We start from the raw sequence: 72,089 nt of genomic DNA, 5'->3' as shown, positions 1-72,089 counted from the left end.
CGCAATCTCTTTGGTGATAAACGCCCTAGAAGCGACTAGTCATCTGATGTCTTTTCAGTTATTGGTGACATTTTAAAAATCAGAAAAACCCCTACTAGAAAAATATCTTCTAATACATCATCCGATAATATCATCTGGTTGAAAATAATCGACTACGAAGTATGAGGGGCATGAATATGGAAGAAATAGAAAGCATTGATATAATCGCATAGTTTTTTTCATTAAAAACTAAATAGAATATTTGAAATTTTCATCAAAATTATCCGCAACAAGTGTTAATATACAATCAGAGACAAAATGTTTATAACCAAGAACAATTTTCACCGTCATTACTGATTTTATTTGAGCTTCTTACGACTAACATGAAGTTATTGGCCCTTATTCTGCGCCGCGCGTGACGAGACGGTTGTCGAGTCACCCCACCGTCACTCGACTTGTCACCTTATGCCGACAATCGGTTTAAGTGAGGTGACAGCCAAGGAATATTTAAAGAAAGAAGTGCCAAGGCAGCCCTGTTCGGTACAGACTGTGATGTCACAATCACGAGAAATCTGTTAATTTACTAGGAAAATTGCCTTTTTCGTTGATCTGCTGGAAATTTTCGACTTTGAAAACATGTTATTCTAGAAGTATTCTTGTACTTCAAGATTGGTACAAAAAAGTTAGATTTTCCAGTAATTTTAGAGCATCGATGTTCGGAAAAAATTATGGAATTTCCCTACTGAAATTAGCAAAGCTTTAAAATTTGTTCAAAGTATTCTATGAAAATGTTCAAGTCAGTGCAGTTTAAACTCCTCATTACAATAAAGTAATAAAATATTTTTTTTTTTATTCAAATTGCAATCTTTTATTGGCATTTTAGTAAACCGAGTTAACAATAATTAATTGATGTTAATTGTTCTTCATAAGAATTGTAAATGATAAACCGATTGGGTAAAAATCAGAAAATCAGTTGAACACTCAATAACTACCTGCTAGATCTTTTAAAAGTTGCATTTTTTTTATTTTTTGCACGTTTTACTTCAAGATGACATTACATTCATTAATTAAGTAATAAAAAAAAACTAATGATATCTTCAAAGGATCAAAAAACTTCATAACAAATAGAGGCCTTACATCACAATCGAAATTAAATTGGAGTTCATTTTCGTTCTAAGACGTGTTTTTGCTTTGAAATTTCAGCCATTCTCATATAAATTTCCGATACAATCGTTTTTGTGACGTCACAAAAAAAATTCAATGTTGCTCTCGGCACTACCTCATTTAAATATTTCTTGGTGAGAGCAAGTAACAGATGTTCATTCCCAGCTGAGTGACTGAATGATCCCCGAACTGCCAAACTTATGTTTTTGTTTTTTTTTTCTTCGGAAAATTTCCCAAATTTCGCGAAGAACCTTAGGCCTGATTCGGAAGTATTTCAAATAGCTTGAGGCGGAGATCAGCGAGTGTTCCAAGGGAATCGAAGATGGTTAGCAAAATCATCGATGTCAGCGATGTGTGCTTCAAGGAGGGTAAAGGCCATTCGGTGGAAGAAATCGGCGCGGTCCTGAATTCGGTGGTGTCGATTATCGCTTCCATTCCGCACAAAATCTTATTTTGGCTTTCTGCGAAAAAATGACCAAGACCCAGGAACAGGCCGCGCCTCGTGTTTGCTTGCACTCGCGGCTTCTGTTCAGCAATCTGGAACCGATTTCTCAACTGATTCAGGCGACCGAGCAGTGCGATCAGTTAAAGGAAGTCTTCTCCGGAACCGATCAACTGAATGCTCAATTCACTAAGTTTGCCATCGAATGAGCAAATGCAAAAGCTCTACCTCGATTGTTGCACGACGTCCTCAAGGATACAAACATCGAAACAACTCATCGGTAACAAACAGTTTGGAATTTCATTCAGAAAGATTAAGCCGCAGCAATCCCTTAAATAAAACGAGCCCCCTTAAACTCCAATCCGTTTATGAAAAGAAATTATCATCGTGTTTACAAATTTATTGATGATTTTAAGCATTAAAATATTCGGGATAAAAAAAAATCAACAACTCCGCTTTACAGTAATTTTCGTAATTATTCATTTCATTTCTATCTCGTCATCACCTGAAAAAATACCCACAATTGTCACCTAAAATCGTCAACCGAATGTGACTAATCTCACCCACGGTGACTACGAGAATAGGGTAAGAACTCACAAGGTTCATCCGAAGTGACGTTCCTCACCGAAACCGACTACTGGAATAGAGTGACTTGGATGACTCGACTATCGTCACGTCACGCGCGGCGCAGAACTAGGGCCATTTTCAGGTAAAATTTATTAACAAATGTGTTAAACCTATTTAAGTTTTTATTATCAAAATTTATTGGGAGAAAAGTAATTAACCGAATATGAAAAAAGGGATAAATTCATTAAAACTCAATACTAAAACATGTCAAAAAATATGAGGTCTCAGGAATTTACTCTGTGACTCAAAAGATGAATGTTCTAGAAACTTAACGTTCAAGACAAAGTTTCATAAACATGTATTTTGAATAAGTTTGTCCAAGACAGCAAAGAGATTGGACCACATTTTTGACCACTGTGCACTTTGCTTTTTTCAAAGTGGGAGAGGCTCACGAAGTACCATAAAAACAAATGTTTGTACGCAATCAACCTCCCTTTTTAAATATGGTCCCTTTTACTTGTAAAGTTCTCGATTTATGCCAAAAAAAACTTATATTGAAGCCCCTCCGCTTTCGTTCCAGCACTGCTTGAAGGAGGTAAACGTTGCTCATAATCATACCCATTTTTTGTACCCGAAAACCCTTTCATATTTAGCAAATTTGGTTCCTGTGGTTGATAAGTTCTCAAGCTATACAAAAAAAAATAAATTTAGAGATGGTATCGGATTGTGCAAAAAAAAATTGTATGTCCCCCTTGTCCCTTCCTTTCTCCCGATTGGAGGAATGGGGGGTTCTCAAATAATCTTTAACCATTTCTCGTACCACATGCTCTCCCATTTACTTGGATATTTCTCAAGTGATGAATTTTCCATCTTCCCACAGGAAGGAGGGAGTGTTACCAAATATTAATATCTTTTTCGTACTTAAAAACCCTTCCTTGTCAAATTTGGTTCCATTTGCTCGAATAGTTTTTCAAGTTTTTCTATAAAAAAAAATTGTAAGGGAGCCCCACTTTTCTCTTCCAATCATCCATCCTAGTGGATGAAGCGATGGGTTTCAAACAATCATAGATCATTCATTGAACAGTTTTCAATTTAAGTTATAAAATTGTGAGGGAGCCCCCTCTCCCTTCCTCTCTTCATTCCGGAAGGAAGAATGGGTACCAAAGATTCGTAGAAACATTTATCGCACCACAATACCCTTGCATGCTAAATTTGTTTCCATTTGCTCGATTAATTCTCTAGCTATATAAAAAATAGTACGGAAGCCCCCCCCTCCCCCCTCCCCTCTCTCCCCCTTCTCATTTTACCTGTTGGAAGGAGAAAAGGCCTCAAATAATTATAAAAACATTTTCGTACCAAAATACCCTGTCATGTTAAATTTGATTTCATTGGTTCAATTAGTTCTCCAGTTATTTAAAAAATTGTAAGGGAGCCTTCCTCCTCTCTTTCTATCAACCCACAGAAAAAGGAAAAGTGTGCCAAATAACCATTGAAACATTTCACGTCCCCTTATACTCTACCATGCCAAATTTGGTTCCATTTGCTCGATTAATTCTTGAGTTACGTGAAAATTTTAAGGGAGCTTTCTTCCCCTCTGGAAGAAGCAAATGATCCGAAATGATCATTGAAACATTTATCGTACCCAAATTCCCTCCCCTGCCAAATTTGGTAAGCTCAAATAGTACACTGGTTAAGATGACGGACTGGCAAGACGATATAGTTGGTGTTGTGAGTTCGACTCTCCCTACGGCGCTGTGTTTTTTTCTTGTTTCTGTGCACATTTCAGCACATTTTCGGCAGAGAATTGCTAAATAAGCATTGGATTTTTGCAACTTCTTGTATGGGTGTGGGAAACCCCGATTTCTTCATAAAAAGTTTCCGGATCTATTATATCGATTTTCGTTCAAGTGATTTGAATCGACTTTTTCTCGAAAGTGCACTTGAAGAAACATTCCGAGATGTGAAAAAGTAAGAATAAGTACTGCCAAAGTGTATTTTCTTAAATTTATTTTAAAAAGGATTTTATCTCCTTAGAAGGTGTTCTCCCCTATTGCCAAAGGGATTAAAAAATCTACAGACTAATATATTCACTGTTCACGTTCGATGCACTGAAGCTTAATTAATGGTAAACATATTGCACGGTTTGAATTCCTGAATAAAAAACACCCAACAACTTATTTTTGATGGGAAAGTGACTACTCCACCAAATCGACACATAAAAAATTGCAGTCACATGGATGAAGGAAGGTCGATCAGACGCTCGGTCGGTTTTTTGGCCGTTTGGTTTTGGATGGTCGTTTAGGTGGTTGTACCGAATAAAGAAAATCGCTCAACCGGATCAAGGGCCCTAGCCGGTCGTCGTCGTCTTGTCGAGGGTTATGGTCCTTCTGCTTGTTTTTAATTCTGGTCTCTCACACGCTACTTTGGCGGGTTATTTTCGGAAGAGCTGTTCGATTCGACGACGACCGATGCATATTTCCATAATTTTGGGAAACCCTCTCTTGTTCTACCACAACGCCCAGCTGACACCTGTAAAGTCATCACGAAGTGGACGCGGGAAAATTTCAGAACCGTCTAGCTTCTCCGAGGAATGAATGGTGAGAAATGGTGGGAATTTTGTTCTACTGTAGATTGTCATTCATTTGTGAGCTGCTGTTGCTGTGCTGTTGATCATAAGTGATAGTTGTTTTAAATGACTTCAAACTCTTTCAAACAAATTCAAAGAGTTCCGTAAAGTAAACGATTTTTGAAAATCATTTGTTTGCTTTTCAAACCCCCAGTTTAGAAGTGCAACACATTCGATGTTTTCTTACATTTTAAGCTTTATGTAACGATAAAAGGTTAAAATAAAAATTCAAAAAAGTTTTACTCCCTGACTCATGCTTTCGACGTTTTCAGAATAAAGCGGGTCAAGAAAGAGACAAAGATGGTACAGTGAATCGTCGCATGGCTGTGCAACAAAAATAATTTAATATTTCTCATGCGTAAACCACACAATATTTGTTGTGACGTAACAATAAACTTATTCACATAATACTTCTGAGAAACTTTTCTTACTTCATAATTCGAATTTTACAAGCATAATTTCAAATTCAAATTTTATATTTCAGAGAAACAATATGACGTATAGATTGACAAAAATGACAAAAATGACAAAAATGACAAAAATGACAAAAATGACAAAAATGACAAAAATGACAAAAATGACAAAAATGACAAAAATGACAAAAATGACAAAAATGACAAAAATGACAAAAATGACAAAAATGACAAAAATGACAAAAATGACAAAAATGACAAAAATGACAAAAATGACAAAAATGACAAAAATGACAAAAATGACAAAAATGACAAAAATGACAAAAATGACAAAAATGACAAAAATGACAAAAATGACAAAAATGACAAAAATGACAAAAATGACAAAAATGACAAAAATGACAAAAATGACAAAAATGACAAAAATGACAACAAAAATGACAAAAATGACAAAAATGACAAAAATGACAAAAATGACAAAAATGACAAAAATGACAAAAATGACAAAAATGACAAAAATGACAAAAATGACAAAAATGACAAAAATGACAAAATGACAAAAATGACAAAAATGACAAAAATGACAAAAATGACAAAAATGACAAAAATGACAAAAATGACAAAATGACAAAAATGACAAAAATGACAAAAATGACAAAAATGACAAAAATGACAAAAATGACAAAAATGACAAAAATGACAAAATGACAAAAATGACAAAAATGACAAAAATGACAAAAATGACAAAAATGACAAAAATGACAAAAATGACAAAAATGACAAAAATGACAAAAATGACAAAAATGACAAAAATGACAAAAATGACAAAAATGACAAAAATGACAAAAATGACAAAAATGACAAAAATGACAAAAATGACAAAAATGACAAAAATGACAAAAATGACAAAAATGACAAAAATGACAAAAATGACAAAAATGACAAAAATGACAAAAATGACAAAAATGACAAAAATGACAAAAATGACAAAAATGACAAAAATGACAAAAATGACAAAAATGACAAAAATGACAAAAATGACAAAAATGACAAAAATGACAAAAATGACAAAAATGACAAAAATGACAAAAATGACAAAAATGACAAAAATGACAAAAATGACAAAAATGACAAAAATGACAAAAATGACAAAAATGACAAAAATGACAAAAATGACAAAAATGACAAAAATGACAAAAATGACAAAAATGACAAAAATGACAAAAATGACAAAAATGACAAAAATGACAAAAATGACAAAAATGACAAAAATGACAAAAATGACAAAAATGACAAAAATGACAAAAATGACAAAAATGACAAAAATGACAAAAATGACAAAAATGACAAAAATGACAAAAATGACAAAAATGACAAAAATGACAAAAATGACAAAAATGACAAAAATGACAAAAATGACAAAAATGACAAAAATGACAAAAATGACAAAAATGACAAAAATGACAAAAATGACAAAAATGACAAAAATGACAAAAATGACAAAAATGACAAAAATGACAAAAATGACAAAAATGACAAAAATGACAAAAATGACAAAAATGACAAAAATGACAAAAATGACAAAAATGACAAAAATGACAAAAATGACAAAAATGACAAAAATGACAAAAATGACAAAAATGACAAAAATGACAAAAATGACAAAAATGACAAAAATGACAAAAATGACAAAAATGACAAAAATGACAAAAATGACAAAAATGACAAAAATGACAAAAATGACAAAAATGACAAAAATGACAAAAATGACAAAAATGACAAAAATGACAAAAATGACAAAAATGACAAAAATGACAAAAATGACAAAAATGACAAAAATGACAAAAATGACAAAAATGACAAAAATGACAAAAATGACAAAAATGACAAAAATGACAAAAATGACAAAAATGACAAAAATGACAAAAATGACAAAAATGACAAAAATGACAAAAATGACAAAAATGACAAAAATGACAAAAATGACAAAAATGACAAAAATGACAAAAATGACAAAAATGACAAAAATGACAAAAATGACAAAAATGACAAAAATGACAAAAATGACAAAAATGACAAAAATGACAAAAATGACAAAAATGACAAAAATGACAAAAATGACAAAAATGACAAAAATGACAAAAATGACAAAAATGACAAAAATGACAAAAATGACAAAAATGACAAAAATGACAAAAATGACAAAAATGACAAAAATGACAAAAATGACAAAAATGACAAAAATGACAAAAATGACAAAAATGACAAAAATGACAAAAATGACAAAAATGACAAAAATGACAAAAATGACAAAAATGACAAAAATGACAAAAATGACAAAAATGACAAAAATGACAAAAATGACAAAAATGACAAAAATGACAAAAATGACAAAAATGACAAAAATGACAAAAATGACAAAAATGACAAAAATGACAAAAATGACAAAAATGACAAAAATGACAAAAATGACAAAAATGACAAAAATGACAAAAATGACAAAAATGACAAAAATGACAAAAATGACAAAAATGACAAAAATGACAAAAATGACAAAAATGACAAAAATGACAAAAATGACAAAAATGACAAAAATGACAAAAATGACAAAAATGACAAAAATGACAAAAATGACAAAAATGACAAAAATGACAAAAATGACAAAAATGACAAAAATGACAAAAATGACAAAAATGACAAAAATGACAAAAATGACAAAAATGACAAAAATGACAAAAATGACAAAAATGACAAAAATGACAAAAATGACAAAAATGACAAAAATGACAAAAATGACAAAAATGACAAAAATGACAAAAATGACAAAAATGACAAAAATGACAAAAATGACAAAAATGACAAAAATGACAAAAATGACAAAAATGACAAAAATGACAAAAATGACAAAAATGACAAAAATGACAAAAATGACAAAAATGACAAAAATGACAAAAATGACAAAAATGACAAAAATGACAAAAATGACAAAAATGACAAAAATGACAAAAATGACAAAAATGACAAAAATGACAAAAATGACAAAAATGACAAAAATGACAAAAATGACAAAAATGACAAAAATGACAAAAATGACAAAAATGACAAAAATGACAAAAATGACAAAAATGACAAAAATGACAAAAATGACAAAAATGACAAAAATGACAAAAATGACAAAAATGACAAAAATGACAAAAATGACAAAAATGACAAAAATGACAAAAATGACAAAAATGACAAAAATGACAAAAATGACAAAAATGACAAAAATGACAAAAATGACAAAAATGACAAAAATGACAAAAATGACAAAAATGACAAAAATGACAAAAATGACAAAAATGACAAAAATGACAAAAATGACAAAAATGACAAAAATGACAAAAATGACAAAAATGACAAAAATGACAAAAATGACAAAAATGACAAAAATGACAAAAATGACAAAAATGACAAAAATGACAAAAATGACAAAAATGACAAAAATGACAAAAATGACAAAAATGACAAAAATGACAAAAATGACAAAAATGACAAAAATGACAAAAATGACAAAAATGACAAAAATGACAAAAATGACAAAAATGACAAAAATGACAAAAATGACAAAAATGACAAAAATGACAAAAATGACAAAAATGACAAAAATGACAAAAATGACAAAAATGACAAAAATGACAAAAATGACAAAAATGACAAAAATGACAAAAATGACAAAAATGACAAAAATGACAAAAATGACAAAAATGACAAAAATGACAAAAATGACAAAAATGACAAAAATGACAAAAATGACAAAAATGACAAAAATGACAAAAATGACAAAAATGACAAAAATGACAAAAATGACAAAAATGACAAAAATGACAAAAATGACAAAAATGACAAAAATGACAAAAATGACAAAAATGACAAAAATGACAAAAATGACAAAAATGACAAAAATGACAAAAATGACAAAAATGACAAAAATGACAAAAATGACAAAAATGACAAAAATGACAAAAATGACAAAAATGACAAAAATGACAAAAATGACAAAAATGACAAAAATGACAAAAATGACAAAAATGACAAAAATGACAAAAATGACAAAAATGACAAAAATGACAAAAATGACAAAAATGACAAAAATGACAAAAATGACAAAAATGACAAAAATGACAAAAATGACAAAAATGACAAAAATGACAAAAATGACAAAAATGACAAAAATGACAAAAATGACAAAAATGACAAAAATGACAAAAATGACAAAAATGACAAAAATGACAAAAATGACAAAAATGACAAAAATGACAAAAATGACAAAAATGACAAAAATGACAAAAATGACAAAAATGACAAAAATGACAAAAATGACAAAAATGACAAAAATGACAAAAATGACAAAAATGACAAAAATGACAAAAATGACAAAAATGACAAAAATGACAAAAATGACAAAAATGACAAAAATGACAAAAATGACAAAAATGACAAAAATGACAAAAATGACAAAAATGACAAAAATGACAAAAATGACAAAAATGACAAAAATGACAAAAATGACAAAAATGACAAAAATGACAAAAATGACAAAAATGACAAAAATGACAAAAATGACAAAAATGACAAAAATGACAAAAATGACAAAAATGACAAAAATGACAAAAATGACAAAAATGACAAAAATGACAAAAATGACAAAAATGACAAAAATGACAAAAATGACAAAAATGACAAAAATGACAAAAATGACAAAAATGACAAAAATGACAAAAATGACAAAAATGACAAAAATGACAAAAATGACAAAAATGACAAAAATGACAAAAATGACAAAAATGACAAAAATGACAAAAATGACAAAAATGACAAAAATGACAAAAATGACAAAAATGACAAAAATGACAAAAATGACAAAAATGACAAAAATGACAAAAATGACAAAAATGACAAAAATGACAAAAATGACAAAAATGACAAAAATGACAAAAATGACAAAAATGACAAAAATGACAAAAATGACAAAAATGACAAAAATGACAAAAATGACAAAAATGACAAAAATGACAAAAATGACAAAAATGACAAAAATGACAAAAATGACAAAAATGACAAAAATGACAAAAATGACAAAAATGACAAAAATGACAAAAATGACAAAAATGACAAAAATGACAAAAATGACAAAAATGACAAAAATGACAAAAATGACAAAAATGACAAAAATGACAAAAATGACAAAAATGACAAAAATGACAAAAATGACAAAAATGACAAAAATGACAAAAATGACAAAAATGACAAAAATGACAAAAATGACAAAAATGACAAAAATGACAAAAATGACAAAAATGACAAAAATGACAAAAATGACAAAAATGACAAAAATGACAAAAATGACAAAAATGACAAAAATGACAAAAATGACAAAAATGACAAAAATGACAAAAATGACAAAAATGACAAAAATGACAAAAATGACAAAAATGACAAAAATGACAAAAATGACAAAAATGACAAAAATGACAAAAATGACAAAAATGACAAAAATGACAAAAATGACAAAAATGACAAAAATGACAAAAATGACAAAAATGACAAAAATGACAAAAATGACAAAAATGACAAAAATGACAAAAATGACAAAAATGACAAAAATGACAAAAATGACAAAAATGACAAAAATGACAAAAATGACAAAAATGACAAAAATGACAAAAATGACAAAAATGACAAAAATGACAAAAATGACAAAAATGACAAAAATGACAAAAATGACAAAAATGACAAAAATGACAAAAATGACAAAAATGACAAAAATGACAAAAATGACAAAAATGACAAAAATGACAAAAATGACAAAAATGACAAAAATGACAAAAATGACAAAAATGACAAAAATGACAAAAATGACAAAAATGACAAAAATGACAAAAATGACAAAAATGACAAAAATGACAAAAATGACAAAAATGACAAAAATGACAAAAATGACAAAAATGACAAAAATGACAAAAATGACAAAAATGACAAAAATGACAAAAATGACAAAAATGACAAAAATGACAAAAATGACAAAAATGACAAAAATGACAAAAATGACAAAAATGACAAAAATGACAAAAATGACAAAAATGACAAAAATGACAAAAATGACAAAAATGACAAAAATGACAAAAATGACAAAAATGACAAAAATGACAAAAATGACAAAAATGACAAAAATGACAAAAATGACAAAAATGACAAAAATGACAAAAATGACAAAAATGACAAAAATGACAAAAATGACAAAAATGACAAAAATGACAAAAATGACAAAAATGACAAAAATGACAAAAATGACAAAAATGACAAAAATGACAAAAATGACAAAAATGACAAAAATGACAAAAATGACAAAAATGACAAAAATGACAAAAATGACAAAAATGACAAAAATGACAAAAATGACAAAAATGACAAAAATGACAAAAATGACAAAAATGACAAAAATGACAAAAATGACAAAAATGACAAAAATGACAAAAATGACAAAAATGACAAAAATGACAAAAATGACAAAAATGACAAAAATGACAAAAATGACAAAAATGACAAAAATGACAAAAATGACAAAAATGACAAAAATGACAAAAATGACAAAAATGACAAAAATGACAAAAATGACAAAAATGACAAAAATGACAAAAATGACAAAAATGACAAAAATGACAAAAATGACAAAAATGACAAAAATGACAAAAATGACAAAAATGACAAAAATGACAAAAATGACAAAAATGACAAAAATGACAAAAATGACAAAAATGACAAAAATGACAAAAATGACAAAAATGACAAAAATGACAAAAATGACAAAAATGACAAAAATGACAAAAATGACAAAAATGACAAAAATGACAAAAATGACAAAAATGACAAAAATGACAAAAATGACAAAAATGACAAAAATGACAAAAATGACAAAAATGACAAAAATGACAAAAATGACAAAAATGACAAAAATGACAAAAATGACAAAAATGACAAAAATGACAAAAATGACAAAAATGACAAAAATGACAAAAATGACAAAAATGACAAAAATGACAAAAATGACAAAAATGACAAAAATGACAAAAATGACAAAAATGACAAAAATGACAAAAATGACAAAAATGACAAAAATGACAAAAATGACAAAAATAACAAAAATGACAAAAATGACAAAAATGACAAAAATGACAAAAATGACAAAAATGACAAAAATTTGCATTTATTCCAGATGAAACCAAATTTCTTAAATCGTTTTTGAGAGCTCATTTTTATCTTCTCAATCAAGTTTTATTTCACAGTTCTCTTTGTTAATGATTTTACTTCATGATAGCGTTAATACTTTTTTAAAAGCAGGAAGCTCCGTTTACAGAATTGAAATAAAAAATGACAATTTGTCGGTGACAAATAATTCAAACTTTCCACAATCAATAATCAAACTAAAAATGTAGAAGTTGAATTAAAATAGGATTCTTATTTTGTCCAAATTGAACAAAAACATTTTGTTTGACAACAGTTCTGAAATGGGATCTTATTCTTTTTCTATTATTGAAGTACATGCAAAGTTCATCTACTTTTTCAAAAAAAAATAGTCACAAAAAAATGTTGCTAAGATATTTTCATATTCTGTGATGAAAAGATTTTTTAATTTTTAAGCATTCATGTCATTTAATACTATCAGTCGATAAGCGATTTTATTTAAAAAAAAAAGTCAAAGCGACAATCGCAAGTGATCAGCGATCCAAATCAGGCAATAAGTGCGAGAAAAGTTAATTTTTCTAATTCCCTTTCGCCTCAACTTCCTGAAGCTACCTGCCTACTTTTCTACAATGTGACCAAAATTGGCAGGCTATCCTTTTTGGGATGTAGTTCTTTTTTTTTCTCGGTGGTCGATCAGAACAATTTCATCTTCGGCATCGTTCGCATCGCACAAACATTTCCCTCGTCGTCGCTCACAGCACAGCGCAGCACATCTAATCTTTCCAAAATAATTTTCACGTCCCAAAAGCAGCTTCAGCAACATCAGGCAGTCAGCCAGCGGCTAGAAAAATTGCCATCATTTTTAACCGGCCGATTTAATCTCCATCAACGCAGTAGGCCTAGTAGCAGACTGATGAGGTTGGGGGGTGACAAAACGTGGCGCTTCTCGTGCTGATGTGTGTTTGAGTGTGGAGCAGGAAGTGGGAGGACACGTAGGGTGAAGGAAAGGTGGTAAATTTGGGGCATACAGCAACCCTCTAATGGCATTTCTAGGGGATGCTTGTTGGCGCAAAATTCGTTCGACGTCGGACCGAACAACGATTTCCGTGATGAGAGCGCCAGCACCTGACCTGACATACCGCACGACGCACCACACAGCAGCCTATATTCGAAATTGAACACATTTATTACACACGAAGCGAGAGCAAAAAAAAAGGTTTTTCATCCCCATACGCGCTCCTCAGTTCAGCGTCCGGTGCAAATCATAAAGCACCCCCCTTCATTTTTCGTCGCAGGAGGCCGAGGCCATCATATTTATTCGCATCCCCAAATAATGTTCTCCGCCTACAGTTCCCTAAAAGAGTACCCCTCGCCTACTAGGACCACCAAATACAACAACAACAACAACAACAACAACAACAACAACAACAACAACAACAACAACAACAACAACAACAGTGCGTGAATGAACCACACCGCACGATATATCGGCCTGTGTCAAATAGCAATTTTCACATTAATTTTATTTACAAGCAGTGAGATGCGAAAAACCGAGTCAGTGTTTCAAACTTCGAACACAGAAAAGTGCGCGACGGCAAATGATTGCAATATGTCATCGCTATTTTAAAAAGCCCATACCGCAGAGGCCAAGCATAGCCACAGCCATACCTACATATGACGACGGCTCGATGGAAGAGGGACGAAGCCATTGACAGACGTCGAAAAGTGGAACCGAAAAAATGGGGGCGAGTTTGTTCAAAAAGTCTCAACCAATCAAAAAAATTGGGTTCCTTCTTAAAAATTCACACGATACCAGCTTAAACTTACACGATTTTTTTTCAGTAGTTTAAATTACCAATTAAAAATTACACCCTATTGAACACTTTGTCCGGAAAAGTTAGGCGCAATGTACAAGGAAATGGGAAAACTTTCAGCTGGAAGCTTGGTTTCGAAATTGAAACATGAGATTCGAAAAGCTTTGAGCTTTTTCGAAAATTGAAAGCTTATAGGCACCGCGCTCGTAGCGCATCCGTAACGCTTCGAACATACCGTACCTCGTTCAATAACGAACTAATTCAACATTTTCCATTAAAATGATTTTAAGAAATATATTAAAAGTTCAATAATTTTTTTTGGGAAAAAAATATAATTTATGAACTTATTTCTTGAAGAAATATTTTGTTTACAAGTTATTCCGAAAGTTGATACTCCTACGGTAAATATTTTTCAACAGTCAAAACATTCAAGAAGTAACGTTCACATGAGCTAACAGATGGCACCACTAGATTCGATGTTCACGGATCTCAAGGATTCCGTTTGAAATTAAAAACGTCCTCTTTAAATTTCTAACGTTCTTGCGATAAAGATTCTCTGAGTTACAGGGAAATAACTTAATGTTTACGAAGATCGAAAAGTATTTCTGGAATAAAAAGTAAAATTCTGATGTCACTTTTGACTTTGAATTTCGTTTTCAAGTTCATTCCAAGTAACTAAAAGATACATAACACAGTTACGAAAAAGCTTACTCAACCCCATGATTGATCTGAAGGAGGTTCTATGCAGTCCAAAAATTTAAGTTTATTGATATTCTTTTGTTCCAATAAAAAGCTAAATGACTTTCTATTCAGCTACAAGCGGTCTCTTAATTCAAATTTCAAAAAATTATAAAATGAACATAAAAAGTCTCTCTCTATTTCAATTTCACTCGAAATCTATGTAAATTATCTTTTTTTTTTATTTGACGAAGACACGTAAAAATGCAAGCTGTGTTACTAGCACAATAATGTGACTGTGAAAAAAATCTTATAAAAAATCTTAAGTTTTAATATAACTAATGAATTGAGGCTACAATTGCGACTATTTATTTGCAAACACTTATAATAGAGAAGCTTAACAAAATAGTGGAAAATTTTCACTAATCACTAATCGTTAATCATACTTTCACAGCCAGAAATTATTCTGAGTCCCATAGAATAATACAAGTGTGTAATTATTCTTCTTGTCTTTGATCATGTTTTTGATTATTTAACATAAAAACATAAAAATGATCAAAACATGAAGTGGTTGGGCCTACCATGGAGCAGAGATCTCAGAGACATCCGGAACACAGGAACAGGGAGAAACTCGGACCACCAGTGCCATACGTTTCAAATTGACAGTATCGTTGGAAGCATGCTAAGAAAATTGCTCCTTGATGAAGAAACCATGTGTAATTTGAGGAAACTTTGCCAATCACCAGGACCATTCTAGAGGGGCTGGAAAAGATTTATTTAGTACATAGAAATCACAAAATCTTAGAAAAGAAACATTTTGAAGAATTCTTAACTTATTTTTCTGTTTTGAATTTCAGTGTACAATCATATCTGGTCATCGACCAAGGATAAAGCGCCTTTACTCGCTCTTGTAAATATAAAATAGAAACGTAAAATATTAGTAGGAGATAAAACCTTCCGAAGTCTGTTTGAGCTCGAAAGTTTTTTTTTAATTTACCCTTGTAGTTTTAACAATAATCGATAATAAAGTTCAACGCAGGCAATGGCAAAATGAAATCATATTTCACAAGTATGGAAAATGAAATTATCAATAAATAAATTTATGTTATTATTTGTTTCCAAAAATACTTATCATGTGCCAGTATTTTTCTTCAGAATAATTCCTCTGTAGTTCTTCAGCGGTCACAAATTAGAAACCACATTTGCATTGCAAACACACTTCCCTAAAAATCCTTTCTTTTTCTGAGCGTCACTCTTTTACCTTCGAGCTGAACACTTCGGATATATTTTATTTTTTCCATTTTTTTACTTCGAACCGTACGCGGAATACATACGTCCTTGTAAGTTAGACACGAAAAAAAATGACACGCATCTCAGCAACCCGAAAATTGAATCCCACAAGTTTGCCGAACGCGAACTCTTTCTTCCATTACTTATGACACACGTGAAACCCAAAATACGGTACGTCAATGGTCGCTTCTGCCAAAATTCAGTATTTGACGAACACGATTTTTTTACACTGTCTTATCAAATTTTAATATGAATCTTTGAACCTGTCCCGTATTCAATTTCTTGCAAATCACAGTTCTGAGCTCTCTCGATAACAACCAACTTCTACGACTCACTTTAGTTAGACGAAAACACAGCTGTTTGCGAGTTATAACGAGAGGTCGCACACATTTTTCTTTAAGATTATTTATCGCACTAAATAAATTTTCTTCAAGCGACTGAATTCCTTCATGTAACTTTTCCGGACACTAGTTTCCTTAAACACTCTTGAGGAACCCAAATAGATACAGCCGGGCCGAACAAAACTATTTCATAACGTCACTTACGCAGCTACCCGTTTACCAACTTTTAGAATTTAACTTATTTCACGAGAAATTCACGGAACATCCGGTGCACACTTTGGACTTTATCATATCCATCACATTTAGACACTTTTTGATATTTAAATATCTATAAAACGTTAAAAAAAATTTAGATTTCATAAATTTTTCACGGGCGGAGAGAAAAACGCATGCGATTGGCAAAAAACATCGCCTACTTTCTTAACAAAATAGTAGAAAATTTTTCAAAAAATTTTATATCATGCATACAAGTGTTTAAGGTTTTCTACGGGCAAAATTTTTATATTACACGATTGGTTAAATTTCCTTAAACATGTCCAAAAGAAAAATTTTGCGCATACTTGCGAACTCGAGCTGTTTTCAATTCATTTGTCATAGTTAAGGCTTTAAGAAAATCCATATTCAAAAGAAATTGGCCAAAGGTAACCAAAGTTATTGATGAAAAACTGACTTTCAATGTTTCCCCGGAAAAAAAAAGTCTCAAAATCCCATACATATGTACATCAGATTCGTTGAGCAACCCCTTCCTCTGAACCGATCTGGCCCAAATTTGGCATGAAACCAATATTAGACTGCAGCGCATAACATTTAACAAGTTTAACAAGTTCTTAGTGATACCCATACAAGCTTTGAGTTCCTGCTCCAGTTCATGTCAAATCATAGAGCCACTACAATTCTTTTTTTTTTAATTTGAAATCTTAAAGCTAAGAGTGACTTTCATTGCTTCAGGCATGCTTCCGAAAATCAATCATTTTCACTGAGCCATGCTTGACTACATTCAGAGCCAAAAAATCAAAGCAGTCAAATTTTCCTTCTTCAACCAAATCATACAAACAATCATGCATGACAACGACGCTTCTGTATTTGAAACACTTTTGCGATACATGATGAGGTAAAATAGGACGCAGACTATCAGCAACGAACGTCTCGATGCTGATTTCCTTCCCCTAACGACTTTCAACCTTTAGGATCATAACTGATATGTATCAGTTCTGAGCGATCTATGTAGGCTATCAGATGATTTTTTATTTTTCGTTTTGCCTAGAAGGACAAAATCATGACTAGGTAACCGCAATGAACTGTCCAGCATGTGCTACAGCTTTTTTGAACATGTGGTCCTGGTATTTATTCAGATTTTTCCTTTTGAAACATTAATGATCGTCTATCAATAACGAGCATTATCAACGATGATGCGAGAATAGACGTTCGGGAATGATTGAGGGAGCGACGTTCAAAAGGTATCACCAAGTATGTCGATCACCGTCGATTAGCCACGTGACGAATAGCAACGGTAGCCTCCGGTGGGGCATGGTATATCTTCTTGTATCAAGTTAGTGTTGATTTTCGACATATATTCAATGGGTACTTTTACCACGTGCGTATCACAGCACTCGGAGGTAGCATCATTCTAGCTAGAAGCCAATCCTGATTGCTTTTCTTGAGCGATTTTCCGACCACTGGCTTCAGGACCCGTCCATGGGGGAAGGGGAGGAGGTGCTCTACAGCTGCTACCATGGCCGTAGGAACGGGGGGACCCCCATGAGGGTCCAAAATTGCCAGGCGAAATGTTCTTCTCCAAACTCATATTTTAATTTCCCAATAAAATTTTTGAGAACGACTAAAATGATTCAAGAGTTACAATCTCTACTCTGAACGAAAGCTAAACCCTTGAAATTTTCTCCCAGGTACACAATTCTACTACAGATTTTCAAAAAGTTTCTCACTGGTTGATAAACATTTCGTTCCGAAAATCAAATTTTAACAAGATTAGACTGAGCTTGCCAGATTGCCCATATTTTGTCCGAATTTTTTACTTTATTAGCATAATCAAAAAAAATTGAATTGAGTCTTTAAAATTATGAATTGAGGCGCTTAGGATCAGAGGGGTGCAAGTGCCGAAATGATGATTTCGAGAAAACGGGCCACAAAGTTTTTTTTCTAAATCAAAATTATGGAATCAATTTTTTTACTAAATTTTCGATGGAGTGTGTCTCAAGAGGTCTAAAATGAACGATTCTGAAAGAAAAACCAAAGTTTTTTCGATATTTATGTTAAAACCAGGGACCGAAAACAGCACGAACACAGTAAGTGCAACACAATTTGATGACACGGCACATCCGAAACGAAACTGTGCTGTGTCTGTGTTGATCTTCTTTTGTTGCGTGTCGGCCGCAACACAGCACAGTACTGCATGCGACACAAAATCCGACACAGTTGACGACACAGTGTGTTCGTGTGCCGGTCCCGAAACGATGAGATTTTAATTGTTGCAAATCTGCCAGCAGGCGAACTGGATAGATTTTTTTCGTTTGTTTTCAAGCTTTTTTCTCGACACAATGTGAGTGAAGAACTTCGCCATGTAAAATACGGATAAATGCTGTCCAATCAAGCGCGACGGTTTGAATTAGCCTTGCTCGTAGAACACACTGTGTTGAGTGCTAAGCACAACTGTGTTCTTCTCGACACGACACAACTGGGAACTGTGTCGTGTTGATTTGATGCAGCACAACACAATTGAAGTGCTGTGCCAAACCGAAGTGTCGCACACGAAAATTTATGTGTCAGCACTCCAGGATTTGTGTTGCACGATATGTACTGTGCTGTGTTTGTGTTTTTTGTCGGTCCCTGGTTAAAACGGCGAACTACTTTTATTGATATTTTTCACTTGCACCCTTCTGATCCCAAGAATGACACATGCACCCTTCTGACTCCAAACAATATGATAGCATCCTTTTGGAACAGGTATGTAACGAGTCGTTTCAGTATGATACACATTCACACATTTAATTTTCTGCGTTTTCGGGCTTCAAATTTCTATGCAACTCATAATGAACGAGGTTTGCAAGTTCCACTATCCTAATCCCCAGAATTTGTTGAAAACTTTCAATCTCTCTTTTTCCTTAATGGATACACAAGAATACCTGCATATGTATTCATTCATTGGAATCAACTGTTTAGTTTTTCTGGTAGAACCAACGTACGCTTCCCCTTGGTTTCGTAGCTTTTTTTTTTCGCAAGATGAGTTTCCAGACTGCCTGATTTCGTTGGCGTTTTTGGGGTCTTGATGAATGGCCAGTTGACTCTCCAGGAATGGACTCATTCTTGCTAGCAACTGCAGCAGCAGCAACTTCTGATTCTCCAGAAGAACCGTGGATGTTTAATTTTTCTTTTTTTGGTCTAATTATACCAGGCCTCTTTCCTAAATAGTTATGTAAATATTCCTTAAAAGACTTAATGTAATTTTTTATAAACTACCTGTCGCAACGACTCATCTGAACTTTTCGAAGTTTCATTTTGTTCCGTGGGATAGTATGTGACATCATGATCATAGCCTGTCGAAAAATCTGAATCCTCTGTGCTTTCATCCGAGAGATTTTTCTTAGATATATTTGCCAAAAAATTATTGTTAAGTGCGTTTCGTGTTTGCCTTTTATCATTATTAGCATTAGCTAAATTTGCCAAAAAAAATATATTTTAGTTTTTTTTTGTATACATAGCAATGAGATTTTCATGCCGATGAAGTTACACCTGAATCTATTTTCATCACTTCTCTATCTGGGGACTTTGGATTATCCTGGTCTGAACCAGTAGAAAATCCTAGTCGGAGCTAGATGATTTTGTTTTCAACTGACAAAAATGTATACGTTCTAATGAAATCAGCCTAAAAGTATAATCCCTTGGTGTCAGAAGGGTGCAAGTGCACTTGCACCCTTCTGACACCAAACGAAACAGTATTTTCATTAACACGTTTTTTTATAAATAGCTTAAAAATATCGAAATAATTTTTCTTTTGACCTGTGTCTTCTACAGAATGTTAATCTATACTTTAACTATCCAAAAAACAGTTTATCTCAGTTTTGATAAAAATTCACTTGCACCCCTCTGATCCTAAGTGCCTCAATTTTGAAAACAGTTCTGCATTCTTCTGCATGATTTTCATTGAATAATATCAGGTTTTGCTCGAATAATGGCTGGATTTTGAGGAAAATTTTGAAATTAAAGTCTCTGGTTTTAACCTAAGGTTGCCAGAATTTTGTCCACTCCCATCCGGGCCTAGCAATTCCGGGAATTTTTTCAAAAAAACCTGGCAAAATACGGGCATGGATTTCAATTTTTCAAATCCAAAAACCGGGCAAAAGCCGGGCAAAATTTAGGTGTTATTATATGAAAAAGCAAAGAAAAAATGCAAAAAAAAATGAAATTAATATTTTATTAATGTAATTGCAGACTTCCAAAAACTTTTTGAAACACTTAAATATTTAAAGGTTTTTAAAAGTAAATCAGCGAAATATTTTTAAACAACCGTTGAAAATTTCCATACCGTTAATCGATTTTGCTGAAACTTACTCAAAAACTTTGATTTTTTTTTGTTTCTTTGTGAAAATTGTGAAAAAATCCGGGCAATATCCGGACTTTTTTCACGATATCCGGGCAACCGGGCCGGACCGGACTTTCTCGGAATTTTGCATCAAATATCCGGGCAAACTCGGATAAAACCGGGCAATCTGGCAAGCTTAGGATACGTATTATGAACTAAATTAATCAAACTTTTATGTTGTCATAGAACTAGTACTGAATTTTCAAGTGAAAATTCAGCTTAAAATATATTTTATTGGTTTGTTGTTTAACATTATTTAAATTGCGGACTTTTCAAACACAAAGTTTCAAACTAAAATCTTAAATTTATGCCACGTAAAAAAGAGTTGATATCTCTTATAACATATTTGATACATTTCACCAATGCTTAAAATGGTTATGCGAGTGAGTAAAAATAATTAGCTTTGAATTTGCTGTTTTGATTCAATTTATAACTTCATAAAAAAATTGAAAGCTATTTACTAGGACTTATTTTCGAAAGTAAGGAAAAAAATAAATAATTAAAATCTGAATAAATAGATAAAACCTGCACATTTTTTCCTTTCTTTATGTATGCATATAGTTCAAGCAAAAATTGTTTAGGAAAAAAAATGTTTCCTAAAATCATTTAAATTCCTCTATTTTACAAACAGAATTCTTCTATAACTTTTTTCGCAGAAGTTACGCAGAAGAATACTTGCGGTCTTAAGAGAAGTTGATAATTGGTTAAAAGCCTTTATTTTAAATTTTTAAGGTTTTTTTTTAAAAAAAGGAGAAAATTCTTAAACGATTTTTTTTATTTACCAAAGGAATTTAAAAAGTTAAAGCTGATAGGGAAAAAACCAATTGCATTTTTGGATTCAGGGCAATTTTTTGTACCTTGGAAAAATGAGAGTTTTGTGGCCTCGTGTAATTTATCGAAGCTCTTGAATGTGAATGAAAAGTTGAGCATTGAGAAAGACAAGAAAAAAAATGAGTTGAGGCTGGAGTTGGTTTCTTGAAGATATTTCAGTTGGGTGAAATTTTAGCTGCATCCCACTTGCACTAATGCAAAACCATCACCCAAATTCGGCTGCGCTTCCATCGCCTATTGTGAGTATTGAACACCTGTCACATGGCTTTCAACTTGTTGATGTGCAAAATAAGTTGAATTAAAATTCTGAACTTATTCAGTTACACCTCCTTTTAAAAACCCATTCTTAAAGCAGGGTTTTTGTGTGATAAAATTGAGTTAAAATTACAATTCTAAACTTACTAAAAATACAAGTTCCTATTCACGAAGATCATATTGTGCCGTAAAATGAAATTTCTTCTGCCTGAAGTGATTTGGGACTAAATTCCACCAGAGGCGAGCCAATTTTCCGACACGTTTGTTTACACTTTTTTTAACAAAATATACTTAATGGTTCTTTTAAGTGAAAACGTGCATGTAGCAAATCATCTACAATATTCCAGTTGAATTTTGCTCTTGCCAACTATAAAAACCTCTGATGTTTGCCCAACAGACCTCTTGTTTATGTGAGTAGCAAGAGCTCATCTATTTATTTTTTGAAGCTGTGGAAAAAAAACTCGCATGTTGTCAAAATGTCAACGCCTTCATTGATCCCAGGAACTTTAGCATGGAAATGACTGATTTGGAGTATTCTGTCTATTTTCGCAACCACCAACAACCGTAGTCATTTTATACTGTGACCAATCCTTCTAGAAACCCACCTCTCAAAGGACAATAACCGGTGAATGGCCCACGCGGAGGAACATTCACGCAACCCGGCGCCCAAACAGAGTAGATGTAGTGTATGTGATAACATCGAGGATAACGATAGGTGTGGAGTTTTCCGTTCATTCATTCATTTATTTGTAGCTCAACTTTTGAGCGAATGAGACATTCAAATTCAGCTAGTTTCAGTTGAATAGTTTAACTTTTGAAATTTGCACACAACCAGCTGTTACCAATCGATCAAAACGGAGTTTGGTGTTGAAAGTTACTTCTGCTTGAACAAACCGATGTCCTGCTGAGGAGGTCCTCCTTTGGGAAATCGAACATCGAAACACGACAGGAGTCCACACACCCTTTATCACTCCCGTATGTTAATTTCGTTTTTCGACAGTCCATAAAACCGCGAATCGAAGTGATGCTCCAATTAGTTGTCCTAGGACTGCCGGATACGCGACTTAACTCAACTGCTGAAATAACGGTGAAAAAGTTACCTCACCCTCAATTGGATGGATTGATTAAGTGTGGATTAGCTTTTAAGAAGGATAAATAGAAAGTGCAAATGGATATGATGAATGCCATGATTCCAAGTGATTCTCGGTCTGTGAGCAATTTTGAGCTGAAGGCAATCAATGCGATTGATAATCGGAAAATTTGGCGTGGTTTGAAGAGTTTGTTTTTGGAATATTGTTCCAATAGTTCGATCCATGGGATTAAATATTTCGGATGTAAACGTCGTACTCTTTATGAAAAGTAATAGTGGAGCTACATATAGGATTGGATTCAAAGGATTAAAATCGTTCGTCTTTTCTCATTACTAGGATATGGTGGATTGTTACGTTTCTGATTTCGGTGTACGGATGTAGTCGTCTAATCCAGAATATCTACCGCAAATGGGATCAAACTCCGGTGATTGTCAGCTTTAACGAAAAAAGTACTCCGGTGTGGCAGATTCCTTTCCCGGCGGTTACGATTTGTCCAGAAACGAAGGCCAAGAGCAAATATCTTAATTTCACTTCCATGTATCACACCCTTATGAACGACACAGAAAAAGATGCCCTAGATGAGGACACCTTCAATCGAGTCCGAGCTGTGTCTCAAGTCTGTGATGCCCACATATTCTATAACATCGAGTTGAATCAGACCATCGATAGTGATTGTGTAGATTGGCTGAGGAATGTTTCGGTTTCGGCCAACGAGATGCTGATGTTCTGCAAGTGGAGAAACGATCCCATCTATTGTGATACAATTTTTACCGAGACGCTAACCGAGGAAGGACTCTGTTATACTTTCAACTCGCTTTCGGCAGAAGATTTGTTGAGGACTGAGGAACTTCACGATGACTATCCTTACGTTACGGAAAATCGGAGCTCCTATCACTGGACACCGGAAAGTGGCTATAAGGAGGACGCTGATATCGATACCTATCCGGTTCGTGTCCTGGGAGCAGGTGCCAGGGGCGGATTGAACATTTTGCTGAGGCTGTATGATTATGATTTGGATTATCTTTGTCGGGTAGGTAGAGTTTTGGCATTTTTTTCTCAAATAACCATCACAAATTTTCAAAATTTTATGGTTTTAAACTTTGACACTATTTCAAAAGAATTTTAAATGCATTTGACTAATTTTTTAGTTTTCAATCGAAAAACTAATTTAAGAGAATTCAAATTTTCACCAAATTCATCACTTTTTTTATGCATACATGGAAATTCTTTTTTGATAATTCATGTTGAAATATTTTTGTAACTTTTCGTTAAATATTTATAATTATAGGTTATATTTTTATGGATTAATTTTGATTTTAGCTTTTCACAATTGATTATTTGCATTTTCTTTAGAACGTATGTGCATTCTCTGTGCATCACAATTATAACGAAAGTTCACTTATCGATTGATGCACAAAATTCAGAACACAACTCTTTATACAAACATGAAGTTATTGATATCTCTTCAACCGGATCGAAACTTTTTTGTCTTTATTTAAGAGGTTTTCAGCCACAGGCTGGTTCACCTCTGTGGATCTAAACTTATATTATTTAAAACATGAAAATAGCGACGACCAGAAATCCAGCATCCACACACATTTTTCTATCACTAATGGTTGATTCCTCTTTCGCACGATCCGCCTAAGACAACAAAACACCAGATTTAAAAATTAAGAGCATCTTTTCAATTTCTATGCAAGTCATTTGGAAACAGAAGTCCCAAACGTTTGAAATTCATCAAATTTTCCATTCGCAAAATATAAACAAACGAGAAAAACGCGAAGTCGGAAAAAACGCGTCCATTCTCGAGCATGACTTGCTGCGATTTTCTTTTCTATATAATTCTATTTATTCTTTGATTAATGCAATAAATGGTGCCAAAATCATCCATGAAAAAAATAAGTTTAATTTAGTAAAATTCGATTTGCTTAACAAACTCCCCACAATGATTTGTCCATCTTTAAAATCCGCAAAATCCTAGAAAATTTCAGAAAACTAAGCAAAATTCCATTAAACTTGAAAGAAGTCCAAGAAAAAATAAAAAGGATTTATTATTTCAATCATTTTCGATAAATCACTGAACTTTTGTAAAAATTTACAAAATTTCATAAAGTTTGGAAAAATTTGTACTTACAATGTTTATTGAGTGGTATAAAGTAATGTTTTTCGAAAAAATGTTACATAATAAAAATATAACATTCAAAATAATTTTCAAAAAGATTGTTTTATGAAATTTATTGACTGACAACATTTGGAGAAATGTCATGTTAAAATTCGAATCCTTTAGATTTTATTCAATGCTCAATTTTGAGAAATTTATTGATAACATTTGGGGATATATCATGTTAAAATTCGAATCAAGTAGGTTTAGTTCAATATTCAATTTTGAGAAATTAAATGGTAAAAATATTCAGAAAAATGATTTGTGAATTTAATCTGGTGTTTTGTATGAAACTTTCTAAAATTTCGTCAAAATATGTCTTAAAGTTTTCTGAAATGTCTGAGATATTTATGAAATTTCATTTCTCTAGAACATACTTTAATTAACCATTTTATTCGTAGATTTTCGTTAAATTCTATTAAATTTCATCCAATAGTGATCATAAATGTCATAATGAAAATTATGTAACATTTATGCATCCCCACTTTTCAACAATCCCCTGTATTCTAGAAAATGTAAAATGTTCGTTAAATAAGGTAAAAACTTTATAAGGCAAGCGGTACTTTCATGATCTTAGCTGTCTTAGGACAACTACAAAATTTAAAAAAAAAATTGTTTATTACGTATATAAAATATTATATAGAATTAAAGTAATATTTAAATAATTTCTCGTAATATTATAGACACTTTTGCAAAAACTCACTAAATTTCAGAAAGCAAGGAAAATGAGAAAAAAATCCATGAGATTTGACCAAAATTGATTTTTTTTATAGTTTATTACAATCCTGTATTTTTTAAAACAATCGTAAGATGAGTTAAATTTGCTTGGTTGCGTGAAATTTTGGAATATTCGTTTGAATATTCGTAAAAACATTTATACAAATTATATGAATAAGTAAATTTTATAAAACTCCATAATTGCTATCGTATTACTAATACAAATTCGAAAGTTGTTAAGTTCGGTTAAATTTAGTGGCTTTCCGTTAAACTACGTTGAAATTTCATATATATTCACAAAAAATACGAAATAGGATAAAATTTCCAAAAATCCTTAATGAATTGTCAAAATTTGCGAAAATTTTGTGAATTTTATTAAAATTTTGTTGAACTTCACGATAACCAAGAAATTTTGTGCCCAGAACATTTCATAAATATTTGTAACAATTGTAAGACTACAAGTAAAATTTCGTTAATTCAATACAATCATAAAAGCTCAAAGGATATCTTAATGTGGAAAATCCTTAAACACTTAATAAAATGTTTTGAAATATTGCCTGTATTTTGTAAAACTACCTACTGATAACAAACCATTTCACAAATTTCCAAAAATGTGGGAAAATTAGTGATAATTTGATCAAATCAAGTAATTAGGCAGAATTTCCTGAATTGCGCAAACTTCTATGAAAGTGTATAGTATTCTGAAAAATTCTGGAAAAGTCTGATGAATTAGTTTTATTTCGAAAATATTTGTAATTATGAATGAATTTTGGAAGTATAATAACTTTCTTAAATTTTCGTACGAAATTAGCCTGATTTATATTTAATTAATAATGTATATAAAATTATAGTAATACTTCAATAATTTCTCGTAATATGTATTATAGAAAATTTTGCAAAAAATCAATAAATTTCATAAAGTAAGGAATAATTGGAAAAGTTTTATGAGATTCAACCAAATTTGAAGTTTTTTCAAAGTTGATTACAATTTGTTTATTTTTAAAACAATTGTAGGAAGGGTTAAATTTGATAGTTAACGTAAAATTTCGGAACATTTGTTTGAATATTCGTAAAAACATTTAAAAATTCCATATAACTAAAAAAATAAATATCATAAAATTCTAGAATATTTTTCATCAAACTTATTAAAATTCGAAAGTTATGAATTTTGATAAAATTTAATGATTTCCCATTAAACTACATCAAATTTCATGTATTTTCACAAAAAAATGCTAAATTGAAAAAAATCGTTAAGAGAACTTTTAAATTTGCGAAAGTTTTGTTGATTTAATTTAAATTTTGTTGAACTTGAAAAAAAACAAAGAAATTCTGTATCGCATAACTTTTTATAAATATGTTAAACAATTACTAGAAAAGTTAAGTTAATTCGATACAATCAAAAAATTTCAAAAGGTGTGTAGATGTGAAAAATCCAAAACAAACAAAAAACACTTTATATTAAGTTATGAAATTTTTTATTTTTATTTGTAAAACTGCCTTCCAATTTCACACCATTTCACTAATTTTCAAAAGTGTGTAAAAAATAGTAATAATTTGAAAATTTTCAAAAAAATAATTGTTGACCCCTCAAATAACTAGGCAGAATTTCCTGGATTCCGTAAGCTTCTATGAAAGTCTGTAATATTTCAAGAAATTCTCATTTCGTAGATTTATCTCATTTCGCGAATATTTGTAACCATGAAACAATTTTGGTAATTCAATTACTATCTCCAATTTTCGTACAAATTTACTTATTTTCCTGACATTTCAATTGTAGATTGAAAATTTTGATTTGAATTTGAATAATTTTGAAAATATAATGAATATTTTCTCATGTTAATTTTTTTTTTACTTTTGATACTTTGCCAAACTAAGTCAAAATATCACACAACTTCAGTAAATTTGGGAAAAAGTGAATTTGTAAGAATATTTAAAATCTAGTAATTTCAAAATTATCAAAAATTTGATAAACTAAAAAAAATATTGTAGTTTTGTAAGCGTTTTTTTTTTAAGTTTACAAAAGTAAACTTCGTGAAAAGATTGCGAAATTTGTTAATATACTAATGCATTTCGCCAAAATTTGAAATAAAAGGTAAAATTTTGAACATTTTTTGGAATTTTCTCATAGTTTCGTAAACTTTGAATAATTTTATCTTTTTTTGCGCAAACTTTCGATGCTATAGCATAAAGATAAAGAATCCTATAAAATATCTAAAATTTCATGAATTTTTGTATGATTGTTGGGCATTCTGCATTTTAAGATTTTTCTCAAATTGGATAAGTTTTGGTTAATTTTCAAAAAAAAACCACAGAACTTCGGGAATAAATGTTCTTTAGGGCTTTGAAAAATAATTGTTTGATATTCCTATAAAAAAAATCGTTCAAAGCTTGTTAAAAAAATCCGATTAAAGTATTTCCACCATCTTAATGGCATTCGCGACTTTAAACCAAGATGGCAGTTGGCGGACAGTTTCTTGACAAACTTATCCGGAACAAATTTGTTCGATGCTCTTGGTCTCTAACCCACGGAAATCGGCTCAGGAAGCAGATGACTTGCCAACTGATCTGCATTACAATCAAGTGAATTTTATCAAATTAAAGTGTATCAAATAAAGTTTTGACCAATGATACGTAATCCGGGAAATTTCGTTCGTTTCGTAGAATTTAATTAAAGGTGTCTGAAAAATTCGCATAATTGAGAAAAAGTTATCTCATAGTTTTATTTCTTGAGAAATAAGAGATAATACTTATATCAGATACGATTAAAGATTTCAATTAATTTTCGCTACACTTGTATCATTGCTTTTGATAGTTTATTTGTTATTTTTTGTAAATAATTTAGTAACTTTTGTAAATTTTTGAAATTTTTTATTTTTTTTACAGAAATTTTAAATTTTTTTACATTTTGGGTAAATTTTCTTATTTTTTAAATTTTTGTAAATTTTTGAAAATTTTTGTAATTTATTGTAATTTTTTCTAAATTTTTGTAAATTTTTGTAAATTTTTGTAAATTTTTGTAAATTTTTGTAAATTTTTGTAAATTTTTGTAAATTTTTGTAAATTTTTGTAAATTTTTGTAAATTTTTGTTAATTTTTGTAAATTTTTGTAAATTTTTGTAATTTTTTGTAAATTTTTGTAAATTTTTGTAATTTTTTGTAAATTTTTGTAAATTTTTGTAAATTTTTGTAAATTTTTGTAAATTTTTGTAAATTTTTGTAAATTTTTGTAAATTTTGGTAAATTTTTGTAAATTTTTGTAAATTTTTGTAAATTTTTGTAAATTTTTGTAAATTTTTGTAAATTTTTGTAATTTTTGTAAATTTTTGTAAATTTTTGTAAATTTTTGTGAACTTTTGTAAATTTTTGTAAATTTTTGTAAATTTTTGTAAATTTTTGTAAATTTTTGTAAATTTTTGTAAATTTTTGTAAATTTTTGTAAATTTTTGTAAATTTTTGTAAATTTTTGTAAATTTTTGTAAATTTTTGTAAATTTTTGTAAATTTTTATAAAATTTTTTGTAAATTTTTGTAAATTTTTGTAAATTTTTGTAATTTTTTGTAAATTTTTGTAAATTTTTGTAAATTTTTGTAAATTTTTGTAAATTTTTGTAAATTTTTGTAAATTTTTGTAAATTTTTGTAAATTTTTGTAAATTTTTGTAAATTTTTGTAAATTTTTGTAAATTTTTGTAAATTTTTGTAAATTTTTGTAAATTTTTGTAAATTTTTGTAAATTTTTGTAAATTTTTGTAAATTTTTGTAAATTTTTGTAAATTTTTGAAAATTTTTGTAAATTTTTGTAAATTTTTGTAAATTTTTGTAAATTTTTGTAAATTTTTGTAAATTTTTGTAAATTTTTGTAATTTTTTGTAAATTTTTGTAAAGTTTTGTAAATCTTTGTAAGATTCTGTAAATTTTTGTGAACTTTTGTAAATTTTTGTAAAATTCTGTGAATTTTTGTAAACTTTTGTAAATTTTTGTTATTTTTTGAAAAATTTTGTAAATTTTTGTAAATTTTTGTAAATTTTTGTAAATTTGTGTAAACTTTTATAAATTTTTGTCAATTTTTGTACATTTTTGTAATTTTTTGTACATTTTGAAAATTTTTGTAAAATTTTGTAAATTTTTATTAATTTTTGTTATTTTTGTAAATTTTTGTAAATTTTTGTTAATTTTTGTTAATTTTTGTTAATTATTGTAAAATTTTTGACATTTTTTGTAAATTTTGGTAAATTTTTGTAAACTTTCGATATTTATAAAAAAAGTTGAATTTTGTAAATTTTCGTTAATTTTTAAAATTTTTTGTTAATTTTGGTGTAATTATTTAAATTATTCTAAATTTTTGTTAACTTCTATAAATTTTTGTAAATTTATGTGAATTTTTTTTTATTTTTGTAAATTTTTGTTAATTTTTGTAAATTTTTGTAAATTTTTGTAAATTTTTGTAAATTTTTGTAAATTTTTGTAAATTTTTGTAATTTTTTTTAAATTTTTGTAAATTTTTGGTAAGTTTTTGAAATTTTTTGTAAATTTTTGTAAATTTTTGTAAATTTTTGTCAATTTTTGTAAATTTTTGTAAATTTTTGTAAATTTTTGTAAATTTTTGTAATTTTTTGTAAATTTTTGTAAATTTTTGTAAAGTTTTTTAATTTTTTGTAAATTTTTGTAAATTTTTGTAAATTTTTGTAAATTTTTGTAAATTTTTGTAAATTTTTGTAAATTTTTGTAAATTTTTGTAAATTTTTGTAAATTTTTGTAAATTTTTGTAAATTTTTGTAAATTTTTGTAAATTTTTGTAAATTTTTGTAAATTTTTGTAAATTTTTGTAAATTTTTGTAAATTTTTGTAAATTTTTGTAAATTTTTGTAAATTTTTGTAAATTTTTGTAAATTTTTGTAAATTTTTGTAAATTTTTGTAAATTTTTGTAAATTTTTGTAAATTTTTGTAAATTTTTGTAATTTTTTGTAAATTTTTGTAAATATTTGTAAATTTTTGTAAATTTTTGTAAATTTTTGTAAATTTTTGTAAATTTTTGTAAATTTTTGTAAATTTTTGTAAATTTTTGTAAATTTTTGTAAATTTTTGTAAATTTTTGTAAATTTTTGTAAATTTTTGTAAATTTTTGTAAATTTTTGTAAATTTTTGTAAATTTTTGTAAATTTTTGTAAATTTTTGTAAATTTTTGTAAATTTTTGTAAATTTTTGTAAATTTTTGTAAATTTTTGTAAATTTTTGTAAATTTTTGTAAATTTTTGTAAATTTTTGTAAATTTTTGTAAATTTTTGTAATTTTTGTAAATTTTTGTAAATTTTTGTAAATTATTGTAAACTTTTGTAAATTTTTGTAAATTTTTTGTAAATTTTTGTAAATTTTTGTAAATTTTTGTAAATTTTTGTAAATTTTTATAAATTTTTGTAAATTTTTGTAAATTTTTGTAAATTTTTGTAAATTTTTGTAAATTTTTGTAAATTTTTGTAAATTTTTGTAAATTTTTGTAAGTTTTTGTAAATTTTTGTTGATTTTGGTTAATTTTTGTTGATTTTTGATAATTTTTGTTTATTTTTGTTAATTTTGGCTAATTTTTGTTATTTTTGTTAATTTTTGTTAATTTTTGTTAATTTTTTCTAATTCTTGTTAATTTTTGTTAATTTTTGGTTATGTTTGTAAATTTTTGTATTTTTTTTTAAATTTTTGTTAATTTTTTTTAATTTTTGTTAAATTTTGTTAGTTTTTGTTATTTTTTTGTTAATATTATTTATTTTTTGTAAATTTTTGTTAATTTTTGTTAGTTTTTGTTAATTCTTGTTAATTTTTATTAATTTTTGTTAATTTTTGTAAAGTTTTGTATTTTTTTTGTAAATTTTTGTAAATTTTTGTGAATGTTTTTATTTTTTTAATTTGTGTAGATTTTTATAAATTTTTGTTGATTTTTTTAAATTTTTGTAGAATTTTGTGAATTTTTGAAAATATTTGTTGTTTTTTTGTAAATTTTTGTAATTTTTTGAAATTTTTGTAATTTTTTTTCTTAAAAATTCTAAATTACTTTTTGGATGATTGCTATTTGTAAGTTCACTAAATATAATTTTCATATTTTCATCATTTTAACAGGGTCCCGTGCAAGGTTTCAAAATCCTCCTCCACCCGTCGGGCGAATATCCGCAGGTCTCTAAACAATACTTCCGGGTCCCACTGCACCAGGAAGTGATTATCTCCGTTAAGCCACAAATGATTACCACCTCGGAGGGTTTGCGTGATTACGCCCCCCATCGGTAAGAGGGCAAAGATGCGGGTCTTAATCTGCGCTAAGCGATTAACACGCTCCATACCAACTAAAGTTCAGCATACTCACATTGTGTTTCTCTGTTTTTTTTTTCTTTTTTTTTTGCTGCTAATTTTTCGCAAGCCGCCAATGTTACTTCCATCACGAGCGCCATCTGAAATACTTCCAAGTCTACACGCAACAAAACTGTGAACTGGAGTGCATCACCAACTACACGCTCAGATCGTGCGGGTGTGTCAAGTTTTCGATGCCACGGGAACCGGAGACGGCCATTTGTGGGGCGAGCAAGATCCAGTGCTACAACGAGGCGGAAGATGAGCTGCTAAGTCAGGACGTTAAGTACAGCGTCGACAAGAGCTTCGATTTTCGAGCCAAATGTGACTGTCTGCCGGCTTGTACTTCTGTTCAGTACGATGCCGAAATATCGCAGGCCGATTTCAACTGGGAGCAGCTGTTTCTGGCCTACAAGAGTCCGCTGCTGGAATTTCCGGGGTAAGGTGGCGCGCCGTCCGTTTTTTTCGTGTAAATTTAAATCAATCTTCAATTGCAGGATTCAATTGGGTCGTCTGACGATTTACTTCAAGGAAGCCCAATTTATAACTTCGAAACGAAGTGAGCTTTATGGCATCACAGATTTCTTGGCCAACTGCGGTGGCTTACTCGGGCTGTTTATGGGCGTTAGCCTACTGAGTCTGGCGGAAATTATCTACTTCTGCTCGATCCGTCCGTTTACCATCCTGCGATCGTATCGGCTGAAGGCCGCCTCCCATGGACCTGTGATGTCCATCAAACCACCGATCTTTGAAATCGATAAACCAAAAGATAGTTAAATAAGCAATTTTACAGAATATTATATCCTCATTGACTAGTCTTCAGATGTCAGAATTTTCTAATAGATGTCTTCAAATAAATTAAAATCATTAAATCAAGTGATCACACCAATCGGAAACCAAAGAACTTTACTTAGTAACCAGTTATGTTATGATGATCAATTAATAAAACTACTCTTAATAAACTAGTTTTTAAGTGAACAAAGATGCCTTCTATGGGATACTTTGAAAAGAAGTAATGAAATAAGAAACAAAACGAATCACAAGCTTTCGGAAAGGCACTAAGAGGAATATATCTATTTCAGCTGAATTTCTATTGCATCTTTATTTAATAAATAGCGAGGACAAATGACCCAAAAGGCATAAAATAAACATCATTCGTTTTCTGAGTTCTAAATATTTTTTTTTACGATAATGCTTGAAGACTCTTCAAATCAAGATTTCATATAATGAAAAAATAATCCAGCCGAGAAAATCAGCACAGAATGTCCAATGCTGAATTCAAATTTTTATTGGTTTTCACCTCACTTTACTTTTGAGAATGGCAAATTAAAATTTGTAAAACAATTCAAAAGCGTTATCAGTTAAAATGCTTTTCAGTCTTCAACTAAGTTATTAGAAATCATTATAAATATTAAGGCAGAACTAAAATTTTGCTATGAGTCATGATTCATTCCGATAGAAAAATAACGAAATCTTCCGCAATTCGCTTCAATATGATGCAATGCAAGCAACGGAATCCATCGACTTGTTCCCGTTCTTCACAGCATCGAAATCTTCCCACTGCAAGGACTAACTTGAAAATTCTTCCCCTCCGCCTATCGAACATGTGCCGTGATTCATGCGCTCTGGCATCTTCTCCGTTTCATCAAAAGCAGCAGCAGCAGCATCCCAGTCACATGGCCAAACACGCGCAGACAACTTGCTCCCAAAAACGGCCAAAAATTTAACCCCTTCTGTTGTCAACTTCCTTCTCGGCCGGCATACCTTCAATCTACGAAAATTCCCTTTGTTATATTCTGTTCTGCTGATCGGCCAATCCTTATTGTGTGGCGGTGAGGAGATCACCATCAACAACATTTGCAGCAGCAGTAACAGCACTTTTAGGGCCGCCGCCATGAATGACTCACGAAGCACCAGAAAAAAAAACTCAAGGAAGACCGAAGAAATCAAAGCCCGGTGAAAAAAAAAAGGGGTGAATCCAAAAAGTTGCCGTTGTATCTTACCCAAAAAGGGGACCCAGCAACAACAACATCTTCTCGATTTGAAATTGCGCATCCGGTCCCACCAATAATCTCATCGGGAGAAGCGCAATTTGAGAAGGGTAGCAAAAATTTTCGGGGTTTTTTTTACCTCTCACATGTTATTCAAAGAAAATTCCCCTGTATGGGAAGAAGCGCGCAAAACCGAAGGTCCGGCACGATCCAGCAGTGTTTAATTGGGAAAAAAAGAATAACAAGCATGTTTAACAGTGGAATTTTTCTCACTCGATTCGATGGAAGACCAGAAGGTTCATAAAACGTAATAGATTTTTTCTCTGAAAACAATTCTTAACAATAGGTTTTAAATAATCTGGGGAAAAAATTCAGAAAACATTATACAAATTTGTTACGGAAATAGCTGTCAAGCCCTAAAGGCAGGCATCAGAAAGTCAGGACGTGTTAGGCCGTGGATCGTCTGACAGTAAACCGTCAGGCCATTAACCATTACACCGTAGACCGTCAGGCCGTTGGTCGTCAGGCCGTTGGTCGTCAGGCCGTTGGTCGTCAGGCCGTTGGTCGTCAGGCCGTAAGTCGTCAGGCCGTAGGTAATCAGACCGTAGGTCGTCAGGCAGTACGTCGTCAGGCCGGCCTTAGATCTTCAGGCCGTGAACCGTTAAGTCGTAGGTCGTTAGGCTGTAGACCATCAGACGGAAGATCGTCAGGCCATTAACCGTTACACCGTAGACCGTCACGCAATAGACCGTCAGGCCGAAGACCGTAGACCGTCAGGCCGTCGACCGTCAGGCCGTAGACCGTCTTGCCATAGACCGTCAGGCCGTAAACCGTCAGGCCGTAAACCGTCAGGCCGTAGACTGTCAGGCCGTAGACCGTCAGGCCGTAGACCGTCAGATCGTCGACCGTTAGGCTGTAAACCGTCAGGCGGAAGATAGTCAGGCCGAAGACCGTCAAGCCATAGACCGTCAGGCCGTAGACCGTCAGGCCGTAGACCGTCAGGCCGTAGATCGTCAGGCCGAAAACCGTTACGCCGTAGACCGTCAGGCCCTAGACCGTCAGGCCCTAGACCGTCAGGCCCTAGACCGTCACGCCGTAGACCGTCAGGCCGTAGAACGTCAGGCCGTAGACCGTCAGGCCGTAGACCGTCAGGCCGTAGATTGTCAGGCCGAAGACCGTCACGCCGTAGACCGTCAGGCCCTAGACCGTCAGGCCCTAGACCGTCAGACCCTAGACCGTCAGGCCCTAGACCGTCAGGCCGTAGACCGTCAGGCCGTAGAACGTCAGGTCGTAGACCGTCAGGCCCTAGAACGTCAGGCCATAGACCGTCAGACCGTAGTCCGTCAGATCGTAGACCGTGTAGACCGTCAGACCGTCAGATCATAGACCGTAATAATAAAGACCATCAGGCCGTAGACCGTCACGCCGTAGACCGTCACGCCGTAGACCGTCAGGCCCTAGACCGTCAGGCCGTAGACCGTCAGGACCTAGACCGTCACGCCCTAGACCGTCACGCCCTAGACCGTCAGGCCGTAGACCGTCAGGCCGTAGAACGTCAGGTCGTAGAACGTCAGGCCCTAGACCGTCAGGCCGTAGACCGTCAGATCGTCGACCGTTAGGCTGTAAACCGTCAGGCGGAAGATAGTCAGGCCGAAGACCGTCAAGCCGTAGACCGTCAGGCCGTAGACCGTCAGGCCGTAACCGTCAGGCCGTAGATCGTCAGGCCGAGACCGTTACGCCGTAGACCGTCAGGCCCTAGACCGTCAGGCCCTAGACCGTCACGCCGTAGACCGTCAGGCCGTAGAACGTCAGGCCGTAGACCGTCAGGCCGTAGACCGTCAGGCCGTAGATCGTCAGGCCAAAGACCGTCCCACCGTAGACCGTCAGGCGGTAGACCGTCAGGCCCTAGACCGTCAGGCCCTAGACCGTCAGGCCGTAGACCGTCAGGCCCTAGACCGTCACGCCCTAGACCGTCAGGCCGTAGATCGTCAGGCCGAAGACCGTCACGTCGTAGACCGTCAGGCCATAGACCGTCAGGCCGTAGACCGTCAGGCCGTAGATCGTCAGGCCGTCAAGCCGTAGAACGTCAGGCCCTAGACCGTCAGGCCGTAGACCGTCAGGCCGTAGACCGTCACGCCGTAGACCGTCAGGCCGTAGACCGTCAGGCCGTAGACCGTCACGCTGTAGACCGTCAGGCCGTAGATCGTCAAGCCGTAGATCGTCAGGCCATAGACCGTCAGGCCGTAGATCTTCATTCCGTAGACCTTTAGGTCAGACCATAGGCCATAAACCGTCAGGCCGTAGACCATCACGCCGTAGACCATCACGCCGTAGACCGTCAGGCCGTCAAGCCGTAGAACGTCAGGCTGAAGAATTTCAGGCCGTAGACCATCAGGCTGTAGACCATCAGGCCGTAGACCGTCACGCCGTAGACCGTCAGGCCGTCGACCGTTAGGCCAAAGATCGTTAGTCCGTAAATCGTCAGGCCGAACACCGTCAGGCCGAAGACAGAGGGTCTTCAGGCCGAGGATCTTCAGGCCAAGGGTCCTCAGGTCGAGGGTCTTCGAACCAAGAATCTTCAGGCAGAGGGTCTTCAGGCCGAGGGTCTTCAGGCCGATGGTCTTCAGGCCGAGGGTCTTCAGGCCGAGGGTCTTCAGGCCGAGGGTCTTCAGGCCGAGGGTCTTCAGGCCGAGCGTCTCCAGGCCGAGGATCTCCAGGCCGAGGATCTCCAGGCCAAGGGTCTTCTGGACGAGGTTCTACAGGCCGAGGGTCTCCAGGTCAAGGGTCTTCAGGCCGAAGGTCTCCGACACCGGGGATCTTCGTGCCTGAGGTGTTGAGGCCGAGGGTTTTCAGACCGAGGGTTTTCAGCCCGAAGGTCTCTTGGCCGAGGGTCTCCAGGCTGAGGGTCTCCAGGTTGAGGGTTTCCAGGCCAAGGGTCTCCATGCCGAAGGTCTTCAGGCCGGGGGTCTCCAAACCGAGGATCTTCGTACCAAGAATCTTCGTACCGAGGATCTTCGTACCGAGGGTGTTCAGGCCGAGGGTCTCTAGGCCGAGAGTCTTCAGGCCGAGGGTCTTCAGGCCTAGGGTCTCCAAACCGAGGATCTTTGTACCAAGGGTATTCAGGCCAAGGGTCTACAGGCCAAGGGTCTCCAGGCCGAGGATTTCCAGGCCGGGGATCTCCAGGCCGAGGATCTCCAGGCCGAGAGTCTTCTGGACGAGGTTCTACAGGCCGAGGGTCTCCAGGCCGAGGGTTTTAAGGCCGAAGGTCTCTAGGCCGAGGGTCTCCAGGCTGAGGGTCTCCAGGTTGAGGGTCTCCAGGCCAAGGGTCTCCAGGCCGAAGGTCTTCAGGCCGGGGGTCTCCAAACCGAGGATCATCGTACCAAGAATCTTCGTACCGAGGGTGTTCAGGCCGAGGGTCTCCAGGCCGAGAGTCTTCAGGCCGAGGGTCTTCAGGCCGAGGGTCTTCAGGCCGAGGGTCTTCAGGCCGAGGGTCTTCAGGCCGAGGGTCTCCAAACCGGGTCTTCAGGCCAAGGGTCTTCGTGCCGAGGGTGTTCAGGCCAAGGGTCTCCAGGCCGAAAGTCTTCAGGCCGAGGGTCTCCAAACCTAGGATCTTCGTGCCAAGGATATTCAGGCCGAGAGTCTCCAAACCGAGGATCTTCGTGCCAAGGGTATTCAGGCCGAGGGTCTCCAGGCCAAGGGTCTTCGAGGCCAAGTGTCTTCAGGCCAAGGGTCTTCGGGCCAAGGGTCTTCAGGCCAAGGGTCTTCAGGCCAAGGGTCTTCAGGCCGAGGGTCTTCATGCCGAGGATTTTTAGGCCAAGAGTTTTTAGGCCGAGAGTAATTTAAACCGAGTCTAAGTAGACTAAAAATCATTAGGCTTAGGATCACTAAACGGGAGATCATTGAGCATAAGGTCACAAGGTCAAAGTCGCTTGACCTTGAATCTCTCTGAAAAAAACACTAGATCAAGGATCAATAAAACTGAGAATCGCAAAATCTTGCTGGTATTCTTTAGGCCATTGATTGTTTAATAATCGACCTTCAAAAACTCCACTGTGTTCATCGGGTTAACAGCGTTCTGCATTCTTCCTCGCTTAACGACATTGACAATCGACGAGTGACGAAGATGAGCGAGCCGTCAATGTTTTGTTATGCGCAATATATATCAGTCCTATCACGTACAAACTTCTCCCCTCGTCTTTCTCAAATAAGTTATTCGATTTTTTTTTGTTACAAATCGACCTAAAATCATGGCTGGGTATGGAATAAGAACGCACGCTTCATGCAACGTGATCCTGGTCAATTTAATGCTGCCGAAACCATCACGCGCTGCAGTAACATGCTTCGGCATTTAAGTTACCTTACAAAGCTGGGTCTTAATTAGAATGGTGAAAGCTTTCATTTGTGAAAACCAAATTCATTGTTTGAAACAAGATCTAATTTGGAAATTTAGATGTTAAGTCAGGATAGAACACAGACTTTCATAGACTTGTGTAACGGGAAAAACATCAAATGTGAAATTTTTAAAAATTTGAACCTGCTGTTTCTAAGTCGGAAATGTTTTATGTTTCCCAAGAGTTAAGTTTTTATGATTTCTTTTTTTGAGAAAAATGATGAAATTATGATTTTTTATTGGTATTTCATCCCCAAAAAATTTGAAAAAAAAGATTGCAATATTTAATTTCAATTCAAATTGATATGCAAACTTTTGCTTTGCCATTAATTTCAAGTAATCATAACGTTTCAGTAAATCGAGTAATAAAAACGCTAAAATACGACGACAATCCATTAGGATGAGCTCACTTTGAACGTCCGCACTTATGAGAATGTCTTCAATTACACACATTCGCGACCGCGCCGTCACAGCAAGCCGAGCATGATCACGAGCAAGCGAACGAGGGAGAAAAAAAAACGACAACAAGCAATCAGTGAAAGAAGAAAACACCAACCTTCCACCCTTCTTCGAGCGACCACCACCCAACCCAACCCAAACGAAGAAGCATGGAACAGAAAAGCCATTGAGGCGGGGTGAGGGAACGAGCGCAACGCGACGCAATGGATCGACAAACAGTGGCTGGCTAGCAGGAAACAGGCAAGCGGAAAACGGAGACACGAAGAAGCGGAGCAGCATAAAAGCAGGACTTGCGGGTTCGGTTCAGTTGCTGCTTCGTTCGTTCGTTCCACACGTTGCTTCGGATCGTGGGAAAAAATATTTTTCTCATGGTTTGGAAAAATGCGAACAGCTTGCACACACATAGGATAGCAGGGCCTGCTGTGTGTATGCTGCTTTATTTTTTTGGTTAGTTGTTTTTCGTTTTCTTTTTTCCGACTTCTTCGTTGCGTCGATGGCCGTGCTTGCTACGTGAGAGAGTTTCGGTCGAATCAAGTCAGCCATGGCACATGTGCTTCTTGATTGCTGTTTTTTTGTTGTTGTTTTAAATGCTCTAGGTTGGCTTCGCTCGCATGCTTTGGTACGTGTTCTAATTGGAACTGATAATAATAACAACAATAACGAGTGTAGCGGAGGATGGCGGGTAGCTTCCGATGATCTAGCGAGCGTCGTGGTTATTGTTTTTGTTCTCGACTTTCTCCCGATACATTGTTGGGGGTGGTAGGTGGGTGGTTTTATTTCGATGAAAACGATACAAAATTGTAACTGTTTTGTTTTTTTCAATGAATACTCGGGCGTTTGAAGACAATTATCGACCTTATCAGAGAGAAAAAAGGGGAATTTTTCGGTAGTTTTTCGTTAGAGTGATAAGAGAATTGTTTAATTTTTTCAATTGATTGATTGTTTTATTTTTACAAAAATGTCATTTTTTGATTTTCTTGTTTTGCTTATAATCACAGAAACTGCACAAATTGTGCAATTTGTAAACAATCTACTGGCTACGTAAATCTTTCTCTGAGCTAAAATGCAGAAATAAAACAGATTTTTCTCAGCGAAAAAGTACTAACAAAAGTAATGCCTAAGACCTAACATAACTAAAGAACGATTAATATCACAAAAAACTCTCGCTCATTAACAGTAAAGAGTTTGAAAAAAAAGTTTTCCTATGTCCTATTAAAGCTATACCCATACGATTGATTGATAAAAATGCTTTTTGTTTTGCCTTTTTGTCTTGTTGTCTCTTGAGATCTCTGGATTGAGGAATTTGGTTGCGTTGATAAGTCTTTCACTGGTACCGATTCCAATTGGAGACGGATAGCGGAATTACCATGGCCGCCAAACGGATTCCTGGATCTTGAGCAGACCGGGAGTTTGCGAGTCGCCGTTGGAGGAGCACTCGCTTGGGTTTGGTGATGGGCTGTTGGAGTTGCCACTTCCGGAACGGTAAGACTGTGGGGTCAGTGGCATCTGATAGCTCTGGAGATCGGCGGCGGAAGTCGATGAGGTAGTTGAGAATGGGGAGATTGGCGGGCTCTGGATGTTCTGTTCGCAGTGGACGGACAGTGGCGAAACTTTGTCCATATCGTTAAGGCGATGGCCGAGGTGGGTCATCAGCTTTGTTCCCAACTTGATGTCGACTCCGGGAACCGAGGCTAGGCAGCGGGACACTTCGTTGGCGGCATGAGTGAATCCGGCACGGAAACGGTCAGCATCGATTACTGGATTGACGGTCAGGCGCTGTTGGCGGCGCAGTTTGTGCAGGTGACGGACGGTCAATTCCAGGATGTCGGCCTTCTCGAGCTTGGAGACATTTTCACCTTCCGACTGGAGGGCTGAAACCATCAGCTCCTTCAGCTCATCCAGGCAACGGTTAATCCGGGCACGACGTTTGCGTTCCAGCATCGGCTTCATCACTTTGCGGTACTGGTATGTCCGCGATAGTGGTTCCATCGAAGAAGGCTGTGCGATTTTGCCGCTCATTGCGGGCTCTGCAACCATGTTTGCGTACACCATTTTTTATGAATGTTCTGTGGTTTTGTTTTGTTTTTGGTAGATCACTTGTTGCTTGCGCACACTTGATTGTTTTTTTCAGAAAATGTCTTTTTGGTTTATCACTCTCTCTGTTTTCACTTTATCCTTGATTGCGAAATGTCACTTCTGGTTTGTTGTTATCCTTCAGTTGTTTTTATCCGAAAACACTGAACTGAACAATTCCGAAAGACGAGTGCGTCTTGTTGCGAATTGGTTAAAATTGTTTAAAACTGAGCGTACGTAGTGAACGGTACGAGAACGAGATGTGGAATGAGTCAAAATTGTACCGAGTCCCGCTTTTATACTCGGAGCAGGACCGAACGATTCGTGGGAACCTCGACTCAACAGTATTTCCCACACGAGTTTACCACCTGCAAATGTATATACGATCGTAACCATCTGTCGCTTTTATGTTTTCTCTCTCTCATACTCTCTTCGTGTTCTCCGTCCGCCTGCGTTCCTTGCTCGGCTGGCTGGCTGGCTGACTAGCATGCTTCGCGCGTTCTACCCGTCCTTTTGCTTCACCCCTCTTCACTTCGTCTTCGTCGTCCTCATCGCAAGCGCTTCCTATGCTTTCTCGCCACCCTTCCCTCTTCCAGGTTCTTGGACTCGTCGTCGATCCAGAAGGGAACCACTTCGAGGGCCCGGGTGTATAACGATTTTTTTTGTTTAACTTCTTTATTATATGAAAATATCAGTTTAACTTTTTTTTTTGCCTCGTCTTCTGCTTCTACCGTTGCTCGGGGTCCCGGGATCTAATATGACTAGTTTTTAACACATTGAAGCGTCTGAGCGCGCCTAGATCGATAGGGCACACCATTAGAGAGGCGAGCAACATGACCAGCAGCATAGTAGCATAGATCCCTCCTGATGAGCTCGTGACGGATTGGATGGGCTGATTGGGTCAGGGTGAGGCAGGAAGCAGGAGAACCCGGAGGTGCACAAGCATTGTAATCTCGTTCGGAAAACAAATGCCCGCGCGCTTAGCACACGTTATTTTTTCCGAAACTTTCTCACGCTCGGTTCCTTGGGGCTCAACTCGACTGCTGCTGCTGCTTCTTGTGCTGTTGTTGTTGATGATGCTTTTGTTGGTCCTGTGGTGTGGTGATGCTGATCGTCGGGTAATGGTTGTGGCTCGTTGGGTTGGCTGCCGGTTTCACTCGTTCGTTCGCTTGCTCGAGATCTATTTGGTCTGAGTTGTTGATTTTTATTCACTCTTCGTTCGCGTCTTCTTCGTCGTCGCATTCGTTCATTCCGCCACAACAGTCGCCGATTGCCTTTGCCGTTGGGCGATATTTGTGAATGTATTTCTTTTATTTGACGATCGGCGGCAAGCGAGGCTCACACTTTTGCCACGAGTTTTGGCCTCTGCCTGGACTGCTGCCTGGCGGCCCCCGGGTAAGATAACTCCGGTGGAATTTAACACGGCAGGGCGCGCGCATTATCATACACACCACACTCTATTGATATATCAATAAGTGGAAAGACCTTTTCCTAACCTAACGGAGGCCCCCCTTTTGGGATTCGATGCCCGTGGAGAGTGTGGTATTAATTCAAATGAGGCCTCCTTCTGGTGGAGCACGGCGCAGCATCCCATTAATAGGACAAATTGAATACAAAGTCCCAATAACCGGTTATAAGCCAGGCCAAGTTTGCCTCAAGGGGCGCTTCGCAAATCTCGGCTCACTTGGCATCATAAGCGCGAGATAATCGCCTTCTCCTCCCACGGCGCGTCGTCGCTCGGATTCATGTGGTGGAGATTGAGCAACAGCGCCATTTTGGCACGAGCTAAACCCCGGCCGGAGTACTCCCGTGGCTACTACTATGCCACTTAGTAATGGCGGCGAGTTGGCCGGATACTCGATGACTCGATACACATATTATATTGGCCATAATGGCACGTCGTCGTCGTTGTCGACATCGCACGCGTTCGATAAAGCACCATCATAACAACGACGCGATATCAAGAAGCCCGGCTGCCAGTAGTAGGCCACGACTCTTGGTTTGACCGGCTTGCTGCGCGAATACGCGAAGCTGTCTGTCCGTCTGTGCAGGAATGTGGGAAAATAAATCGCGGCTTGCTCGCGGCCTACTGCTTCTGAACCATCGTCATACAGTAAGTAGTTGGAGCGTGTGCGCTTTACGCTTCCTGCGCGAAATGCTGAATTGCTCGTTATCACAATCACAGCAAATAGAGCGCTGTTAATCAAGTAAGTAAGTAAGTGAGCGACCGAACGAACGAGCGGGTGGTTTTGCATGAGCGGTGATAAATGTCTGCCCACCACACCACAGCACTACGGATTTTATCGTAGCGGATGGAGTTGTGGGTTTTGTGGGATAACACAACAACTGCTAACGGTCGTCGCTATAAGTGTAATGGGTGTCATTTGGCGCGATTATGGCAAACGGTTGTTAAGTGTGAGCTCGGTGACGACGTGCGATATGTTGTTATGATCTATCTATTCAACTAGTCAATGAGCTGAACTGATTGCCGTGAGAGCGATTTGGTTGGCTTAGGAGATCATTGAGCTGCAGCCGAGTTAGATGTTCTAATGGGCGGTTTAATTTCGATTTATTGAACTTACCTAACGCAAGAGTGTGACTTTGTTTTGAATGACATTGGAGCCAATATCATATACCTAGTGATAAAAACAGATGGCTTCAGTAGTCATTAGATATGCCTGGCAGAAAAATATGCCGTGCCCCGTGCAAGTTAAATCAATGTTACCTGAATACTGAATTGTGTTACATCAAGGTAATTTCTTTATGGTACTCAGCAACAGATGCCAATATTTTGGCAATTTTTTATAGTTGCTCATTTCAAGGTAATGCAAAGACATGTTTACTGTAACCAGATGATGATCAACGCCAACATTAACACATCTACATCTTTGGTACATTGAATGGCATTAGAACAGGCGGTATTGTACATTTATCATTAATCGTTAAATATGTCTGGAAAGTTTATACTCTTACCTAGAAGATGTTTGTCAACGTTAGATCATATTTCTAATTCATCCTCCTAGGAAATTGAGTCCATAAACGGAATTCTTTAATGAAAGACTCTTTCGGCTTTTGAGAGAATAAATTTGATTATTTATGTTTGGTTTGGTGACGAAAAGTCCATCAAATGTGTTGCATCTTGTTCGTAAAGACCCACAGACAAAATAGTGGTAACAAAATAATATTATTTATTTGTATCCATCAGCTCACCATCCTGATAAAACTTTTCGTTGTAATGAAATTGACTCAATTCAAGGTTTCAAACATTCTACTTGGTAAGAAGCTGTACTCTACTCAAGCTGTTTAATTTATTAAGATATTAGCGGAAGTATCCTTGGCAATGAGCTTAACTCCACTCAAAGTTTCAAACATTTTTCTTGGCAAGAAGCTGAAGTCTACTCAAGAAGTTGTCTTTTTACTAGCAAAATACAATGAGCTTAACTCTACTCAATGTTTCAAACATTCTTGTTGGCAAGGAGCTTTAATCTACTCAAGAAGTTAGTCTTTTACTAGCAAAATACAATGAGCTTTACTCTACTAAAGTTTCCAAACATTTTGCTTGTCAAGAAGCTGAACTCTACTCAAGAAGTTTGGCGTTCAGCTAGCAAAATTCCCTTGGCAATGAGCTTTATTCTACTCAAGGTTCCAAACATGTTTTGGCAAGTTTTACTCTACTCAAGAAGTTGTCTTTTTACTAGCGAATAGCCTTGGCAATGAGCTTTACTCTACTCATGATTTTAAGCATTTTTCTTGGCAAGGAGCTTAGCTCTACTCTAGATGTCTAATTCTTAGCTCAAAGTTTGCTGTTGTTGCTTGGTAATGAGCCGAACTCTACTCATGTCCTTAAACATTTTTCTCGACAAGGAGCTGAACTCTACTCAAGATGTTCAACATTTGACAACTTCATACAAATCAGTAAAAATTTCCTTGGCAAGGAGCTAAACTCTTCTCAAGGTGTTACTGTGTAACTATCTGAATTTTATAAAAATTAAACTCAGCTTAGGCAAGAAAATCACCTTTTATCATGACTTTCTCGGTTCAAAACTTAGAATTGTCAGAAAAAATATACCAATTTTTTTGACTCTTCGTGAAATTTTTCATTATTTTGTTCTGTTTGAATACGTAAGTCTCCGATCGAAACTGCAAAATGAATTTCTATCCACTCCACAAAGTGCTCCATAGAAGAGTTTAGGGAATTCCGGAAACTTTTAGGTACAGGCGTATAATTAAAAGGAAATTAGGTCCTAATGTTATTTTTTAATAATTATTGGGCAAATTTTGTCATGAGAAGGTACTTGCAAGACACGCCGACGGAAATACGTTTGATTCTTTTTCAAAAAGTTACGAAAATGTGCAAACAGCTCTCACATAAGAGCAGACATTTCAGAAGTGCAAACGAAATACAACTCTTAAATAAATCTATAAAGAATCTAAATCATTTTAAATCTTCTTCCAGTACAAAAATCAACTCAAACACTCCGTTGATTCCAGAAAAAAAAACCATCAAATTTGTTACTTCGGTTAACAGAAAACAGGAGAAAATTCCAGTTTTTTTTCAACCAGATTTTTTCCTTGCTAGAATGCTTTCCAAAACAGTACTTTCGTAAATTTAGCTTACAAATATCTCCAACAATTTTTTTCGAATGAAAGTTTTTGTAAAAATATCACTTTTTCATTCAAAAACTTTTAAAATACTTAGGTGTGTTTTCAATCGCAAGAAAAAAAACAGTTTTTGAAACTCAATTTAGCGCTTAGTAGGTATTAATGTTTTTTCAAAAAATATTTAAACCACTAGAAGAAGACCTTAGACTTACTTTTTAAGAGATCTTTGAAGTAAAAAGCCGTAGTAAAATGAGTTCATCGAAATTTTACACCTTTTTGTTTACCTTTTTTCCTAACTACAAAACGTCAAACATTTACCTGGCATCGCAGATTGTCTCTCCTTATTCACTTCAAATTTCAGGAACTCAGCCCACATTAGAATCTATGCTCTTCACAGCAAAAAAATTCTAAAAGTATACGCAATCTAAAATACGAGTGATCTACTTTTTGACCAGTGTAATTCAAAACTGATGTAATTTTACACTCTTTTTGATCTATTTTTGAATCGTTGGTATAAACTTAATTTTGTATGATGTATGTTTACACGCCCTGATCTAAAAAATATATCTCAATATAAAATTACATCGAAAACAATGTAAAACACGACAGATCCATTGTTTTCCTTTTTTTTGCGGCATAAATTGTTCTGTTTTTATCCGAGATGGTGGTTTATTGTGCAAAAAGAAAAAAATTCGCTTCCGCAGTTAATTTTGTATTAAAACCGAACCAAATTCTTTCATAATTGAATTAATAAATGGTAGGTTATAGTTATAGACGAAATGAAAAAAATGCAACTTCAAATTCTCTTTCGATTGCAGGAATTGCAGTTTTATAAATGGATGAAAAGACGAATCCAAGTTGAATGTTTCTAATGTTTAGGGGATTCCGATTACGATGCTGTTCCGGGAGGATTCAAGAATGCTGCCTGACGCTGATCGGCAAAACATCGCCCTGCTGGGGATCATCGGACACAACCACAATTCCAGCTGCCAGTGTTGGTGGGTGTTTTTTTGAGTTTTCAGTGTATCGGCAATATATGTTAAATAAAATGACTCATGTGGCATATTTATTCATAAACAACACCCGAAATCTGATTATTTATGAAAGATTTGTAATATTAACGGTAATATGTTTTGAAATTTACATCATTGTGTATTTTTACACGACGGTTCATGACATCCGTTTTCGTGCATTGTTTTCGATCTAAATTTACACGCCTCAAAAATTACATTGTTGAGAAAAATACACCGTGGTAGAATTTTATATCAAAATCGATGTTCCGTTTTCGTGCATCGTTTTTGATCTAAATTTACACGATTTTTTCTTGCTGTGTTAGAGATGCCACACTTATTTCAAAATGACAGATAGCCAGATGCTCACTTTATGTCTCTTCACTAAGAATAAAAAAAGACCGGATCAACTATAATCTCGTAACCAGATGAGTAAATTTTAACTTTATGGCATAAAAAGACAGCACTAAACCACATTTTTTCTACTTATAACGAAATCCAGGTGACAAGCCATTTTTCACTACACTTTCCATTGATTTTAACGATAAAATCTTCAAATATTCACAATCATCCAGCAGTCATATCAACTATTTTCGACGTCCATTCGAGCGTTAGATTTTATTTCAAATAATCTCTTGAAACTTTTGTTTCAATATTTATACACGAACGGAAAAAACACGTGCGGTGCATAAAAATCATGGCTTTCTTTGTCTTCAAATATAGTCTACGTTGCACGATGCAGTAAACTTCTATTGAAGAGAGCTTGAAACAGAACTTTCTTTTGAAATTTCTTCAGATATTTGACAAAACATTTAGAAAACGTCCGGTTCGGCCTGGTTGCCTGAATTTCGTTGAAAATATCTCGGATTTTGTCCGGATTTATTCACTTTATTTTTAAAATCTTACAAAAAAAAACTCATACTTGAAGATACATTTTTTTTTATTTTGCGTCCTTAAACGATTTTTTGAGCAAGTTTTATCTAAATAATCATAAACGGAAGCCAAAACTACGATCTAAAAACTTCTGATTTGTTTTGATGAAAAAATATTTGTTTTCTTCTTGATTTTGATTGAATAATTCCAAGTTTTTTCCAAATTAGCCCGGATTTTACCCAGATTTTTGGTTGAGAATTTTAAAATGTAATGTCCGGATTTTGCCAGGTTTTAAGTTAAAATTGTCCGGAATTGTCCGGCCCGGACTGAACCTGGAAAAATTCTAGCAACCTTACTCTACAGCTTTCAAAAGCACGTGCTTTTAACTTTTTCAACGCCTACCTTAATTTTACAGAATGTTACAGAATTTTCTGCTTATAGTTGTGTAGAATATAATATCTTTGCTTTAAGGCTTGGTGAGATTTTTTTTATATTCCGGAAAAGAAATGATTTATTAAATTAAAAAAAAATATATCGCAACATTCAAGTCTTTTTGGTTGGTTATAAAAGACGATGAAAAATCATCAGCCTTCATATGTAGCACAAAAAAAAAATATTAAAAACAATCCTGTCTTTGAGGAAAACGAGATTGAAGTTTCTAAACATTGGAAGGGTCGTCTCTCTAGTAATTTTTTTTGTAAGAATCAAGCGTAAACTCTCAACAGACGCGTTATTTACAGCAGCCCTGACCCTGCTAGCAACTTTCAAAGATGCTCGTGTTCCTTCTTAGCACAAGCGCACAAATTTCAACCCTCCTGGAAAGTCCCTAAAATTGGCAACAGTCAAATCCCCGAACAAGGCGCACTTCTTGCTTCCTTCCTTCCATCCTTAGGAGCCCTCATTAATTCATTCGGTCGTCGAAAGACATAAGGGAGGACCCCTAGGGAAGTTAACTTAGACCCGCGTTCCTGCGCAAGACACATCAGCCCGGTTCCTTAGATGTAAATAAAAGTCACCCTTCGAATTTGACGGATTTCCGTCCGAAGGAAGGATTCGCGTGCGTTACTGCTTGCTGCTAAGACACACGTACCAAAAGTACGATCGATATTTGAAAATCTTCGCCTTTGGGGTGAGATGGAATGCGTATCACCCTAAGGAATCCGGGTGGTAAAATTCCGTTGTGCATCGGCAAAAGAAATTGCATTCTGACTTCTGGAAGCAGCAGCCGTCTCAGCTGAGCCCGGTGCGCCGGACTGCTGCCGATCACGCGTCCTAATACTGGAATTTCGTCAAATCCAAGACTCGATAGTCAGTCAGCCAGTCGAATGAAATATTTCCGATCCCTAAAGTCGTTGAACCCGTGCCCGGAACATCTTTTGGCGGGAAAAAACATTACCTGAGTCTTGAATGAATCTCATTTTTGTAAATATTTTTCACTCGATAGGTAAAACTAAATTTTGAAGACCATCTGCTCCGAAAAAATCCGTTTTTTTGTAAAAAAATTTTCTTCAGCTTGGAAAGTAAAACCAAATGATTTAAACTGGGATGAAGAAGGAATTGATTTTTGAGCCGTGTTTTTTTTTGCAAAAATCGTGTAATCTGTCAAATTTCATAATCAACCATGTTAATTGCTTCGATGCGTTTGTTTACCTTTAATCCATAGAACAGCTGAGACCTAAGCTTTCCTTTTCATGTTAGTACAGTGCTGATTTGTAAACATAAATAACGAGTATCACCAGTCACCACACTTCACCGTGCTCTCCTCGCCTATTTACTGGAAAAGTTAGAAAACCTTGTATTTTAAAGACGTTGGTCATGATGGCTGTTTAAAGTAACTTTCAGATTGCTATGATCCCGGATTTCAAAATGAAAAAAGAACGATATTGATTTTGATTGACTAGGCGATGGAAGCGCCAAATTTGGGTGATGGGTGATGAGAAACAGCAGCTAATATTTAACCCAACTGTTGATAGATCTTACGGGCTCTTCTTAAGGAGAGAGAGAATAACTTTTCGATTCCATCGCCCATTCAAAAGATCGACTTGACTGACTTGACTGACTTGACTGACTTGACTGACTTGACTGACTTGACTGACTTGACTGACTTGACTGACTTGACTGACTTGACTGACTTGACTGACTTGACTGACTTGACTGACTTGACTGACTTGACTGACTTGACTGACTTGACTGACTTGACTGACTTGACTGACTTGACTGACTTGACTGACTTGACTGACTTGACTGACTTGACTGACTTGACTGACTTGACTGACTTGACTGACTTGACTGACTTGACTGACTTGACTGACTTGACTGACTTGACTGACTTGACTGACTTGACTGACTTGACTGACTTGACTGACTTGACTGACTTGACTGACTTGACTGACTTGACTGACTTGACTGACTTGACTGACTTGACTGACTTGACTGACTTGACTGACTTGACTGACTTGACTGACTTGACTGACTTGACTGACTTGACTGACTTGACTGACTTGACTGACTTGACTGACTTGACTGACTTGACTGACTTGACTGACTTGACTGACTTGACTGACTTGACTGACTTGACTGACTTGACTGACTTGACTGACTTGACTGACTTGACTGACTTGACTGACTTGACTGACTTGACTGACTTGACTGACTTGACTGACTTGACTGACTTGACTGACTTGACTGACTTGACTGACTTGACTGACTTGACTGACTTGACTGACTTGACTGACTTGACTGACTTGACTGACTTGACTGACTTGACTGACTTGACTGACTTGACTGACTTGACTGACTTTACTGACTTGACTGACTTGACTGACTTGACTGACTTGACTGACTTTACTGACTTTACTGACTTGACTGACTTGACTGACTTGACCGTTTTCAAAATAAATAAGTTGCGTTCAATATTTCAATTTGACTGATGTCATACTTGAAGTTTGTGTATTATCCCACTTTTCCAACTTGATGAATAAAATTATGTAGTATGTAAAATTATGTTTGTTATTGATAATTTCAACATGAATATTCAAAACTGAATAGTGCATAGAACTAAAATAAACTCAATCGATCCCAATTGCAAAAAAAAGCGAAAATTTTCATACCAAACGGTTCTCCGGGTTCACTAACCGCGTCGGCTCATTTACCCTATTTGTTCCTTCTTGAAAAAAATTGTTCGAAAAAAAAAGTTTTCTACATTCTATCGCAGAAGAACCCTCCTTCGGTATTCGCTCGAGCCAGCCATCCATTGTTCCACACGAATGCGTCGCATTTCTGTCACACGCTCGGAACGCACGTTCGAGAGACCCGCAGCAACGAGCCAAGACCCTCCGCCAGGCAGACGAACGAACGGACGAATCGAACCTTGGCTGACTGGCGTTGATGATGATGATGAGGACAATAAAGTATTCAAACGTGGAAAAGGGTGGCGGACACACGGTATAAGAAAATCGTCTCGGTCTTCTTGCTGCGCACGCATCTCAATACCCCTAACTTACTATACAGGCTATAGGTACGTACAGATATTTCCCATTCATCCAGGCTGATCCGTCTGGCTCTGGCGGCATTCCCTCCTAGCCCACCTCTTTTTTCTTCCCCCTAACTATACTAGATCGCTAGGCGCACATAATTCCGGCTACTCCCGGTACCTTCCTACCTCTACACATAGTCTGAGTAAGTAAGAGGAGACCTGCGGCACCCCTCGTGCTAATCGCGAGCCACAGCAACAACAACAACAACAACCAACCTAGGTAGGTATTTATTCTTTCGCTCCTTCCTGTTTCCCACAGGAACATTTCGTTCTGCTGCCTAGGGTGACCATTTAAGGAAGTTGAATAGGAAATGTTAATACAAGGGGATGCGTTCTTAGACTTGGAAGTCCCAAGTTAAAAGGTAGCCGAGATCTTATAAGAAAATGATGATATTTTACTGATGATTGATATTGAAGTTTCCAATTGAGAATACTAATAGTAAAAAAAAATTGATGGGAATTACGATAAAAAAAATCGAATCCGAAAAATGTGTAGCTTTCGATGAACGATATAGACGATCCTTCACAAAAACCTAGTAGAGTAAGAACACTATATATTTAATATTATCTTTGGGATTCAACGCATTTGTGGCTAATAAATAATGACGAAATGTATTTTGGATAAAATTTTGATAGTGTAGCTTATGCTTGTTTCTAAGCTTCGAATCGATATATTTTTTCGCGGAAATATGTTTTGAAATTATCATTTAAGCCTTTTTATTCAAAACTACTTTCGTCCCAATGATTCAACACAATGATTCAAATATTGATCAGACAATGTTCTAATTATTGAACACGTAAACATTGAATATCATTGTAGATATCTAGGGGTATTTCACTAGATAGTATGCTCCGCGGGGAGAATTTTGTTGAACTAGCAACCAAGAAATAGTTAGTTTATTTTTCCAATCACCACCCGAAGTTTGTTCAATAACCGGTACATGCTTTTCTTTACGAAACAAGATTGAACGTTCAATATTTAATTGAAACATTGGCGTTTTCTGTGATCCTACGATTGAACACTTTAATTTGTAAAATTTTAAGAAAATAGGGATAAAAAAGGCTGCCACTCTTCCAGAAATCATCTAAAAAGACTAAGTTGAAAACACTCATACTATTATCTTAGACGTTTATTTGTCTTTAATCCAATTTTTCTCCCAATCTGTTTTTTTCATCCAGCCGAAAAACCAAGCCAAAATTTGAACACATATTCTAGTTTCGGGGATTGTGGCTTTAAGATTGTGGCATGATTCTTGATAAAAAATTTGAACAGAGGTAGAAAATGCTTCAACAGTGACACAACGATTTTTAATTAATTTTTCTACCGTAAATTAGTTTACTGTTTTACTAGTGATCGGTACTACACCGATCAGGAATTAGAATAAGTTTGTGTTGTAATGTGTCTTATGTTCACTTGACATGGTAACTCATTTGTTCGTAAAACTAATATTTGTGATTGTACCCTAGTGTATAATCAACTCTTTCACAACATAGCGATGAACCCAGAGAGAGAGCTACATACAATAGTTGAGTTAGCCATTTTAAGATAGAATAGATCAATAAGTTGAATTGAACGCAAGGCATTTTACTTTTCCTAAATAAATCGATCAGTTAAAGTCCAATCAAGCGACTTATCTATAATACATCCGAAATTCGCGGATAATCATTCGGTGCAACGAATGCAAGGCTTGTGCAGTGGTGAAATCATAATCAAGGTACATCGAAGTGAAACAAAATCACTCCCCCAGCGGTTGAACGAGCTCTTGTGCGAAATTGATTGGTGACTTACTTGAGTTTCTGATGCTGGTGGATGCCGTCGACTTAAAGACGGGAAGAAAACCCTCGAATACCGAACCACCTATCGGCCGTGTCCGAACAACTAGTGTTCAATATCTGGTACCTGTTCAATAACTAGTGCTTCTACCCCAAATAATACAAATACAGAACAACAGTTTAGCTATAGTATTTTTAGTCATATTAAGATTTATCGTATTAAAACAGACTTAAAATAAGCTTATTATAGTAGATAATTCTATGATAAATGCAATGACTCGTAAATAAAGCTTTTTCAAGAACAAATAGTTTCATTAAGGCCTTCAACTTATGAACTTTTCATGGTGTGTTTAATATAGTAAGGTTGCCAGAATTTTTTCACCTCGTATCCGGGCCGGACAAATTCGGGCAATTTTAAAAAAAGGAAACCGGATTGCTCACCAGATTGTACTTGAATGAAGACGTTTGTTATGCGATTGATGGCCAGTGTGAACTTTTTTCGAAACATTTTTCCAGTGTTTTCACACGTTATGCGCCTTTTTGAATAAGTCAAGCTTTAACATTTGTTCCAGTAAATACTTTGGATATACAACTACCGAGATATGCTACTGACCGAATTCTTGCCGACATGACCAAACTGAAACCTTCATCATTTGCCAGGTCTCGACGGAATTCCAGCCACAGTTTATAAATACTGTGCTTAAAATCTATGCACGCCCCTGATGTCGACTATAAACTGATCATTGATCATCATCCACGTTTCCAATACAACGGATTTGTCCCAGCTAGATCAATTAGCATGAACCTGACCCAGTTTACTTCATACTGCCTCAAATCTATTGAAAAAGAATTCCAAATAGATACGATTTACATGAGTCTCAAAGCAGTTTTCGACCGCGTCAGCCACAACTTGGTCCTTGCCAAGCTGAACAGATTCGGCTTTTCGGATACGTTTGTCATGTTGATGGCATCATACATGAAAAAACAGACCATTGTCTGTTAAACTAGGAACCCAAACATCTTCTGCATTCCTCAAAGTTAAGAATACTAATAAGTTAGCAAGTTCCACAATGTAAAGCTTAGTTAGATTCTTTTTTTCATGCAGACAATACTGTCAGATGAAATTACTAATTCAAATTCAATTTCAAATACAAATGATAAGCGTTGAACGCATGTTTTTAAATAATATTTGTACTTGTTTATTTAAATCCCCTCCAACGCTTTCAAAATAAAAAAATACTAAAGAAAATAGATTCGGTTCCAATTTAATTAATATATTCGTATAATTTCGTTCCCATACTGCTGACAGGATTTGAAAAACCTTTCTTTTATTAAATTAAGGGATTTTTAAGGCATTTTTTATTTTTTTAGTACATCATTATAAATTATCGTCAATCCAAACAGGTAGCATAAGGGACCGTTCAAATATAACGCAACGCGTTTAGGGGAAGAGGGTATAAAACAGCTTGTTACGCTTTGTGGATTATGGTAAGAAAATCTGTTACAAAAGTGTTACGTAGCGGGAAGGGGATGTGGGAGGATTTTGTTATGGTTTCGAAAAAAAAACGAAAATTAAAAAATATTTACATTCTTCCTTTGCTGCATCCAACTAGGCTTATTTATTCATCCAGAGTCCATAATATCTTACCCTTATCAGATGTTTGTGATCTCCAAACTATATTGTATGTTTTTGATAACCTGCATTCGTCAACTTCTATTCAAAACCTACGTTTCACAACGGGAATACGAACACATAATACTCGGCACTTAAATCATCTTCAACGCTGTCGATCCTCAACCTCCTTAGGACAAAAAAGGATATCGTTTATTGGACCAACAAAATATAATTCCCTACCCAATGAATTAAAAGAAATCAATTCAAGATACATTTTCAACGTCAAATTGCTTCAAATATTTAAAGATAAATTAAGTCCGTAAAACAAGCCGAACAAAGCTAGCCTTTATTATTTTTGTAATTTTGTAGCGTTAATTATTGTAAAATTATAGTTATAACTTAATCTATTAATTTTAATCTTTTAATTTTAGTATTACTTTTTATATAAATATTTAAAATTTTCTTAAAAATGAATCTCTTCAAAGGAAATCTCTTTCCATTGAGATTCAAAGTATAAATTAGTTTAACTTATATCGCCACATATCCTCGCATTAAACTATAAACTTTGAGTTCTCAGCACGAGTAATGTTTTGCTCGCGTCGCGTACTAGATTTTTTATTGTTGTTTCTGCTGCCAGACGTGCTGAGAACAGTAGCGTCCATTACCAGGGGGCTCAATGGAGCCTTTTGGTGTGGGGGAGTGTGGTGGGCCGCTACAAAATAAAATTAAAAAAAAAAGATAAAGCCCATGGTGAAAAGATTGTTGAGGTTAATTAAAATATGCACCTACCTATTGATCGTGGTCCTTGGAGATCCTTAATCAGTTTCAATGCCGCCGGTCGTGGCCTAGAGGGTAGCGTTCCAGTCTTCTAAGCCAGAGTCCATGAGATCGAATCCCGATCACGGCACATATAGTATTATTTCTGTGGTCTGATGGTTTTAGCATTTGTAAGATGCTAGCCATAATATCCTTGAAAGATGTACACCTTAGAGTTAAGTAAAATTAGATCTATTCAAAGAAACATGAAGTTTCACTGAGATCCTATATGTGTGTGTTCGTTTTCAAAAAAAAATGTATTCCCTACCACCACCCCCTGGTGGGCGTTGAGAGAATCCAGAGGGAAGCTAAAGATTTGAATTTTTGGTGCCGTTGGAGAGGATCAGGGGGTCGGTGCAGTCATATGTATTATAATTCACACTTTACAAACTACGAATCAACACGCGACGACGCGACTACATCGCCGGTGTCATCAAAAAGCGATAGAAATCGAGATTCGGGTTGAATGGAATCCAGAAGTCACCAAAGAAGAGGTAGACCCAGACGCTCGTGGCCTAGCCGCCGAGCTGTCGACGAGAATCTTGACTGGGACCAAGTGAAGGCGCTGGCTCCGGGTCGTCAACAGTGGAGGTCTTTTACCAACAGCACTTCAATCAATAGTGCAGGGGTGTCACGTAGCATCAGGAGAGGGGTAGGTTTCATAAAACAACAATGATGATTGGTATCGAGATATTACTCGGAAAGCATACAAATAGCTTGCAAATCTAGGAAACCCTCAATAATCGTATGTCCCGTGGAATTCAACTACTGTACTTGGGAAAGTTTCACAGAATTTTTCTACAAACTTCCTAGCTAGAGAGCTTCCTAGCAATCGATAACTTTTTTTCGAAAATAGTAATACTCATTGAGTTTGATTGTGGTCTTTGTTAAGTATGTATCGCTTAGAAAAATGTGATACTAAACAGCTTACGCTTACCTAACTTATACCGGCATAGAAATCCCTCAAGAGCACCTTGAGAATCTTATGTGCTGCAATGCCGATGATTCAAAACAGTTATTGATTAGTTAGCGGAAGTAAGGGGGGATGATTTATATCAAGTATATATGCAAAAGCGCGCTAGGCTTCTAAGTATATAAGACATCACAATATGATTTGAATACATTGTTTAGCCATTTATTTGGTTTATTCAAGCGTATTTAGGTTACTTAAATGGAAAACAGTTTTCGATCCATCACAAGCGAGAATTCGTGATTTTCTCAGGTAGAACACATCGAAGCACTTTCCCTACTCGGCATATTTTGGTCGAAGGTTTAAAAGTTGTTTCAGATCAGTTCAATCTTTTTATAAACGAAGCATTCTGGCAGTTTACACTTCGAGTTTTGGATAAATTTTAAATTTAAGTTTAAAAAAAAAATGAGTTAGGTTCAAGCCTCGGACGATCGGACGTCTTTTGAAATTGCTGGTCTAACACCTACAGGGTGGACCTGTCACACTTCCTGAAAGTTCTGACTATTTCAGCATTGAGTTGAACAAGTTTGTTAACAGGCATATTTATTAAGACGGCGCCACTGTACGGAATCATGAATGTTATTGGGGAAAAGAAAATGCGTGTCAGTCGCTTTTTCAACAACACAATGTTATGTGCAGTGCTGCCGTTTGAATCGAAGTTCTTTGGTTTTTATATTCAATGTTTGAATTACCATTAACTATTTTTATTTATTTGATTTTTTTATTTAGTAGGTTGATGCGAATTTGCACCTTTGCTTCCAGGACCAAAAGTAACCACATTCTAACCGGTCATATGAGCAAGCACTCATTAATTTCAAATTGATAGTCAAATCTACAGATAAATTTTAGAAGAATAATTTTCAAATTTTATATTTAGTTTTATCTAGGTTTGATTGTGATTTACCTCTTAAAATTTTGAGGTTTGCAATCGTTCTATCAGTATGTTTTATTCCTTCTCATATAAGATATTCGTGAAGAAAGGCATTTGTGCCGCAAAATGGATTTGAAAACATTTACGGTTCGAGGAGAATATTAGTTCGCGATTTTATGTGTTCAAATTAAAATAATTGAAACGTCCTAACACTTAAAGTGAAGTCACACCCCATTGAAATGTAAGCCATCACTAGAGACTTTTTGCATAAATTATAGAAGATTTCCTCAGTCTTGTTTCAAAATTAAATTAAAAAAAAAACGCTGGGAAATTTTCATATAAAAGCTCAGCTTACATTGAAATATAACGTTCTCGGTTTATTCTGAGAATACCATACAACTACGAAAATGATATTCAAATGTTGGCTTAATTTGGCTTTGCTTGAAATTTCATATGGAAATTATCATATGGAAAATGATTGGTTTTGTTAGAGCAAAAATACTAGGAAATAAATCTAACAATACTGAAATTGAAAGTTTATACACATGAAAAACGAAAAAAAAACTTTTGATTTTTTGTTCAAATTGTTGTCAAATTCACATCTAAGGAAATTATTGCACCTCCCATAAGTAACACTCCGTGGGTGGAAACCCTATCCGATCCGGCACTGATCCCGACTCGTCAAAAACGATCAAGTACTTTGCGATCACGCTCTTCCCATAAAAGCAAACGGACGACGGGAAGATTGGGATAGAGATAGAGAAACACCACCCCGCCTAATAGGAAGCAAGAAAAACTAGTGCCCAGCTTTTTTTTCTACTCCTCTCTGGTGTGGGAAAGCACGTTTGAAAGTATGAAACGATTCTCATTAATAATTCCGCTACTCCGCTTCCACACTTTTTCATCACATCAGCTCAGCCACCGCGCCTGACCTTCCCGGCTGGGTTGAGCTGGATGGTTTAGCCCGTTCCTCTTTCCCTGCCTTCTCTTGCTCTCCTTCTTACACGTGCGTCAATTCACCTTCTGACAGGTAAGACCTCTGCTATGAGCCGATCCGTATTCCGGTGTATGAAATAACCCTTCAATTATTGTACTCTCGCGTGTGCGTCTTCAGATCGTTCAAGAGTTCCCATCCATCCATCCATGCAGAAAAGTCAGTCAGCTCAGTTGACTCCTCTCACCTTCTGCTTCCTTCTTCTACTGATGGTTGGTTGTTTAGTCGGATTGCTATCGGATTCCCTTGGCTTGGATGGTTTTTCTTCTCATAGTTGGTCACGAATCGGGAATCCATCCAAGAAAACAAGCCCCCCGGCCGACATGGACCATATAACAGCAGCTCTTCATCAGTGGCCCCCGTCTGTTAAGAGTTCAGTTGAGTTGGAGCACGGGCTTCAGATCATGAGAACCTCGGGAAAGAAAACAACTTTTCTCAATGAACTGACCACCGCTCCCCACTTCAGCTGAACCCCACCCAGACACAAACCCCCCGAGAAAACCGGCTCAGCGCGTGTTTATTATGATTCATATCCACTAGCTAGTAGGTAAGACGTCGTTGAGGACTGTAAAATGAAGCCTTCGAGACCATACGAAACACACATTCATACAAACATGGGCTGGTGGATACCCTCCCCCCTCTCAAAAGGAGGGAACCGAGGGCTCGCGCGAAGATTGCCACTGAGCGGATCCATCATCCAGAGGCCGAACCGGGGCCCGAGCTGGGTACCCAACATAGTGGAGTGGCCGACCATAATTCCAGCTCACCATCAACCAGTAGCTGATGGCAAACTTGTGCGAGCCCGAGCGATGAAAAATGGACGAGCCAATTCCGTTTCGGCGTTCGGAGCTTGGGCGATATCGTGGTTAGGTTGTCGGTCCGTTTTGGTAGGTCGGTCGGATCGAATGGCTGAAGATTTTTTGAGTCCGTTTTGTTTTGTGCCGGGCATATTCCAGCAATATGAGCGCACCATTGGACAGTGGGAATGTGATGGGCATGACATTTTAAAAGGAGAAAATATAGTTATTTGGTTATTTTTAAACTATTATATTAACTGGTGTTCTATAAAGTCCAAATTAATTCTTAAAAATTCATTTTTAAACTGAGTTACACTGATAGAATTGGACTAATTTCTAAGCCAAACACTAAATTATAATAATCATCATTTTGTTAAATGCGTTCCTCTTTTTGTGCTGAAATTCAAGTTTTAATTTTACCTTTACTCCTACTCTCACAAGCTATTCGGTTTACTTTTTCTAAACAGAATTTTTGCAACGTGATGCTGTTTGTGGTTTTGTCCTTTTGGAGCATTTTGATCTATAAAACAAGTGTTACCTTTCGCTATCAGTTGACAACAGGTGTTAGCGAGAGTCAAAAGTGCCAGGCGAACTGTGTTCGACAGTGTTTATTCCAATGAACAAAACGAAAAGATACTTCAAATCTAAAAATATACAAAAGGTTTTAGATAACGTTACAACTATACCTAACCTCAACTTACAATCAGTCAACCGAGCAAACTCTTGGCTTGACTTCCTCGCTAACCGGGTACAACGTTTCGGATCCTATTTTGAAATTACAATTCAGTACTGAGAAGAGAATAAATCTAACTAACCAATTACCGTAATTGCACGAAATCGCCTTGTAGCGAACTATCCGAAACCCGCACAGCAATATTGTGGTCCGATTGGACGTAAGGGAATCAGTCCTACCAGATACAGGTTAGGTGTTGAGATTGAAGAAGGATTTACAAAAGGTTTCAACTTACGGTTCCTAATTTGATAATATCGAGACTACCTCGACCTCGATTCTCCTTGCGCGACCACTTAAGCTTCACTTTCTCTTACTACCTGTCTATCAACTTTCAAACTTTCTTTCTAAATTTTCACTCTACTTCTATAATTTCCTCTTCCGAACTATCAACCACGCGCTTTTTTTCTTCCTACTAAAATGAACTCTTCTTTTATTTCTTACTCCTCTTTTCTTTTCCCGCTCATCGAGAACTGTCACACGCTGGAGTGTCGTCAGCTCCCGGTCTAATTGCCCTTGCGGCAACAACAGGTATCGATTATGAGTGGGAAGGTTATTGGGGAGGTGCGTTACTCGTGACTCGTACCGTCGTGACACTTCCGCTCGGTATGCCATCGTCCTGTGGCTTACCTTCAATTGCACCGACGTCTAATACAACAATCTTGGTAGCCGGTCTCTCCAAGAGCCGTCATCTTGGCCAGTAGTCCCTAGGGAAGTTCGCGTCGATGATGATCACTAGGCCGCCTTCCTGGATGGATTTCACGGTAAAACCATTTGGTCCTGCGTGTCAACAGGGGCAGATACTTTTTCACTAATCTTCTCCAGAACGTGACTGCGTACTGTTGTGCCATCTTCCAGGAACGCTTTAGCATAATCGGTCTGTCGAAAATGATCTGGGGCTTACAACCGTTAGATGGCCCTAACAAAAAGTGATTGGGTGTAAGAGGTGGTTTACAGTTGTATCGATTGGTATGTCGGTTAGCGGTCAAGAGTTCAGAATCGACTCGATCTCCATCAGCTTGGAACGAAGAATCTCGTCAGAGGGTAAACGCAGGGGGTTGAAGTCGTTCATTGTCTTCTTCATGGACTGTATCAGGCGCTCACAGCAGCCAACGAAATGTGGAGCGGCCGGAGGGTTGAACGTCTACATCTTGGTTGAGCTAACAAACTCTACCTTCAGACGCTCTTCGTCGACCTTCTTCAGTGCCTCGCACAGCTCCCTGGATGCTCCGGTGAAATTGGTTCCCCGGTCACTCAGGATCTCCAAGGATCTTCCTCGCGAGGAAGTTACGCAGAGATGCACGAGTCTGTGGTCAGCGAATGCGCGATCTAGATGTGCACACCTCTGGTGGTCATACAGGTGAGCAGAACGCTTTTCGGTACGTCTGCAAACTAACACAGACATTTAGCCAAAGTAATCGATTCCGGTGTACGAGGATGGGCGCTGATATGCTGCCAACCGCGCGTCAGAAGGTTCTCCATCGCAGATGGTTTCGGGTCCGCTTGTCGGTTTTTGCACCGTTGACAGTTTCTTCGGACTCGATCGAAGTCCGAGTGGAAGCGAGGAATGTCGTATCTACTTGTGGCGGATTTTGTTGAGCGCTGTTCGGTGATTCTGATGATGATACGTAGCATAATAATTATCAATCAACAGGTTGGTAACATGATATTGCCTCGGGTCTTTCGTGGTCTCATCTGCCCATTGACAGGCGCCGATACGTCCTCCCATTCGTTGAACACCGTGCTCTTCGATGACTGGATTCAGTTTGTACAGAGCACTGAATTTCGGTAGTGTTACCGGTTGAGCGTCTTGCCCCACACTACCACAACAAGTACACTCAGGAAAAGCAAAGGTGGGTGTGAATGCACTCCACCTCAAGCTTGGCTGGCACCTGAAAGTAAGCAAGCGATTAACATTCGAGCTCGGAAGAATAACGTCCACCAAATCTAGTTTATGTAGTTTTTTTTTTTTTTTTTTATTAAACTCCACACTATTTCCTAATAGGCACACTCGGTCATAAACCACAAAAGCGCCGGGCATCACTTAAAACTAAAAATAATAATAACAATACTTAAACATTAGGCAACAAATTTGCTGAAAGCGGCCGGGTTTCAATAAGCTTTGCTAGTACTGCAGTCAAAATGGGTTTCAGCTGAACCAACATATCCGTCCAGTGTTCGTCTAGGTTAAATATCAAAGAGATCAGGATGATGAGATCTGTAACCGTCCTTTCGTGGTTATCGGGTGGCACCGTCAACTGCTTCGGTCTCGATTTCAGCGTCGGCGTCGGTGTCGGTGTCGGCGTCGGCTTCGGTACTCCTGTACTATATGTGTTTCGGGAAGAGTGCGGTTGCTCGAAGAGTTTCTGGTTTGCTGTAGTTTCGACGACTGCGGGCAGATTTTTGCTCACCTTGGTTCGCTTCGTAGTAGAAGCGATCGGGAGAAAAGATGATTTTGCACGCTTGCGCTGGGTTTTCGGTTGTGAGGCACATTCTTTATCAGTTTGAGCTGTTTCGTCGTCAGGGTTAACGTCACTCAGTGCAGCAAATAGGTTGGGGCTCGGGAGAACTGGTAACGATGATCGAACGATTTCAGCATAGCTAATATTCGATCTTCGAATGAGGTTGACTTTCGATGCCTTTGCCCGTTTTTTATATTCGGGACATTCTCGAATCGTTGAGTGTATGCCTTTGCAATGAAGGCAGGCGTCTATTTGAGATGGACAGCTGGATGCCTCATGTGGTAAACCGCACTTTCCACATTTAGTCTTGTTACCACAATAGCGATGTGTGTGTCCATATCTTTGACAATTTCTACAAAGCATGGGTTTCGGTGAGTACACGCGTACAGGTATTAGCACTCTTTCCACCTCAAGATAATCTGGTAAGGTTGTTCCAGCAAAAGTGATTCGTGTGGAAAACGACGGAACGTACATCTTCTTTCCATCGTTGTATTGAGCTTCAACTAACTGATAGCACTCAAGCACAGCTACGTGGGCAATCCTTGGGTCTTTGAAAACTCCTTTGCCATTTAAAACAACAGATTCTAAATCAAGATCACTTTGTTTTTCAACTCCCGATACTTCTACTTTCAAACTCGGTATGAACACACGATAAATTTTGGTCAGGGCCTCATTATGTACCACACTGTTGGCATCTTGTCGATTGCTAAAAAGCAAACGCAGCTTGCTGAAACTTACTTTTTTGGTTTGCAAAAGAGATTCATAATTCTTATGAAGCTCTCTGGCTACGAGCAGCACATTTATTGGCTTGTCTATTTGACGCACGAAAACTTCGTATGGCCCTTTAGCTGAGGCCGGGTAGCTTCGGATACGATTCAAGATTTCTTCGGGCATTTCACCTTGCAGATCCTCCTCCAGATTCTGGATACTGTCATCTGTTAACATTTGTGTATCACTTGCTGCCGTAGATTGGCTTTCGCCGGCCATGGCACAACGGGTGCTTTTAAATCAAAGCCAGAACTCGTTTTTTTTTCACGGATGAAGAGCTACGAAAAACACGTCCGTCCTCTTCGGGAGAGACGACCGAACTGAGTTTATGTAGTTATATTATGAAAGATTCTTTTTGTGTTTAGCATTTTTAGTCTTAGTCGCTTCTACACTCAGGAAAATTATGATTATAGTTTTCATAAGATTCGTCTTATGAACCGCTTTTAAGAGTGCAAAATTATGTTCCATAAAAGTCTTATAAAATTCTTATAAAATGTTTTCTTTAAGTGAAATGTGATAGTGATCTATTTAATAGTAAGTTTGAGTTTAAGTTCTACTTGAAAATGTTACATATATTTTTTTTTTTTTTTTTTAACAATTCTTTATTTGAAACGGCTCATACCTTTAGGCTTTAAGGAGCCAAAACCGATTTTGTTGTTTACAATTGTTTTCTTAACTTAACACTTTGTGAGAGGAGAAAGGAAGATAGAAAGGGAAATATGAAAATAAAAAAGAAATTATAGACGAAGATCGATAGCTTTTAGAAAAAGGTAGATTTCGAACATGTAGTCCAAATCTAGCACAGCTAGTACATCTCTAACTGGAACATTAGGTGGTTTTCCTCGGGCCCTAAGGGAGTCTATTAAATTCGTTCTGGCGACAAGATGGACCTCACACGACCAAACAATATGCTCGATGTCATGGTAACCTTGGCCGCAACTACACAAATTGCTACCAGCAATGTCAAAACGATAGAGTACCGCGTTTAAGGAACAATGATTGGACATGAGACGGGAAAATATACGAATAAAATCCCGACTCAAGTTCAATCTATTGAACCATGGTTTAAGGCTTACCTTTGGGATAATCGAGTGGAGCCACCGACCATCCTCATCCTCGTCCCATTTGCGCTGCCAGTTGACAAGAGAGTTCCCTCGTACTAAGAAGTAGAATTCGTTGAAGACGATTTCACGTGGATACGTGTCGCCTTCCGTCGCCCCCACCTTTGCCAGAGAGTCTGCCTTCTCATTGCCCACTATCGAGCAATGAGAGGGAACCCAAACAAAGGTGATGGAAAAGCGACGTCTTGTTAAAGCACTCAAAATATCCCGTATCTTCTCTAGGAAGAACGGCGAGTGCTTTCCCGGTCGTATTGAGCGTATTGCGTCAACTGAGCTTAGGCTATCCGTTACAATGTAGTAGTGCCCAATAGACCGTGAGGCGATGCTGTCCAAGGCCCAGTGAATAGCAGCTAACTCTGCTATATATACAGAGCATGGTGACTGGAGGTTATAAGAGGCGCTAGTTGTTTCGTTGAAAACTCCAAATCCCGTTGATTCCTCAATTAGAGACCCATCGGTAAAGTACATTTTGTCAGCATCGACGTGTCTATATTTAGCTTCGAAAATTCTTGGAATCTGAAGTGGGCGATGCGAATCCGGGATTCCACGAATTTCCTGCTGCATAGACAAATCAAACTGGACAGAAGAATTATCGTAGTCTGGGATGAAAACACGAGTTGAAGAGTACGAAGAAGGGTTTGCCTGCATTGACATGAGGACATGGTATATAGACATAAATCTGGTATGAAGATTTTGCTCTAGTAACCTTTCAAAATTAACGATCACCAATGGGTTCATGACCTCACACCTGATGAGGAACCGAAGTGATAGTAGATTGTATCGATCTTTCAAAGGAAGTATTCCTGCCAAAACTTCAAGACTCATGTTGTGCGTTGTGGACATACAGCCCAAAGCGATGCGAAGACAACGGTATTGGATACGCTCGAGTTTGATGAGGTGAGTTTTGGCAGCCGACTGGAAACAAAAGCTACCATATTCCATCACTGAAAGAATAGTTGTTCGATACAATTTTAAAAGATCTTCCGGATGGGCTCCCCACCAGGTGCCAGTGATTGATCGGAGAAAATTGATTCTTTGTTGGCATTTTCCTTTCAGATACTCAATGTGTGCTCTCCAGGTACATTTGGAATCAAACCAAACCCCAAGATACTTAAAACACCTCGATTGAGTGATCGTTCTGCCAAGAAGTTGGAGCTGTGGTTGAGCTGGTCTATGCTTTTTAGAAAAAACCACCAACTCAGTTTTCTCTGGAGAGAACTCGATCCCAAGCCCCAAAGCCCAGGAAGACAATCTGTTTAAAGTATCTTGTAAAGGTCTGTGCAGATGTGACTCAGTATCACTTGTTACAGATACTACGCCATCATCTGCAAGTTGTCTTAAAGTGCAGCCTTCAGAGAGACAACTGTCGATGTCACTTACGTAAAAGTTGTACAAAAGTGGACTCAAACATGAACCCTGGGGGAGGCCCATGTAAGAGGTTCTTCTAACTGCAATATCTCCGTGAGCAAAGTTCAGATGTTTCTCACAAAGCAAGCTGTATAAGATGTTGTTCAATAAAGGAGGCAGACCCCGGGAGTGCAACTTGTCTGACAACACCTCTATTGAGACTGCATCAAAAGCTCCCTTTATGTCTAGAAACACTGAAGCCATTTGCTCACGTTTTGCGTACGCCATTTGTATCTCTGAAGACAGCAAAGCAAGACAATCGTTTGTCCCTCTGCCCCTTCGAAACCCAAATTGAGTATCTGAAAGGAGACCATTTGTTTCTACCCATTTGTCTAAACGAAACAAAATCATTTTCTCCATCAATTTGCGTATACAAGACAACATCGCTATTGGACGGTACGAATTCGCATCGGACGCTGGTTTTCCGGGCTTTTGGATAGCGATAACTCTCACTTGTCTCCACTCTTGAGGAACAATGTTGTTCTCCAAAAATTGATTAAACAAATTTAACAAGCGAAATTTTGCGGCGTCCGGAAGGTTCTTCAACAAGTTAAATTTGATTTTATCAATTCCCGGAGCTGAATTGTTACAAGAGAGGAGGGCAAGTGAAAATTCGACCATCGAAAAGCTGGAATCCAGACCACACCTATCAGGAGGCACGTTCCGGATTATTTTTTGCACAGGTGTAGAATCTGGACAGACTTTCCGTGCGAAGTTGAATATCCATCTATGTGTATATTCTTCACTTTCATTTGTAGATGATCGATTACGCATGCTTCGTGCAACTTTCCATAAAGTACTCAAGGATGTTTCCCGTGATAAACCACCCACGAAATTTCTCCAATATGCCTTTTTCTTCCCTTTGATCAATTTTTTGAACTGATTTTCAAGGCAAACATATGATTCAAAAAGGACGAGGGTTCCATGTTTTCGAAAATCTTTGAATGCTTTTGATTTGTCCTTATAGAGCTTGGAACACTGCTGGTCCCACCATGGATTTGGGGTCCTTCGAAGAACAGATGAATCTGGGATGGGTTTTGTTTGAGCACAAAGTGCACTTTCAAGGATCAAGCGTGAAAGAAAGTGGTACTCCTCCAAAGGAGGTAGAACATTCATAGTATCAATGGCATCTGTTATTTTGTCCGAATACTTTTTCCAATCGATGTGTCTTGTAAGGTCATATGCCATATATGTTGAATTTGAAGTGCTGGCCCCATTGGTGATTGTTATTTTGATTGGTAAGTGATCACTACCATTGGGATCAGAGATTACCTTCCACTGGCAATCCAATGATAGTGAGTTTGAGCAGAGTGAGAGGTCAATTGCACTTTGTCTTGCAGGAGGTTTAGGTACCCGTGTTTTTTCACCCGTGTTCAAAATTGTTAAATTGAAACTATCACAAATGTCATAAATAAGAGTAGAACGACTATCGTCAAATTGTTCTCCCCAGACAGTTCCATGTGAATTGAAGTCACCCAGGATCAACCTTGGCTCAGGAAGTACTGAGCACAGATCCTCTAGGTGATTTCGATCCACTGCAACTCTATGAGGCCAGTACAAACTGACAACGCATAAGTCCTTACCTCTTACAGTTGTATGACATGCAACAGCTTCAATTCCTCCTGATAAAGGGAGGTGGATTCTATAGAAGGAGTGGCGCTTATTGATCCCCAAAAGCACCCCTCCATAAGAATCGTTGCGATCCAAACGGATAATATTAAAATCGTGGAATGAGATGTTTGATTGAGAAGAAAGCCATGTTTCAGAAAGGGCAAAAATATCGCAACTAGTTTCATAAAGAAGGAATTTGAACGGATCCAATTTAGGGATTAAACTACGACAATTCCACTGTATAACAGTGATATCTCCGACCTCTGGGCGTAAATTAGCCATCGAGAGAGATAAACACTGAAAGAAGGGGCCAAGTTTGCATCAATTGCTTCAAAAGTGTCTTTACAATAGGAAGCATTACACTAATAATGCTTTTTATAGATTCAGATACGTTGAAAAACGAAAAAAATCCATCGAGGATGTCAGAAAACTTAAAAAGTCCCGCTTGAGGAGTTGATTCTGGGCAAACTGCATCAGTAATGGGGGCGTTTGAGGTCCCCGCTGCTGTTGATTTATTCTGTGGTGAAAAGGTCGCGCTGAATCCAGGAGGAATTTGTTTCTTCTTTTCTGTAGCAATCGCTTTCTTGGTGATGTTGGTTGTAGGGCTGACCGTCGGGATTTTATTCGGAATCCTGGGGGTCTTGATATTCGTTTTATCACGCTTTCGTGAGTTCGCTACGAAAATAAATGGATTCTCCTCATCTGTTGTATCCTCGTTGTCAACTGGCAGCACTGAGAAGATGTTTGAGGACTGAGGTTGGATCGGCGGCGCCGCGCCCTTTAGTATGGCGGCATAGGAACGTTTTGATCGTTCCTTCAAAGAGCGCCTTTGACTATCCCAGCGGCTCTTAAACGCCTCGCACAAAGAGATGTCATGAGGTGAGCCCCCGCAATAGACACATTTCTGTTCTATTGCTGAGCACGCTCCATCCCCATGAACCTCCCCGCATTTGGGGCAACGCTTCTTGCTACAACAATGGGAAGCTGTATGCCCCAATTTAATGCAATTTTTGCATTCCATCGGGCGAGGCACGAAGAGCCGCACAGGAAGCCTCAAAACTCCGTCAATCAAGACGTAGTGAGGGAGGGCGGTACCCGCAAAGGTCACTCGAAATGAGGCTGAAGGCGAGTACTTTTTAACTCCTTCTACGACGGTGGTAGTGTTGAGTTGTCGGCAATCCAAGATTTCGACCGAAGTCGAATCAAGGCTCTTAAACTTACCAACGCCGTGGGATTTAATGTACCCAGCCTCCAGACTCATTTCAGAGATCACGCCCTCTATCTCTACGTTTCGAGACGGAATGTAGACGTGGTACTCCAAGGTAATGAATTTGCTGGCAACAATTTCATTAGCGGATTTTCGATTGTCCACGACAACGCGCAACTTGTTGGGTCGCACCTTAGTCACGCTGGTTACGGAGGACCATCTAGCCAGATCTTTCGTGATCTGCACTACGTTGAGCTGTTTACCGTTAGCTTTGGGCCGGATGAAAACCACCCATGGCCCAGAAAAAGACGAACCATCTGTGTAGGTTCGGAGCCGGGGTGCTACACTGTCAGCTGTGGGTGATGAGAAATTAACAGTCGTCCGAGAATGATTAGCATTTGAGGGACCAGCATCATCTGAATCCTCCAGATGCTCTTCATTCTCGAACATACCTTCCTCTTCGTCCACCGAAGACGGGTTTAACCCCCCGCCATCGCTCATATTTTCTTACGGAGACACGGATGTCTTCCGTGTTGAAAATATGAGCGATGCAAAATAAGTTCAATAACAAATGTAGGGAAAAAATAGAAGTAGTAAAGTGAAGGAAGAATGAAAAAAGAACTCACAATTTTTCTTTTAATTTTTGTTTCCACCGCCCGCTGTCCAAACACGTGGTTTTCCTCTGAAGAAAGATGGCGACGTCAAAAGGAGAGCGAAATCAATTTAGATTTTGTAGAACACTTTTCACAATTGATTAATTTTTTCAACCACGTGGTCCTTCGATGAAAAAAGATGGCGTCGTCACGTTCGTTAATCTCGGTCGACGCTGGAATGCCCCGAGAACTGCAACCCGATCACGGCAGCTAAAACCGGATTTACCGAATCACGGCCCAACGGTAACCAAGCTCAAACTACGATGTCTCGTCATACAACGGCAACCACACTTCGAACTCGCAAGGTGCCGGAAGATAATAATGAAGGACTTGGAGATGATTTGCTATTCGATGCACAGCGATCGCACATTTGTGTGAATTGTCCTTGTAATTTCGGCAATTGACGTTACATATATTTGTCAACTAAAATATATTTTTCTGTTTTCTTTTCAGCATATTATTATTTCTTTATTTGAGTAAAACTATGTAGACTACAATACTTAAAACTACTTAAAACTAATGTAAGCTATTGTTTTGTTGTTCTATGAAGTTGTTTTTGAATGCCTTTTTTAATTGTGTTTTGTTCATCGCTACGTCTAAAATTTCACTTTGTAAATTGTATTTGTACATCATTTGATTAATAGGTTGATGTTTTGCATAGTCTTTGTCGTAAAGTTTAATGTAGAACAAATGTTTATTTCTCAATGGACGGGAGGGTGCGTAAAATTTAGTTTTGAAAGTAATTCAGGACTGTCTATTCTTTGTGTAACAACATCATTTACAAATGCAATTTGGGAAAATTCTCTGCGATAACTGAGAGGTTCTATATCAATAAGCTTACAACGAGATTCATACGATGGAAGAGGAAAAGTGGTCCAATTGATTTTACGTAGCGCATATAACAAAAATTGTTTTTGAACTGATTCGAGACGTTGCTCGTGAATATTTGAATAAGGATTCCATATGATGCTACAATACTCCAATATCGAACGAACGCTGAAACGTTTTACAAATCCTAGCATGCAATTTGCTTTATTGATGATATTGTTCTGATGTTCTACAAACGTGAGTTTTGAATCCAATATGACGCCGAGATCCCTTACAATTTTGCATTTTTGTACTGGTTGATTGCCTAATTTTGTTTCAATGATAGGGTAACTTTGCTTTCTGTTAAATGATATAGAGTTGCATTTTTTAACATTCAATTGAAGTAAACTTTTGTTGCACTATTCAAAGAAAACATTGATTTCGTTTTTAAATGTTTCAGCATCTTCGGTTGTTTTTATTTTCAGAAATACAGTCCCCCCACAATCATTAGTCACTTAACGTATCCCTCCACCACAAAATGTTCGTTTATTCGGGTGTTAGTAGACCAAATATCAAGCATTGCATGAATTTCAGTCATTAAATGCTTCCTCTTTGAGTTCAAATATGTTTTTCATTGAAATCTTGTTCAAAAGTAACATAATTTACCGAAACAGTCAACGTTTTTCAAAACCACAATTATGGGTCAATATTGAAGACCGTAACAATTATTAGTCAAATTGCTCACAATTATTAGTCACATAGAAGTCCATGGCAACACCCGAAAATCAACATGCAAATCATCAGGTTTCTGGCAAACATTCAGGGGCATTCTTTGATAGTATAAATTCCAGGGGCATTTGGGTAGAGCTATAGCAACCAAGAAATGTTTTGTTTTGCTAGCAAAAAAGTGACCCATGATTGTGGGAAATTTGGTAGATGCTGTAACAATTATGGGTCAATTTTATTTTGCAAATATAATTTAAATTTCGCATTTTTTTTCGCTCTGTTTCATTCGTAAAATGTTAACTCGTCCTTCGTGCTTATATGAGACCTATTTATTTTGTTGTAATTTTTTAAATACCCGCATAAGGGGCTTAACGGTTCAAGATGTCAACCTTATAACATTGAAAATTTGTGCGATAGTTCAACATGTAATAGTTAACGTATGACAAAAACTATTCAAACAGCAATTTTCTGTTATCAAGCGCACACGTAATATTTTTAATGCATTTTGACGGGCTTGTGATATAGCTCAGTTGGCAAGTCTGTTGTCTCCTGAGCCGATGTCCACGAGTTCGAGCCCAAGAGTAAATATCGAACACAGTTGTACCGGATAGTTTTTCAATAACGATCCGCCAACTGCAACGTTGATAAAGTCGCGAATGCCATAAAGATGGTAAAACGACTATAATCGAAACAAAAAAAAAAAAAAAAAAATGCATTTTGACGATACTATCGATAAATTAAAAAAATATAATATGAAATAATTTCATTCAGTTCAGCAGCAATCAGCTGTTCAAAGGCTCGGTGACTAATGATTGTGTGTGACCCATGATTGTGGGGGGACTGTAGTTTAATATCGTCGGCGTATATTAGGTATTCAATCCGTTTTAGAATAAAGGAAATGTCGTTAACGAACAGTATGAAAAGGAGAGGTCCTAAATGAGACCCCTGAGGCACACCAGAGGTCACGGCTACAGATTTGGATAATTCGTTTTGGAAACGAACGATTTGTGTTCGATCAGTTAAGTATGATTGTAACCAGGAGAGAAGATTTGGATGAAAGCCAATTTTTTTTAATTTGAAGATTAAAAGGGGTATGTCAATGCGATCAAAGGCTTTGCTAAAGTCGGTATAAATAGCCTCAACATGAAAACCTTTGCTCATAGAATCGATAACGTATGTAACGAATTCGAGAAGATTTGATGCTGTAGAGCGTCCTTTGAAGAAACCATGTTGTTTGCTCGTTATAATATTTTTTACTTGTTGATAAATTTTTTCATTTATTATTGATTCAAAGAGTTTTGGGATG

The 72,089-nt window shown here is 36.3% G+C and overlaps 4 protein-coding genes across 4 annotated transcripts; 2 read left to right on the top strand and 2 right to left on the bottom strand.

Moving 5' to 3' along the window:
* Positions 1–19,464: 19,464 nt before the first annotated feature.
* Positions 19,465–33,933, top strand: LOC129748440 (pickpocket protein 28-like). The gene is made up of 5 exons (XM_055743066.1): positions 19,465–19,499; positions 23,649–24,342; positions 32,298–32,458; positions 32,593–32,961; positions 33,020–33,933. The coding sequence occupies exons 1-5, from the start codon at positions 19,477–19,479 to the stop codon at positions 33,297–33,299; spliced, it is 1,527 nt and encodes a 508-aa protein (XP_055599041.1). The 5' UTR covers positions 19,465–19,476; the 3' UTR covers positions 33,300–33,933.
* Positions 33,934–34,760: 827 nt separating this feature from the next.
* Positions 34,761–36,595, top strand: LOC129743528 (apical junction molecule-like). The gene is made up of 6 exons (XM_055735566.1): positions 34,761–34,809; positions 35,017–35,117; positions 35,261–35,398; positions 35,441–35,848; positions 35,893–36,127; positions 36,222–36,595. Exons 1-6 carry the CDS (start codon positions 34,761–34,763, stop codon positions 36,593–36,595), a joined length of 1,305 nt encoding a protein of 434 aa, XP_055591541.1.
* Positions 36,596–36,851: 256 nt separating this feature from the next.
* Positions 36,852–37,456, bottom strand: LOC129743527 (uncharacterized). Its single transcript, XM_055735565.1, has 2 exons — positions 37,308–37,456; positions 36,852–37,029 (listed from the first exon to the last, which is right to left on the bottom strand). Exons 1-2 carry the CDS (start codon positions 37,454–37,456, stop codon positions 36,852–36,854), a joined length of 327 nt encoding a protein of 108 aa, XP_055591540.1.
* A 2,837-nt stretch (positions 37,457–40,293) lies between these two features.
* LOC129748444 (enhancer of split mgamma protein-like) lies at positions 40,294–41,713 on the bottom strand. The gene has a single exon (XM_055743070.1). The coding sequence runs from the start codon at positions 41,412–41,414 to the stop codon at positions 40,725–40,727; it is 690 nt and encodes a 229-aa protein (XP_055599045.1). The 5' UTR covers positions 41,415–41,713; the 3' UTR covers positions 40,294–40,724.
* Between the last annotated feature and the right edge of the window lie 30,376 nt (positions 41,714–72,089).

Source organism: Uranotaenia lowii, chromosome 2 (assembly GCF_029784155.1).
Source record: "Uranotaenia lowii strain MFRU-FL chromosome 2, ASM2978415v1, whole genome shotgun sequence".
Classification (NCBI taxonomy): Eukaryota; Metazoa; Arthropoda; class Insecta; order Diptera; family Culicidae; genus Uranotaenia; species Uranotaenia lowii.
Note: the sequence above shows the minus strand (reverse complement) of the source record. Positions and strands in the feature narration are given on the sequence as shown.

Bases quoted from the DNA above. Each gene is read 5' to 3' on its own strand.
- LOC129748440 (XM_055743066.1), top strand. From the start codon at position 19,477: ATGATAGCATCCTTTTGGAACAG. The intron at 19,500-23,648 runs GTATGTAACGAG...TCTCATTACTAG, and splicing joins ATAGCATCCTTTTGGAACAG to GATATGGTGGATTGTTACGT. The intron at 32,459-32,592 runs GTAAGAGGGCAA...ATTTTTCGCAAG, and splicing joins CGTGATTACGCCCCCCATCG to CCGCCAATGTTACTTCCATC.
- LOC129748444 (XM_055743070.1), bottom strand. From the start codon at position 41,414: ATGGTGTACGCAAACATGGTTGCAGAGCCCGCAATGAGCGGCAAAATC.
- LOC129743528 (XM_055735566.1), top strand. From the start codon at position 34,761: ATGTTTAACAGTGGAATTTTTCTCACTCGATTCGATGGAAGACCAGAA. The intron at 34,810-35,016 runs GTTCATAAAACG...ATTACACCGTAG, and splicing joins ATTCGATGGAAGACCAGAAG to ACCGTCAGGCCGTTGGTCGT. The intron at 35,118-35,260 runs GTAGGTCGTCAG...GTCACGCAATAG, and splicing joins AGGCCGTAGGTAATCAGACC to ACCGTCAGGCCGAAGACCGT.
- LOC129743527 (XM_055735565.1), bottom strand. From the start codon at position 37,456: ATGGAGACCCTTGGCCTGGAAACCCTCAACCTGGAGACCCTCAGCCTG. The intron at 37,030-37,307 runs GCCTGAAGACCC...CTCGGCCTGAAG, and splicing joins CCCGGTGTCGGAGACCTTCG to ACCCTCTGTCTTCGGCCTGA.